Genomic DNA, 72,089 nt, shown 5'->3' on the forward strand with positions numbered 1-72,089 from the left:
ACCCCATGCCCAAGGTAAGAGAAACCCAAGTAAGAGGGTAGGTGTTGCAAGAGGGCATCAGAGGGCAGACACACTGAAACCACACTCACAGAAAACTACTTAATCTAATCACACTAGGACCACAGCCTTGTCTAACTCAATGAAACTAAGTCATGCCCGCGGGGCAACCCAAGATGGGCGAGTCATGGTGGAGAGGTCTGACAGAATGCGGTCCATTGGAGAAGGGGATGGCAAACCACTTCAATATTCTTGCCTTGAGAAGCCCATGAACAGCATTAAAAGGCAAAATGATAGGATACTGAAAGAGGAACTCCCCAGGTCAGTAGGTGCCCAATATGCTACTGGAGATCAGTGGAGAAATACCTCCAGAAAGAGTGAAGGGGTGGAGCCAAAGCAAAAACAATACCCAGCTGTGGATGTGACTGGTGATAGAAGCAAGGTCCGATGCACTAAACAGCAATATTGCATAGGAACCTGGAATGTCAGGTCCATGAATCAAGGCAAATTGGAAGTGGTCAAACGAGATGGCAAGAGTGAACATCGACATTCTAGGAATGAGTGAACTAAAAAGGACTGGAATGGGTGAATTTAACTCAGATGACCATTATATCTACTACTGTGGGCAGGAATCCCTCAGAAGAAATGGAGTAGCCATCATGGTTAACAAAAGAGTCTGAAATGCAGTACTTGGATGCAATCTCAAAAACGACAGAATGATCTCTGTTCGTTTCCAAGGCAAACCATTAAATATCACAGTAATCCAAGTCTATGCTCCAATCAGTAATGCTGAAGAAGCTGAAGTTGAATGGTTCTATGAAGACCTACAAGACCTTGTAGAACTAACACCCAAAAAAGATGTCCTTTCCATTATAGGGGACTGGAATGCAAAAGTAGGATGTCAAGAAACACCTGAAGTAACAGGCAAATTTGGCCTTGGAATATGGAATGAAGCAGGGCGAAGACTAATAAGAGTTTTGCCAAGGAAATGCACTGGTCATAGCAAACACCCTCTTCCAACAACACAAGAGAAGACTCTACATATGGATATCACCAGATGGTCAACACCGAAATCAGATTGATTATATTCTTTGCAGCCACAGATGGAGAAGCTCTATACAGTCAACAAAAACAAGACCGGGAGCTGACTGTGGCTCAGATAATGAACTCCTTAGTACCAAATTCAGACTTAAATTGAAGAAAGTAGGGAAAACTGCTAGACCATTCAGGTATGACCTAAATCAAATCCATTATGCTTATACAGTGGAAGTGAGCAATAGATTTCAGGGCCTAGATCTAATAGATAGAGTGACTGATGGACTATGGAATGAGTCCATACATTGTACAGAAGACAGGGATTAAGACCATCCCCATGGAAAAGAATTGCAAAAAAGCAAAATGGCTGTCTGGGGAGGCCTTACAAATAGCTGTGAAAAGAAGAGAAGTGAAAAGCAAAGGAGAAAAGGAAAGAAATAAGCATCTGAATGCAGAGTTCCAGAGAATAGCAAGAAGAGATAAGAAAGCCTTCTTCAGCGATCAGTGCAAAGAAATAGAGGAAAACAACAGAATGGGAAAGACTAGAGATCTCTTCAAGAAAATTAGAGATACCAAGGGAACATTTCATGCAAAGATGGGCTCGATAAAGGACAGAAATGGTATGGATCTAACAGAAGCAGCAGATATTAAGAAGAGGTGGCAAGAATACACAGAAGAACTGTACAAAAAGGATCTTCATGACCCGGATAATCACCATGGTGTGATCACTCATCTAGAGCCAGACATCCTGGAATGTTAAGTCAAGTGGGCCTTAGAAAGCATCACTACAAACAAAGCTAGCAGAGGTGATGGAATTCTAGTAGAGCTGTTTCAAATCCTGAAAGATGATGCTGTGAAAGTGCTGCACTCAATATGCCAGCAACTTTGGAAAACTCAGCAGTGGCCACAGGACTGGAAAAGATCAGTTTTCATTTGAATTCCAAAGAAAGGCAATGCCAAAGAATGCTCAAACTACCCCACAATTGCACTCATCTCACACACTAGTACAGTAATGCTCAAAATTCTCCAAGCTAGGCTTCAACAATACGTGAACCGTGAACTTCCTGATGTTCAAGCTGATTTTAGAAAAGGCAGAGGAACCAGAGATCAAATTGCCAACATCCACTGGATCACGGAAAAAGCAAGAGATATCCAGAAAAACATCTATTTCTGCTTTATTGACTATGCCAATGCCTTTGACTGTGTGGATCACAATAAACTGTGGAAAATTCTAAAAGAGATGGGAATGCCACACCACCTGACCTGTCTCTTGAGAAATCTGTATGCAGGTCAGGAAGCAACAGTTAGAACTGGACATGGAACAACAAACTGGTTCCAAATAGGAAAAGGAGTATGTCAATGCTGTATATTGTCACCCTGCTTATTTAACTTCTATGCAGAGTACATCATGAGAAATGCTGGGATGGAAGAAGCACAAGCTGGAATCAAGATTGCCGGGAGAAATATCAATAACCTCAGATATGCAGATGACACAACCCTTATGGCAGAAAGTGAAGAGGAGCTAAAAAGCCTCTTGAGGAAAGTGAAAGAGGAGAGTGAAAAAGTTGGCTTAAAGCTCAACATTCAGAAAACGAAGATCATGGCATCTGGTCCCATCACTTCATGGGAAATAGATGGGGAAACAGTGGAAACAGTGTCAGACTTTATTTTGGGGGGCTGCAAAATCACCGCAGATGGAGACTGCAGCCATGAAATTAAAAGACGCTTACTCCTTGGAAGAAAAGTTATGACCAACCTAGATGGCATATTCAAAAGCAGAGACATTACTTTGCTGACTAAGGTCTGTCTAGTCAAGGCTATGGTTTTTCCAGTGGTCGTGTATGGATGTGAGAGTTGGACTGTGAAGAAGGCTGAGCACAGAAAAATTGATGGTTTTGAACTGTGGTGTTGGAGAAGACTCTTGAGAGTCCCTTGGACTGCAAGGAGATCCAACCAGTTCATTCTAAAGGAGATCGGAAAAAAATAAATAAATAAATAAAGATTGGCCCTGGGATTTCTTTGGAAGGAATGAAGCTAAAGCTGAAATTCCAGTACTTTGGCCACTCATGCGAAGAATTGACTCATTGGAAAAGACTCTGATGCTGGGAGGGATTGAGGGCAGGAGGAGAAGGGGATGACAGAGGATGAGATGGCTGGATGGCATGACTGACTCTGTGGAGGTGAGTCTGAGTGAACTCCAGGAGTTGGTGATGGACAGGGAGGCCTGGCGTGCTGCGATTCATGGGGTCACAAAGAGCTGGACACGACTGAGCGCCTGAACTGAACTGAACTGGGGAGTAAGGATGCTGCATAGTAGTGCTGTGTATTTTCTATGGCACATCACATCTGGGTGCTATACTTTTGATGATGTTACAATGGATCAGGAGGCTCACTATACATCATAAATCCCCCTTACATTTTACTGCATAGTTTTAGCAGTAATGATGACCTTGCCTTAAATATAATATTTTAATAGGGGTTTCAAAAATATTTGGTTTTCTAGTCATGTTTCTTGATTTTATTCACCATTATTCATCTATAAAGATAAACTTTTACCCATCAACTCTTTGATTACTCTGAAATCTATTCTATCCAGTAAAGACAGGATGAATGTTTGCTTCTTTCCTTTTATTTTACCTGTTTTCAAAATAATAACTCATTCCCTTCCAAACCTAAACAAACAAAAACCCCACAACACATTTTTCTTAAGTGTCATTTTAAAAAGATTTACAGGATTTATGATATTTCAATAAATTACAATCATTATTCATTGTGATACTCCCACAGTCTCACCTTTGGCCACAGACAGCCCCTTCAAGTGTATTCTACATCTTTTCCATAGGATCTGGGATCCTAAGAGCTTCCTTGTTTCTGGCACAAGATGTCCCAGGGTTTATCATGTCCACATCCTGCCCTAGCCCTGGAGTCAGTCATTTTTCCAAGGTGCCCTGGTTCCTATTGCTGCTTAAGCGAACACAATCATTTCAAAAGCCTTTCTCCTGTGGAAGTGAAGCAGACAAGCAGTTCCCACAATCGCTGGTCAGATCTTTTCTGGTGTAGCCAGGAGAGACAGATGCTGCAAAGAAACCTCACTGCTTTCAAGATTTCGGCCTCTGGCTGGCCCTGCCGGAAAAGACCATGGAGAAAAGCCCAGAAAAACCAAGTCCAGCTGTCTTCGCATCCTTCCCGCTGAGCAACTGGCCAAGAACTGACAGGTGTGAGGCGGGGGTTTTCCTGGAGCCCTGCTTCCTCTCCACACCAAGCTGATATCTCTAACAAGGAATGCCAGGCTTCCTCATGAAGGACCCAACGGTGTTATTCCTAAGTGTGTAATTGTGTCTGTGTGGGAGAGGAGAGGTGGACATTTCTAAGTGCTTTTGCTAAGGCCTTTTCAAGCAATTTAAAATTCATATTCACCCTAGGAGCTAAGTACCATTTCTACTCCCACTGTACAGATAGGAAAATGAGGCTCAAAGAGGTTAAGTCATGTGGTTAAGGTCATCACATAATAAGTAAGTGGATGGGCTACAGTGCGACCCAGGTCTCCTAGGCTTCATAAAAATTAAGCCCCTTACTCCTGGGGAGGGAGATGCTTTTACAATATCAAAAACACTAGCAGGAGCAACTGAAATTGCTACCTACCACTCCAGTAGCCATTTTCCCTTTCTTTCTTATTATCCGAACTCTACTTTTATTCTGGAAAACAACGTACACAATTGAAAGACTACATTTCCCAGCACCCCTTGCAGTTAGAGTCAGCCAATGAGACGTAAGCAGAAGTTGTTGACTGGGACTTCTGGGTACCTGCTTGTAAGGGAACAGACAGTTGATGCCCTTCTCTTTCCTAGCTTTCTGCTTACATTGTGGTCAAGGTGACTGGAGGTCCATTGTCATTTAAAACAGTATTGAGAATGGAAGCCTGGTCCTGAGGGTAAGGGAACAAAAAGATAAAAGAAACCTGGGTCCCCGATGATGAGGAATTGCAGTACTAAGTGGGACTGCCTATAACTAAGATTCTCTGTTTGATCAAATTCTAATCTGAGTTCCCTGGACTCTCTTCTCAATTAGACCCTGACTTTTGAGCTTTTGTGTTCATCTCTGCATCGTCCAGTTTTAGCAGGAATCCTGCAAAACCACCTTAGCCAGAAACCCCCCTACCCTGAGTCAATATTCGAACACTTGATATCAGATTAGCTTCCTTATGCTCCATCATCCTCCAGGTGATGTCTGATTGTTGTGGCCTGCTGCTTCAGCAGGAATACAATTGGCCACTTTAGGCCCCTGATGTTTGCTTTTAGTAGTTTTCCATCCATTTACCCACCACCCTGCTCCTTGGCTATAAATCCTACTTGTCTTTGTTGTATTCAGACTTTAGCCTGATCTCAGCCCCTTGCTAAAACCCCCATTGTACTGAGTCCCTTCCAATAGTGTCTGCCCTTATTGTCTTGAACAATTTTCATGAATCATTTGTTCTTTGACATTTATCTTTGGACTTCATTTGTGGGAGAAAAAAAACGAACTCTGTCTTGTTTAAGCCATGTGTTGGGGTATTTTGTTCAGGGCAGATGAGCTTAATCCAAATAGATACAAGCAACAATGTCAGATGCAGAAGCACTGCAGAATTCTGGATCTTCAGTGATGTTCTGCTTCACAGGCTACCAGATTTCCTGAGAAAATTTTTCTTTTATATGACAAATATTTTGCAAAGTTCCCTTTATCATCTTGAAATAAAAATCAATCACATGTAATAAATTCAAATCAATGTAATGTCCCAATTCTAATGTTATGTTAGAAGAAAGAAAAATAATTTGTAAAAATATATATTTCAATATATAAAAGCTTGGATGCAATTACACCCACAGATACAATGAAGTAGCTAGATGCCCATTTTGTTGTTGTTTTATCTAGTTGCTCTAGACAAAAATCTCTAAAGACTCTGATGCTAGGAAAGATTGAAGGCAGGAGGAGAAGGGGACGACCGAGGACCAGATGGTTGGATGACATCACTAACTCAATGGATATGGGTTTGAGCAAGCTCCGGGAGATGGTGAAGGACAGGGAGGCCTGGTGTGCTACAGTCCATGGGGTCACAAAGAGCTGGACAAGACTGAGCAACAGTTGCTCTGTGGTGTCCGACTCTTTGTGACCCTGTTGAGTATAGCCTGCCGGGCTCCTCTGTCCATGGGATTTCCCAAGCAAGAATATTGGAATGAGTTGCTGTGGCCTTCTCCAGGGAATCTTCCTGACCCACGGATGGAACCAGAACTCCTGTGTCTCCTGCAATGCAGGCGGATTCTTTACCCGCTGAACTATTAGGGAAACCTTGGTTAGATGCCCATATCTATATATAAAAGCACTGTGCATATGGCAGGCTAACAGGGGTGTTTTCTTTCTTAATGACTCAAATACAGGGGTAGTTTCAACTTTCTAAAACGGCAAAACTCTCACTGAAGTTTCAGTCATAATGAAATAAAGCATAATCTTACCTTGATTTACACAGGTGGATGCATTTTTAGAACACACCACCACACAGAAATATTATCTGTTTATATAAAAAACAAAGTTCCAGGATGAGCTAATCAGGAACAGGCTTTTCATATACATGAGTTTCTGGTAGGACTCAGAGAATTTGTGTGGGTGCAGGACAGCTTTGTTGTTTGGGACTGCCCCCCACACTGCAGGGGAGGGTACACCCTTCCAGTGGATACGGGGGACTAGGAGCACTTCCAAAGAGACCCCTAGTGTGTGGTTCTGTCCTTGATGAGGTCTGCTAGCAGAGTACAACTGCAAACATTGCCTCTGTAGCCCCACAACAGGAGCAGATTCCCCACAATGAGATCTGTGCTTTCTGCTTTCCGCTTCTCCTGGATCCCAAGAGTGACTCTGGGGACAGGGATCATTTGCCAGGTGAAAAAGCAGCAGACACTGGGAAATTGCTGGTGCTAAAAGAGCTGAGCCTTGAGCCCTTCAGTGACTCAGAGCTAAAAAAGAATAGGGAAGTGTAACCATCAACACAACTCTGTTTTATACAAAAACACCTAGCCAAGCCAGCATTGCACATTTTTCTTGTAAGACACTTGCCAGTTAAATTGGATTGGCTAATTCATCCTTGGATGATAGGAAGTTATCATCTAACCATGCTTTGCTTGTATTGTAAGAATAGAGAGGAAATGTGTTTGTGGCAGACTTCTGCTAACTTCTTAGCCTGAAATGAGACAAGAATGAACAGGAATTCTCTTCAGAGTCACAATTCTAAGCCAGCTGTTGACTGGTAGTCACGAGAAGGAACTTATTATAGGAGTTCCTGAGGACAGTGACTCAGGAGGAATCAATATGAAATACACCACAATTCATATTTCTTCTGCCAAAATACTAACCAACTTTTTAATCTTCTAATACCAGCTTGGTTTCGCAGAACTTTGGACCCAGTAAATTTATGATTTCTCTCCTTCCCTCTGTAAGGACTGGGTAAACTCAACTTACTGACATAGTCCCTCTCACTATTTTTATTTTTTTAAATTTTGACTTATTTATTTGGCTGTACTGGGTCTTTGTCAAGGCGTGCAGGCTTCTCTTGTTGTGACTCTTGGGCTTAGTTGCCCTGAGACATGCGGTATCTTAGTTCCCTGACCAGGTATCGAGCCCTTGTGCTCTGCGTTGCAAGGTGGATTCTTAACCATAGGACCACTAGGAAAGTATGCTTTTCATTTTAAAATGGAGCAAAATGCTTTCTTTACCCAATTCTTTCCTTTGCAGTTTGCAAAAGTTCTTTCCTTTGGAGTTTCCTTTGCAAAAGTTTCTGCTTTTTTTCTTGAAACAGCAAAGATTGACGCTGGCAGAAATTTCTCGAAGCATAGATCAGGCTTTCAGTGAAGGCGCAATTGACTGATTTCCTTGGACTGGGCAAAGAGAAGGGCCCAGAAGGATACTGCATGCATTGGCTTTCTGCTAGGTAGCAGGCCTTCTCACAGGTGTATCTCATCTTTAATGCCCAGATCAGCCTTGTTGGAGCAGGTGTCACAGTTCTTATTATATAGGTGGAAGAAATAGGAGAAAATGACATGCTCAGGTTCCCAGAGCAGGTGCCAGATGCAGGATTTGAACCTGGATCTGTCTGAGCTAGGAAACCATGGTGAGTCTGTCACTCCCTTTGAGAGTTATCTGTTTGAACAGGTTTAAGTGCGTGTGTGCTAAGTCCCTTGTCGTGTCTGATTCTGTGTGACCCTATGGACTGTAGCCCACCAGACTCCTCTGTCCATGGGATTTCCCAGGCAAAAATACTGGAGTGGGTTACCATTTCCTCCTCCAGGGGATCTTCTGGACCCAGGCGGTTTCTTTCCCACTAGAGCCGTATGGGAACAGATTTGCCTGTCTCTATCTCCTCACCCAGGGCAGGGTGTTCACTGCCCATTAGGCACAATTTTGTGTGCAGCACAAGCTGGGCTTTCTGTTCTTGGACTCTGTCTCCATCTCCAAGTCGGAAACTCCAGAGGCACAATTGTAAACGCAGATTCTACCTACCAAGTCCTTCAGAAAGCAGCTCTCTTCTAGTTCTGTCTCTCCCACAAATATCACCGAGTACAATTATACTGGTCTTTCATCAGCAGTGATGAACTGTGGCAGGAAGTTCTAAATTCTAGCAAGCTCTGCCAGGATTTCTTTGTAACTCGGTAAACACTGCTGAATATGAATAAACAAATAAACAAGGAAACTGATGAGTGTGTGTTTAGACTGAGAACACGTTCTCGCTGATGGGGGCTGAGGGAGCAGCCAGGACAGGCCGACGGCAGTCATTGGCTCATCTCCTTGTCCCACCTGCTTTAAAGGGGAAACCCTTGGGGAACAAAGAGGAAATTACACCAATAAACACAATATTACTTTAAATCCTTGATTTCCTGTATGACATTGCAATGTATTTAATGCCCCCTCAAGTCAGTATGAAATCCCACGCCCCAAAAGGAGAGGGGCTAGACTGAGATAAAAAGAGGGCATTTATCAACTCTGCAATTAGAATCAGAATCAAATTGTTTTAAAGATACAATGTCAATATTTTGCAGACCATTCCCCTATGGGTAGAGATTCGAGGAGTACCCAGCTGCTGTTTTCAACTTTATAATTGCATTCTGGCTAAATTATACTGTTAAATCATAAAATTATTAATATGTAGCCCACATTTGGACATAAATAACCAGTCCCAAATTGTATTTTTCTTAGAGGACAAATACCTAATGGTGAATATATTTATTCAAACCACATTTAATTTGTTCCCTAGCATCACAGAAGACTATAAAATCATTCTTCATTTCCCTCCATGTTTAATGTTCGTAATTTACCAGGCCCTTACACATATCCCAGATTTTCCTAAAATGTTAATGTCACAAATTTTCGGGGGTGCTCCCCTGTGGGTGCATGCTGTTTCTAGGTTCTGCGGGTTCTGGGTGCCAGCCACTGGGCTAAGAGGGGAAGAGCCCTCTGCAAAACCTAGGAAACAAACCTGTGAGCCCCACAGCAGCTGCCAGGCGCCCCCTAGAGCTTCTGATGGGGCAAGACTCCTTATTTCTATGTCTTGAACTCATTCTCTTCCTGAAGACTTTTCAATTAGGAACAGGTTTGAATTGAGAGAAACAATGGGGTGGATCTTTTTCCTAAGCTGTTTTTCACATGAATTAAAAATTGGGGGAGCATTAGTAATCATTTTCTAGTGGTTTCAGAAATAGAATTATCAGCTTTTTATACACCTTTGTTGCTCAGACCCACTCTTTGCGACCCCATGGGCTGTAGCCTGCCAGACTCTTCTGTCCATGGGACTTCCCAGGCAAGAAAACTGGAGTGGGTTGCCATTTCCTCCTTCAAGGGATCTTCCCGACGCAGGGATCGAATCTGCATCTCCTGCATTTCCTGCATTGGCAGGCAGAGTCTACCACTGAGCTACCTGGGAAGCCATCCTCTTCTCTTGCCAAACATAACCATCATCCAGAATTTTTGTTTCTCATTCTCTTGCTTTAAAAAAAACACATACATATGTCTGCCTAAACACATTTTGTTGAGTTTAGCAGGTTTTTGAACTTCATCTTACATAAATCATGTTATATATACATATGCTTCTGTGATTTGCATTTCTTATTCAAAATTAATTTCCTGAGATTGAACCATGCTTGCTGATCATGTGGTTCATTCATTTTCACTGATGTGAATTTCTTCATTCTTTTATTCTTGGATACTTGGAATGTTTTCAGTGACTTTCTATTGCACACAGGCTGTTGTGAACATTCTTGGGCATGATTCCTGGAACGTACAAGCCAGAGTTTTCCTGATGAATACACCTAGGAGCGGAAGAGCCAGCTTATAGGTATAAGCATCTTCAACTTTATAATATAATGCAAAATTATTTCCAAAGTGATGATACCAGTCTACACTCCCAACTGGAGCACATAAGAATTCCTTTGTTCTGTATCATTTTTGATGCTTATTAAGTAGCCTCTCATGATTTTAATTTTCAATTTCCTAATTTCTAAGGCGGGCATTTTTTCACATGGTTATTGCATTTCATGTCTTATTCTCCTATGCAGTGTTTATTTATGACCTTTGCCCAGGTTTTTATTGAGTTGTCTTTAACCGAGAGACTCACAGTTTTTTATATACTCTGATACTCTGCCTTGTCAGTTGGGCTTCCCTGGCGGCACTGGTGTAAAGAACCTGCCTGCCAATGCAGGAGGCATAAAAGACGCGGGTTCAATGCCTGGGTCAGGAAGATTCCCTTGGAGGAGGGCATGGCAACCCACTCCAGTATTCTTGCCTGGAGAATCCCCTAGACAGAGGAGCCTGGTGGGATATAGCCCATAGGGTTACAAAGAATGGGACATGACTGAAGCGATTTAGGATGAACGCACACATTTGTCAGTTACATGTGTTAGACAAATATAATCTAGTTTGGGGATTAATTTCAATATTTTTGAAGTATTTTGAGAAAAAGTAGTTATAAAGTTTAATGTAGTCCAGCTTATCAATCATTTCCTGTGTGATGTGTTGACTGAAAAAGATGCACAGTTTGAGCATTGTGAGTTAAGTTTTATATGGGGCAAAATGAGGGCCACAGCCTGGGAGGCAGCACCTCATAGAGCTCTGAGAGACTGCTCCAAACAGGCTGTCAGGGTAGGTCAATGTATAAGATTTTGGTGAAGGGGGAATTCAGTGCAGTCAAGCACTTGCTTTACAAAGGATTTCTGCTAGTCACGAGGTGCTGATGTTACCATGAAAGGATTTAGTGCTTTTCTAGATATGAAGAGATACAAGGATTGGGGTCATGGAATCAGTTCCTGAAAACATCTAACAATCTAAAGACCCGTTTTGCCAGTTTCTCTGGAACACAGAGTCTGGTATTCCCATCTCTAAGAATTTTCCACAGTTTGTTGTGATTCACATAGTCAAAGGCTTTAGCATAGTCAATGAAGCAAAAGTATATATTTTTCTGAAATTCTTTTGCTTTTTCTATGATCCAATGGATGTTGGCAATTTGATCTCTGGTTCCTCTGCCTTTTCAAAATCCAGCTTGCACATCTGGAAATTCTCGGTTCATGTACTGTTGAAGCCTAACTTGGAGGATTTTACCTTGCTAGCATGTGAAATGAGTGCAATTTGTGTGGTAGTTTGAACATTCTTTGACATTGCCCTTCTTTGGGATTAGTATGAAAATTGACCTTTTCCAATTCAGTGGCCACTGCTGAGTTTTCCAAATTTGCTGGCATATTGAGTGCAGCACTTTAACAGCATCATCTTTTAGGATTTGAAATAGCTCAGCTGGAATTCTGTCACCTCTGCTAACTTTGATAGTAGTGATGCCTTCTTAAGGCCCACTTGACTTCGCATTCCAGGATGTCTGACTCTAGGTGAGTGATCACATCATTGCGGTTATCTGGGTCTTTAAGATCTTTTTTGTATAGTTCTTCTGTGTATTCTTGCCACCTCTTCTTAATATCTTCTGTTTCTGTTAGGTCCATACAGTTTCTGTCCTTAATTGTGCCTATCTTTCCATGAAATGTTTCTTTGGTATTTCTAATTTTCTTGAAGGGATCTCTAGTCTTTCCCATTCTATTGCTTTCCTCTATTTTTTTGTTTTGTTCACTTAGGATGGCTTTCTTATCTCTCCTTGCTATTCTTTGGAACTCAGCATTCAAATGGATTTATCTTTCCATTTCTCCTTTGCCTTTAGCTTCTCTTCTTTTCTCAGATATTTGTAAGGCCTCCTCAGACAACCATTTTGCCTTTTTGCATTTCTTTTTCTTGGGAATGGTTTTGATCACTGCCTCCTGTACAATGTTACAAACCTCCGCCTGTAGTTCTTCAGGCACTCAATCAGATCTAATCCTTTGGATCTATTTGTCACTTCCACTGTGCAATCATAAGGGGTTTGATTTAGGTCATATCTGAATGACCTTTAGTTGTTTTCCCTACTTTCTTTAATATAAGTCTGAATTTTGCAATAAGGAATTTTCGATCTGAGCCGCAGTCAACTCCTGGTCTTGTTTTTGCTGACTGTATAGAGCTTCTCCATCTTTGGCTGCAAAGAATAGAATCAATCTGATTTCTTTATTGACCATCTGGTGATGTCCATGTGTAGAGTCTTCTCTTGTGTTGTTGGAAGAGGATGTTTGCTATGATCAGTGTGTTCTCTTGGCAAAATTCTGTTAGCCTTTGCTCTACTTCATTTTGTCCTCCAAGGCCAAAGTTGCCTGCTACTCCAGGTATCTCTTGACTTCCTGCTTTTGCATTCTAGTCACCTATAATGAAAAGGACATCTTTTTTGGGTGTAGTTCTAGAAGGTCTTGTAGGTCTTCACAGAACCGTTCAGCTTCTTCAGCATTACTGGTTGGAGCATAGACTTGGATTACTGTAATATTGAATGGTTTGCCCTGGAAATGAAAAGAGATCATTCTGTTGATTATGTGATTGCATAGAAGTACTACATTTCGGACTCTTCTGTTGACTATGATGGCTACTCCATTTCTTTTAGGGGATTCTTGCCCATGGTAGTAGATATAATGTTTGTCTGAGTTAAATTCACTCATTCCAGTCCATTTTAGTTCACTGATTCCTAAAATGTCGATGTTCACTCTTGCCATCTCCTGTTTGACCACTTCCATTTGACCTTGATTCATGGACCTAACATTCCAGGTTCCTGTGCAATATTATTCTTTACAGCACTGGACTTTACTTTCACCACCAGACACATCCACAACTGGGCGTTGTTTCTTTTTTGGCTCAGCCTCTTCATTCCTTCTGGAGCTATTTCTCCACTCCTCTTCAGTAGCATATTGGGCACCTATTGACTTGGGGAGTTCATCTTTCAGTTATATCTTCTTGCCTTTTCATACTGTTCACAGGGTTCTCAAGGTAAGAATGCTGAAGTGGGAAATCTTAGCCAAAATGAAACTGTTTCCCTCAGATTAGGACTTGAATTCATGTGTTAGGACTCAAACTTGCCCCAAACCCATGGTCTTCCAACTGAGACCATATACCTGTTTCAGGATCTAATGAAGGTCAAGGTCTTGATGTCTCATTGCAGAAAGAATTCAGTGAGAGACAAAGTGATAGGCAAGAAGTGGATTTATTTAGAGAGAAACACACTCAACAGACAAGAGTGTGGACTGTCACACAGGGAAAGTGTGGCTTCAAAATGTGGTGTGGTTAGCTTTTATGGGCTATGTAATTTCATAGGATAATGAGTAGGAAAATTATTCCAAGTATTTAGGGGAAGGGGCAGAAATTTCCAGGAATTGGGCCACTGCCCAGTGTTTGATCTTTGAGGTCGGTGTTGGAACTGTCATGCTGCTCCTGGGTATGTCATTTAGCTTGCTGATGTATTACGATGAGCATATACTGAGGCTCAAGGTCTCATGGAAGTGACTTGTCTGCCATCTTGGACCTATTTAGTTCTAATCAGTTTATGTCATGTCCTTAGGCTATGTCATTCTTTCAAAGTTTATTCCCTTGCCCCCTTTCCTCCTTTTTCTTTGACAATATTTATAATACTATATTATATACCTGAAAGTTGCTAAGAGATCTGATTTTAAATGTTTTACCACACACACATATAAATGGTAATTATGTGAGGGGACAGAAGTGTTGATTAACTTTATTGTGGTTAACCTTTGGCATACAAAATTGTACTATCAAATCATCATATGTACATCTTAAAGGTATACAAGGTTATACGTCAACTATATCTCAGTAAAAAGACTAGGGGGAAGGAAAATATTCTTGTAATAGTATGGGGAAAATAAAATTTAAAATAAACTCTAAAATTCTATTCTCTGAATTATTTCCCCAAATGGTGGAATTTTGGAATTCTAAATTTGGAACTACCTATATCCTATAGTAAGATAGTTAACATTTATTTTTTATTTTAAACAACAGTGACATCAGCAGAAAAACAAAAAACCCTCTGTATGATTTGGATACATGCTGACGTATAAGACGGGCCTCCCTGATCGCTCAGTGGGTAAAGAATCTGCCTGCAGTGCAGGGGAAACAGGAGACACAGGTTTGATCCCTGGGTCGGGAAGATCCCCTGGAAATGGGAACCCACTCCAGTATTCTCGTGGAAAATTCCATGCACAGAGGAGCCTAGTGGACTATAGTGGAGGGGGTTGCAAAGAGCTGGACATGACTGAGAGCATGACACCTGAAGGATGAGAACCACGGCCCCAGTGTGACCTTAGAAGGAGAGTTTTGAGAATCGCAGAGCCTCAGTCTACTGGAGAATTGTTACAGCAAAGCCAACGTGCTCTCAGTCCAAGATACTTAAATACACAAGCAATACTTGCTTATTAGGTTGAGCCATTATGCATTCGAGTCAGCAAACTACAGTGCGCTAGCCAACCCTAACTAATAAAAAGGCTTGCCTCATTAGTCTTTAGCCTTTTTCCTTTTCTAATGTATGGACTTAAAATGAAATTTTTTCTTAGGACTGCTTAAAAATTCATCAGTTTGAACATTTAGACTCTTTATTATCATTCAGCTTAAGATATTTTGTCCATTGGATTGAGGAGAACTGTGGGTTCTCTAGAAGCATGTGTCTCAACATCGATGCTCATGAAGTTCTTCAGTCTTCTTGTTGATTTCCAGTTTAATTGTTTTGTGGTCCGAGAAACTCAAGGAACTCCTGTGTATGACTTCAATAATTTGAATTTGGATGAAATTGCTTGGGCTCATTTTTGTCAACATTCTGTGTATTCTTGAAAAATCGTGTATATTCTATAGATGTTGAATGCAGAATTCCATGCATTTCTATTGGGTCAGCATTGTTAATTATCTTGTTGAAATCTATGTGCATACTTTTTTAAAAAAAATTTTTATTTATTTTTGGCTGTACTGGCTTTTCATTGCTGTTCGTGGGTGTTCTCTTGTTGCGGCTTGCGTGGGCCACCCTCTAGTCGCAGTGCACAAGCTTCTCATTGCGGCGGCTTTTCTTGTTGTGGTGCTTGGGCTCCGTAGTTGTGGCATACAGGTTTAGTTGCCCCTTGGCATGTGGAATCTTCCTGGACCAGGGATTGAACCCGTTTCTCCTGCTTTGGCAGGTGAATTCTTAACCACTAGACCATCAGGGGAGTCCTATGGTTTCTCTTTTTACTTGCTTGTTCTACCAATTTCTGAGTGAAGTTTGTCAAATACTCTCACTGCTGCGATGGGTTTGTTTCTTCTTGTGGTTCTTTCTGTTTTGGCTCTACACAATGAAGAAATTTAATTAGATGCATGAAAAACTTAAATCATCGTGTCTTTGGTGAAACAAATCTTTTATTATCATGACATGACTAACTTTCTTGAATTCTAGCAATGTTTACTTGCCTGAAAGTGTGTTTTCTCTGGGGCTTCCCTGGTGGCTGAGCAGGCAGGAAACAAGGGTTCAGTCCCTGGGTGGGAATGATCCCCTGGAGAAGGAAATGGCAATCCACTTCAGTATTCTTGCCTGAGAAATCTCATGAATGGAGGAGCCTGGAAAACTACAGTCCATGGGGTCACAGAGAGTTGGACACAACTTAGCAACTGAAAAACGACATAGTTAGACTTGTTTTCCTTTGGGTAGCATTTTTACGTCTCATCCTTTTTTATTCTTTTACTTTCAACCTTAACATGTTCTTATGGTTTAGCTATGTCTCTCACAAGGTTGTTGTTATTTTAAAATCCAGCCTGAAAATCTTTGACCTTGAACATTTGATCCTATTCCACTTACTGTAACTACTGATATGTTTGGTCAACCTATATTATTTCATGCTTTTTGTCTCTCCTTTCTGGCTTTTGAAAAAAAACAACTGAATTTCAAGTTTTCCCCTTCTACTAGTATGGGGAAGTGGTACTATATCTGTCCCTTCAGTGATTATCCAACATTTTATAATGTATATTTAAAACTTTAAGTTAAGTCGCTCAGTCGTGTCCGACTCTTTGCGACCCCATGGACTGTAGCCCACCAGGCTTCTCCGTCCATGGGATTCTCCAGGCAAGAGTACTGGAGTGGGTTGTCATTTCCTTCTCCAGGGGATCTTCCCAACCCAGGGATCGAACCCAGGTCTCCTGTATTAGAGGCAGACGCTTTAACCTCTGAGCCACCAGGGAAGCCCAGTTTAAAACTTTAAATGAATCAAAATCTTTGTCTTTCTCTCGGATAATACAAGGTTCACAGAACATTTTAACTCCAGTTACCTCCTTCCTCACTTTCCAAATACTGCAATGCACTATATTTTTCTGTCATTTGAAGAAATGTCACAATTATCTCTTTCATGTAGTTTAAATATATTCTGCATTTGCCTGCCTAACTTACTGCTTTTTGGCTTACCATTTTTTCTTGCATCTTAGGTCTTCCTAAGATTTGATCTCACACTCTTCTGCCTAAATCTTTTAGGATTTCCTTTGGTGTGCTTCTGCTGAGAGCAAACTCCCAGTTTTAATTTTTCAGGAGTTTCATTTCACCTTCACTTTGGAGAGATTTTTACTGGGTATAAAATCCTAGTTTGGCAACACCCTGAAAGGAATTGTCCCATTGTTTCTATTATGAACATTGAGTTAGTCTGTCATTGCTTTGAGGAATCTGTCAAAGAAAAAATTCTGCTTTTATCTCAAATTTTTCTCTTGGTCTTTGGTTATCTAATTTCATGACTTTGTGTCTCGATATGGGCTCATTTTTATTTATTCTGTTTGAGATTACCTGGGATTTTGAGTACCTGGGAGCACTGTTCTTCATCAGTTGGAGAAAATTCTCAGCCTTGTAGTTTCAGATGCTATCTATGATCCATTTCCTCTCTGCTTCTCTGGAATACTAATTAAACATCTATTGGACTTGCTTTGTATCGTCCCTGTATCTTACTCTCTCTTCTGTAATTTGTTCTCCCTCTTTGCTACATTCTGCATTTTTTCTGCTCCATCTCCAGTTAAGTAATTCTCTTTCAGCTTTGTCCAACTGCACTTTATTTTTATTTTTCGTTTCTGGAAGTTATATTTGGTTTTCAAATCTGGTCTACCATTTTTAAGTGGCCCATTCTCCTCTTTTCAAGTATGCCTTGTGTTTTTAAAAATACACTATTCGCATTTTACAATCTACATTTGATAACTCCAGAATCTGTTTTCTTCTGGGGGGGGGGGTGTGGAGAATAGGCTGTTTTTGCTTCTATTTTGAGAGTTGTCCTCAGCAATGTGGTCTCCTTATATGCATATTATTCACTGTGTGCTGCTCATAGTCCTTGAAAAAACGTTTTTTCATGATGTGGTTTTACCATGACCTGGGAGGAGGGATGAGGATTGGTTTTTCCAGAAATGAATGGGATTTGCTTCTATTGTGCACTTGGGATTTGTTTCTGGAACCACTTTAATTCATGACCTGACAGTTCCTTTCCCAGCCATTCTAGTAATGCAGATTTGGGCTTTAATTCTGCTCAAGGGTCAGTACTTGATCTACAGTCTCACGAACAGGTTTTTCCTGTCTCATTTTTTCCCCCCTCATTTCTGTTCAGTACCAAGGAAACTTCATCTGTTCAGTCAGTCAGTTCAGTCGCTCAGTCGTGTCTGACTCTTTGCGACCCCATGAACCGTAGCATGCCAGGTCTCCCTGTCCATCACCAACTCCTGGAGTTTACCCAAACTCATGTCCATTGAGTCGGTGATGCCATCTAACTCTCTCATCCTCTGTTGTTCCCTTCTCCTTCTGCCTTCCATCTTTCCCACCATCAGGGTCTTTTCAAATGAGTCAGCTCTTCACATCAGGTGGCCGAAATATTGGAGTTTCAGCTTCAGCATCAGTCCTACCAATGAATATTCAGGACTGATTTCCTTTAGGATGGACAGGTTGGATCTCCTTGCAGTCCAAGGGACCCTCAAGAGTCTTCTCCAACACCACAGTTCAAAAGCATCAATTCTTCTGCACTCAGCTTTCTTTATAGTCTAACTCTCACATCCATACATGAACACTGAAAAAACCATAGCCTAACTAGACGGACCTTTGTAGACAAAGTAATGTCTCTGCTTTTTAAGATGCTGTCTAGGTTGGTCATAACTTTTTTTCCAAGGAGTAACCATCTTTTAATTTCATGGCTGCAGTCACCATCTGCAGTGATTTTGGAGCCCCCCAAAATAAAGTCAGCCACTGTTTCCACTGTTTTCCCATCTATTTCCCATGAAGTGATGGGACTGGATGCCATGATCTTCATTTTCTGAATGTTGAGCTTTAAGCCAACTTTTTCACTCTCCTCTTTTACTTTCATCAAGAGGCTCTTTAGTTTTTCACTTTCTGCCATAAGGGTGGTGTCATCTGCATATCTGAGGTTATTGATGTTTCTCCCAGCAAGCTTGATTCCAGCTTGTGCTTCATCAAGCCCAGTGTTTCTGATGATGTACTCTGCATGTAAATTAAATAAGCATGGTGACAATACACTTCGTCTGATCAGCACCAAGGAAACAAGGCAAAAGAATCTAAATTTATTTCTGGGGTCCCAACTTAATGGGAAGCCCAGTGTTTCTGATGATGTACTCTGCATGTAAATTAAATAAGCATGGTGACAATACACTTCGTCTGATCAGCACCAAGGAAACAAGGCAAAAGAATCTAAATTTATTTCTGGGGTCCCAACTTAATGGGAAGGATCTACAGGCTCCTTGACTTAGGTGAGGCCTACTTGGTCATCTGCTCTGTCCCTTGAGAAGCTATCAAAATTATAGATCAGCAAACATGTCTAAGTGGCTGTTAACTTTCTAGGTTCTTGTTGTATCTTAGATTTTGGCCTGCTCATTCCTCCTTATTATATTAACTCTTGGATGTTAAGATTTTTGAAATATTTTATCTAGTATTTTAATCGCACTCATTAGAAACATCGGCCTTAAAACCTAGCCCATCATATAAGTAGCAGAAATCACATCTTCATCTTGCTTTGATGTCCTTTAGTTTCAGTAGGTGTATAGGCATAATTTAATCCTACATAGGATGCATTGTGATTCGTGGAGCTATGGATTCATGTTTATCAGCTCTGGGAATTTTACCTTTTAAAATATTGCCTTTTCTCTATTCTCTTCATTAAATATAACCAAGTATTGCACATTCCCATTCCATCCTCCATACCTCTTAACTTCTTTCATACAGTCCTTTTCTCTCTCTTTGCTGTCTTCTAGGTTGTTTAGATATATCTTTAAGATTAAATCACTTCAGTTACGTCTAGCCCATTTTTGACTTGTTCATTGAGTTGATGTCAGTTCCTGTATTTTTCAGTTTTACTGTTAACTTTAAGTCTGTTTACTCCTTTAAATTTTTAAATATATATATTTGGCTGTGCTGGGTCTTGGCTGTGGCATGTGGGATTTTTAACTGAGGCATGCAGTCTTAGTTGTAGCACATGGGATCTAGTTCCTTGACCAAGGATCGAATCCAGGCACCCTGCATTGGTAGCTCAGAGTCTTAGCCACTGAACTACCAGGAAGTCCCTACTCTATTTATTCCTAATGTTTCTTATTGCAAGCTCATGTTAATAATTATAGCTACTCTGCCTTTTCTCTATCACTTGACAATTGGATCTGTGTTCCCATGCTTCTGTAGTGGCTGGTCTTATGTGTTTGGTGACTATTAAAAAATGCTATGAGAGCTCTGTTGGCCTGATTTGGAAGTTTCCCCTCTAGGGATCTGATTTGGCTTCTACTGGCATCTCCCACCTGGAAATAGTTCAGCCTGTTCTAACTCCCCTATTCTGTAGCAGCAGCTGCTGCTGCTAAGTCGCCTTAGTCGTGTCCGATTCTGTGGGACCCCATAGACGGCAGCCCACCAGGCTCCCGTCCGTGGCTCCAGACCTCAAATATAATTGCTCCCAGTCATCTAAGCTGCAAAACCAGTCCCTACCCTGATTAATCCAGATTTATTCTGCTTTGGGCTTGGGGTGGCAGAGGGGAGGGAGAAATATCCTTAGGGGAACCCTTCAGTTTCTTGCCAGCAACGCCTTAAAAAGCATGTTCTAAGATCAGCTATCATGGAAGAGGTGAGTTGTTCAGGGATCCGGCTTTACTCATGACACAAAAATCAGATGTTCACTTTTAAAACCTTCATCTTATTTGAGACATTAAGCATGACTGTTTATGAACTGTGGGCTTCCCAGGCACCTCAGTGGTAAAGAATCCACCTGCAATGCAGGAGACATGGGTACAATCCCCAGGTTGGGAAGATCCCCTGGGGAAGGAAATGGCAACTCACGCCAGTATTCTTGCCTGGGCAATCCCATGGACAGAGGAGCCTGGCAGGCTACCGTTCATGGAGCGGCAGTCAGACACAACTTAGTGACTAAACACAAATTTTATGAACTGTACTTTGATATTTCCAGTATCTTGTTTTCCTGGGTTTCATTCTGTAGCTTTCACTAGAAATTTACTTTTTCCTAAGTATTTTTTATTTCACATTTTTAGGTTTAGATTTATTTCTTCAAACAGTAAGCATGACTATGAACTGTGGGCTTCCCTGGTAGCTCAGCTGGTAAAGAATCCGCCTGTAATGTGGGAGACCTGGGTTCGATGCCCGGGTTGGGAAGATCCCCTGGAGAAGGCAACATCTACCCACTCCAGTGTTCTGGCCTTGAGAATTCTAGGGACTGTATAGTCCATGGAGTCACAAAAAGTGGGACACGACTGAGCAATGTCCACTTTCATTAGATTTTAAACACGTTTAAAGTGAATATTACATGTATAGCTAATGATTTTCATATTGTGTACGCATCTGTTTAACCACTACCCAGATCAGCACGCAAGAGATTTCCGTCACTTGAGAGTTCCACTAGGCCCCTTGTTAGTCCAACTCCCCCTCCACACATCCTGGTAAACATTAATTTGGCTTCTATTATGTTAACTAGGTTTGCCTGTTCTTGGCCCTCACATAAATGGAACAGAGCATATACTATTCTGTGCCAGGCTTCTTTCATCTGTTTTTGATACTCATCTGTGCTATGGCATGTATCAATAACTCCCATCTTGGTTTTTTACTATGCAGTATTCCACTATACAAATTGCCCTTCTCTTGATGATATTTAGTAATGAAGCCGCTATGAACATTTGAAGACACATTTTCATCTTTCTTGGGAATCCTTTCTTCTGCAAATGGTAGTAATTCTGGCTAATAGAATGGATAGTTTTAAAATTTCCTAGAAATAGTACTCCAAAGTAGGTGTATCATCTTACACTCTAACCAGCAATGTGAGTCCGTTATTCGTATGTCCTTGGTATGGCATCTACTTGTCATCATACTGGGTGTACTGTAGTGTTCCTTCTTGGTTCTGTGGAGTTGGCCAAAAAGGAAAAACCCCAATGAACCTTTTGGCCAACCTAGTTGTTAATCAGATTATCTTTTTTTTATTAATGTCCTACCAGATAAACTGTGACTTACTTTGTCTGCACCTGCAGTTTTAATTGTATTTTTAAAATTCTGTTTAATGGTTAGTACCATTTTTGGTTAAACTACCTTGTCTACTTCAAGGTTGCAAAGATATTTTCTCTAGGTTTACACTTTTAAAGACCAAAATCCATCTTTTGTGTAAAGTAACTGTTCATTTTTATTCATATTATTGTCTAGTTGCTCTAGCATACTTATTGGGGGTATGGAAACAAAACCACAGTATCAGTATATAGTTTAGGAAGATATAGATCAAATAATCTGGGCCACTAAAACATGTAGTTCACATAACTTTGATTAACTTTATTGGTTTAATCTTGAAAGCTATGTCAGAAGTAGCAGTTGAAAATGGGCTATTTATTCTTGATAATAAGACTTAAGGAGGGATTATAACGTGCTTTTGAGGGATAAAACAAGGGTCCACAGCACTAATTTCATTGTACTGGATGTGATGAGCCCCTTTGAATTCGACTAGGTTTAGAATCCTGGGTCTACCACTAGTTTCAAAATGCCAGGTCAGTTATAGTTACTTTTGAGTTAATTCCCAGGAAAATAATAAAAGGGGCTGTTTCTCCTAATGGGCCGTTAGAACACTTTGATCTTTTCTTCAAGTAACACCCTCCCTGTATCAGTCTGTCAAGTTTCCATCGTTGTTTCAACGTCTGGGTAAAACACTTTTTTTTCCAGGTAACATTTCCAGAGTTTTCTAAGAGAACTAACTAATCGCCACACTTCAGAGGACACAGGACACCCCTGAGGTTCACAGATAGTATAACTGAGGGCAGCCCATCTAAGATAAATTTAATCTCATGTTTATTAAGTCTTTCTGTCCTCACGTTTTGGCTAGAAAAATATTCATTGTTTCTCCAATAGCCTCAGGATGTAATCCAAGCTCTATACAGATCAGCTTCAGATAGTCCATGTTCTTCCAATTTACAAACAGCTCCGTTTCTCATTACTGCCCAGTTTCACTCTAAGCCAATCCCCATCTATCTCTACCGTTTTTAAAAACATCATTTCAGTGTTATCTGACGTGCTGATGAATAACCTAGTGTAGTGACTAAGGTTCCGAACACTGAAATCAAAAAAGCCCAGCTGTAGCTAACAAACCCTTGAATACCATGTGTCTATTCACCCGATCTATAGGCTGTTGGGAAATTACTATATAAACACAGCAATCAACAAATTTACCGAGTTGACTCCATATACAAAGGCAGTCCTCTGATCTGTGCAATGCAAAAAATCAAGAAAACAAAGGAAACCACTGAACTACACTTTGCTTGCTTGCCTGAGTTTTATCAGCTGTACAGATGTCATACCTTAAGAAATCATAAATTCAGATTCCTTCCTCTATCACAGCTCCTGATAACTGGTAGTGAACACACATCCACATTTAAACTCAAGACATTTGAGCTAAGTCATACCAACTTCAACCATTATTTTGCCAGTATCTTCACTCTACTACACTATTTCAGTTTCCAGAAAGAATACTGTAAGGAGGCCAAACAATGCCAGCTTTAGGTAACTTGAGAAAAGGAACATGGCAAATTTTTCCTGGTTTCCTTACCGAAAGAATTTGGTGAAGTTTGATGGTTGTTACAATTTGGGAATATCTAAAAAAACCAAAAGATAAAACATAAAGTGGATAGGCACTACAAACACTTACGACATGTCACATGTATTTCAATCTACCACATGTGGATTCATTCGGCTATTCTAACCAGTTTCTTTTCCATTTTAATTTTTAATATTCTTAGGTTTCTTAAAGGATGAAACTAGAAATTTCTTCCTGAACTAAGAGTGGGATCACTTGACCTTTTAATTGGTAGAGACGTCTATCACTAAGTCTAGCAGGTAGGACGCTAACACTTGAAAAAAAAAAGGCAATGCACTTTTGCCCTACACATCATCGTAAGAAAGTATTATATTCTTACCATACCAGAATATTAGGATACATTATATAAAAACTAAAAAATGAGACACTGGGTTTTCATAAGTATATTTTAATTTTTTGAATTTTAACAACTCAAATAAAATTCAGCTAGTTAACATAAATACAGAGTAAATGCACATAATTTACAGCCACATAACAGGAATGCAAGAATAGCAAACCTCACATAAATGGTCAAAGAATATCAACTCTTTGAAGCTGATTATTTAACTACAACTGACAGGTCATAATTTAAATGTTCACATATGCAGGGGTACACATTCAAAATGTTTATTAACACAAAAACTGAGTAAAAGAGGAATCTTCAGTTTCTAAAAGGGGTAGCATAAAAAGCAGAGTATAGACTGAGAAATATAAGGGCACAATGGAGAAGAGATTTGTGTAAGCTAAAGTCTGTACACTGTACTAAGTACTTTTAATTAAAATCCCCTTCCAATTTAAATCATTTAGAAATATCTGTATTCTTAGGAATGTTGAAGTCATGATCAATACTAGAGAAAAAGGTTGTATTACATCCGGCAGCCCCAAAAGGGTCCTGATAGTACTAACAGTCTAGGCAGAAGAGCATGTAAACAACAGAAGACGGCAGAGACAATGCCGGAAGATTAAAGGATAAACTGATTCCTAGCACTTAATTCTTTCAGGGTCAAATCAATATTTTTAATGATCTAAAACAAATCTAAAAAATGCTGACATATTTATACTCCAGTAAAAGAGTAAACACTCATTATTCTTAATAACCCAGACTCAGCTAGTCCTAATACAACCATGCTATTCCATAATGGGCATTTGGTTTTAGGAGACAGAGACATAGTTAAACAATGTAAATAATATTCTCTCTTGGCATCAGTTTAAAAAAATCAATTACTTGCGGGTCTCATCTAGTTAAGATTGGTTCCGCAAAGTAACACACATAAGGAAAACCAAGCTTTGGTGCCAGTTTTTTCCCTGGATTTAAAAGCACTGTGTGGTACCCCACAATCACAGGTTGGCGATTCTCAGATGTGCACTTTGAACTCTAGTAAACTGTTTCTGTGAGCCAGAAGTACCAGAGTTCTTTATCTGCTGCTCTATGAATATGCTCTTCAGTATGTACCACTTTAAACTGAAAGGAGCAATTCAATTTTCTGAGAAGATTCTCAAATAAAAGTACATACCAATTTGAAGAGTGCTGACTACCTCTATACAGTAATAAAGTTATCTGATAGATGAAAATAAAACACAGAATAAAAAAAAATTTCAATGCTTTAAGTTGTTTTTCTTTTTAAATGTTTGCACCAAAAAAAAAAAAAACCCTCCCAAGAAATGTTTCAGACAGACTTTATATACAATTTTTATATATGTATTTTGTTAAATTATCTCTGTCATAAACTGCAGCAGATTGTATTTTTTGGGGGATAAAACAATTAAACACCATCACTCCTTTCCAGCTGTCGCACAAAGAAAGCCTGAGACTCTAAGATCCTTTTCTTCCAGCACAGAAATATACTCAACTTTTAAAAGCTGAATACAATGCACTAAAAGGTCAAGGTCAATACAAATACAAACAGGAACAGAATATGAGTTCATCCTTGAAGGACACTTGTTATGAATTTGCTACAACTAAATAAGATGTTCCTTAGTTGCTGGTTTTCATATCATTCTTAACCATTTGTGGGTATTCAGATCACTAAATTAGAGTCTCTTGTACATTCGATACAACAATGTTTACAGATCTTCACAAGGCAAATGGCACTGTATTAGGCAGTATAAGCGGCACCTGAAAATCAAAACACTATAGGTTGACACTTTCTCTACAGATTTAAGTTATAAACCCTATTACTCTTTTCTTTTTTTGGCATGTTTCTCACAATAAATGTCAAAGCTGAAATTCACCATAAAAGATATGAATAATCCCAAAGGTAATGAAACTGAATTTGCCTTTGGTCTCCAAATAGACTGGAATACTAATTCCAATCAAAGCACCTCAAAAACATCCAGTTACTGTTGATTACAAGGAAGTTAAGAAGGTGGTGGAATTTAACAGGGCACTGTGTTTCACTGGTGACAGCAGAGAAAGCTTGCAATGACACTATGTTTTTTATGTTAGGGGCACTGCAGTACACATAAGAATACTTAAAACATTTATTATATTAAAGATCCCCGAAACAATATACCTAAATCCCAGAAAAAAAAATGTTATGAATACTGTTCCTGCCTAATACATTAACCAATGTTTTAAAAAAATAATCCAACATGGGAATCCTCTCCTACTCACACCCCTCTAACCTCCCAAAAGGCCACAAAGTGCATTCACAAAGAGTCATTCTTAAGATAAAGCCATTGCACACAATGTACAGTTCATGTATACCGAAATGAGTACCACACTGGAGTTTAATGGTAGAAGCTTCATACACCAGTATAGCAACAACCATAAGCAAAAGTCTTTAATATTAGAGACTTACAGCAAGTATCTTCACAAGGGCCATACATATAATAAATACACTTACAGTATTAAAAGGTACAGTTGATCTCAACAGCAAAATGTAAAAGCTATCTCTTGTTAATACACTTCATCTGAATTAACTTGCATTTTTTAAATGATTTACCATTCAAGAAATTAGGATGGAATAAATTTCTTATGCAAAGTAGTTTGTTCACTTATAAAACTATAAGTCAGTTAGGATCACTATCCACTCAATCAGATAACAGAGGCCCTTCTATAAATGTTTATGCTGCCCCGGATTCTTATAATGTTGCCTTAAAAAGAAAAATGCCTTTTAAAGGCAAAGCTGAAAATTACCATTTTCTCTACTAAATAATGCAATGTATGAAGATCTTCCAGAAATAATCCAAAGGTTCAAATTCTTAATGTGAACTAGAGAAAGATCCAGAAGTAGTACATTTTTTTTCACTTTAAGAAAATGATACTTAGGTATGATGGGTGACAATTTAAGTTCATAATTAGTTAAGTCACTGAAGAGACATTGCATTCATTATGTATCATTAGGTTAGACAAGAGAACATGCTCAAGTTGTCGAAATGGCCAACAATCAACATTTTGCTGGCTTATTTTGTCGCAAACTATTACCATTTGAGTTGATACATTGAGCAATTTTAGTGTTCACACTGGGCTAAATGTAACACACCTGTGAGCAGTAGAAATCAACACATTTTAAAACTAAAAGTAAGCACAATATTTAGATATTACTTCATCTGTCAAAAACAGTGACTACCAATACCAAACAATTACCTTTAAAATACAGTGCCAATCCTCTCAAGGAAATGTAAATACTAGTATTGTTACTTTCCAATTTCAGAACTATACAGAAGCCGGATGTTAGAAATTTATGACTGTTAAAACTTTCTTTGGATAGTTCTAGTATATATCACGGATGGCTTTGTCTAGAAGACTGGAAAAGTGCTCATGGAATAAACACTTACTCTGGTTGCCATAGATCAACAAAACGCCAACGGTATCCTGTAGACGTGACAGAGAAAATGGCAATTTTGAGGAAGGGGTGCTTCTAAAGGCTTTTTCTTGGAGGCAGCCACGGCTTTTTTTTCCACATTACTAAAAGGACTAAGTAATGTGGTTACAATTACTTTAATTCCTACAACCAAACTTCCACGTAGGCACAGTTCCATGTTCCCATACTATTTCCCTTCTGTCCGCCATGCTGGCTCTGGTGCTCCATGGTCCAATTTCTCTTTTGGTCTTCCCTCTCTACAGCATAGCAGTCTGGCGGTGCTATCCATTGAGCAGGTAGACCACCAGCTCATAGGTGGCCATCATAATGGCTGTGTTTGGAATCTGTCTCACCAGATGAGTTGTCAGACCACGGTAAAGAGAGCCATAGCCTTCTTCTTGAACAAGCAAAGATAATGTCTGAAAAAAGGATCTATATTTTGTTCCCTCTTCACGCAGTCTTGTTCTTACAACTTCTGTATAGGGAAAAAAAAAGTCATTTTATTTAAATGTTAATAATATCTTTATACCCTCCTAATATTGAGCACATTCCATTTATCAGACTATAAGCGTGAGCTCAGAATAAGTGAGGAGTGATTTTTTAAAATGCAACTTACTGACACTAGTTATTTTAACACCACCAAACTCCTAAGTTAGCTAGCTAAAATCACGCATATTAATTATAAAATTTCGTAGGTTTCTGAATGGTAGAAGACAGAATAAACAAAAGTATCTGTTGCATACTAGATATAGATAAAAGAGAGAAAAGATGTGATTAAAAGACAGGTAGAACAGGAAAGGGAATACAGGTGGTATCAAAGATGAATACAGGACTTGCCTGGTGGTACAGTGGATAGGAACCTGCCTGCCAATGCAGGGGACACGGGTTTGATCCCTGGTCAGGGAAGATTCCACATGCCAAGGAACAGCTAAGCCCACGTGCTGCAACTACTGAGCCCACGTGCACCTAGAGCCTTGCTCCACAGTAAGAGAAGACAGCACAATGAAAAGCCCCTGAGCTCACCAAAACGATGAGTAGCCTCCGCTGGCCACAGCTGGGAAAGCTCTCATGCAGCAACAAATAAAAACAAATCTTAGGGGGAAAAAAAGCCCTATGCCACTCATACATATTAAATCCCATTATGATGAACTGTGTTTTGTTATACTATAATTCAGTAAAATGATAAACTGTTCTAATAAATGGGCCACGGGCTGAAGTGGGAGAGTATTTCAGAGTTAATGGGTTACTCATACACATCCAGGGCTTCCCTGGTGGCTCAGTGTGAAGAGTCCTCCTGCCAAGGCAGGAGATGTGGGTTTGATCCCTGGGTCGGGAAGATCCCCTAGAGAAGGAAACTGCAACCCATTGCAGTATTCTTGCCTGGGAAACCCCGTGGAAAGCAGTGCCTGGCAGGCTACAGTCTACTGGGTTGCAAAGAGTTGGACGTGACTAAGCGACTGAGTAACAACATACACCGCCCCGTCCTCTCACCGTGTGGATACGCTATACTTGTGGCACACGTTTTTGAGGTGGCGGCAGCTAGCATCATTCCCACGAAATCGGACGCTTCTTTTACAGACTCTTCTTCGTTTTCCATTGTAGAAGCAATCTTATATTCTAGTAGTTTTTGCTTAATACTTTCATATATAACAAAATGGATGACAGTCTCTGATATGCCAGCATATGAAGCAGACATGCCCCTATAAAATCCTCTAAGTCCATCTGTCTGATACACTTTACGGACACACTCGAAAGCACCCATTCGCTTTTCCCCACGGTTCCTGAGAAGCAAAAAGGAAAAAAAATCTTATTAACATAAATAAAGTAGTACAGCTTTTTAAATAAAGTAAATGCAATATATAGGAAGAGGCCACTCTACTCAAGAATAACCCTCTTTAATTCATGAGGATGTACAAATGAGAATTTAAAAACATTTAGACTTCCTACTCTTTTGTCTCAAGTCTGTCATATCAGACAGATGTAGTTTATTTTACTGAATGCAAAACAAACTACATTGAACCTCCAGTTTCACTGAAGTTTGTATTGTAGGAATAAGCAACAAAATCCACCGTGACTGCAGCTCAAGAGAAAAACAAAATAAAATAAAAACCCCTCACGTTATACTAAATGCAGTTCTAAGCTGAGAAGATTTCTTTAGCATTTAATAACACATAAAAAGAATGACTGAAACACCAATGACAACAGGCTATTAAGAAGTACAATTAAGGTAATTTCAGTGCACTGGAGGGATTCTTTGAAGCCCACCCAATTTCTCCCCAAAAATGACCGGGTGAATTTAAGTCAAATTTTCTATGATCCTTTGAAGGTAATGGCTGTCTCTTTTAACTCAGTAAATAGTGAATGAGGACGTCTACAGTTATCAAGTATGTATTGAGCACTGTGCCCAAGACAACTTTCTTAGTGCTGCTTAAGCATGCAACATCTATCTTGGATATAATTCTGAGTTCATAAAAATATTTATTACCTTCACTATGATTCCCTCAATAGAACTTTATCTGTAAGAAATGGGTTTAAATTCTACCCACAGGGAAAGAAACAGAAAAGTTAACTTTATAAATTATATACAACCTGCTTATGATGTAACAAAATAAAATCACAACTAAGACATCTACCTGATAACCTACAGATTCTCCAACTTTATAAACTAGTAACTGTCTTGAATAACTATCCTCAACTAATGGTACTGAATAAATTACCTTCTTAGTTAAGTCATCCACGCAACCAACTGTAATTAGTTTCGGCTGTCAGATTCTTTCTTACAAGAAAGTTAAGAGAGCTCTAAGACCTAAAGGAAAACATACAAACATACTCGCCCTATTCTCGGTCTCAGTGTTGTAAGGTAGCGCACCTTCAAATCAACCTTTCACTACTACCCCAACCCTACTCCTAAGCCTAAAAAATTGTGCTGGCTTTACTATTACTTTTCACCTAAATCCACCCTCTAAATACTGAAGCATACATTCCCCTGGTAGTTTATAATAGTACAATACAGACTAGCATCTCACACTTTTCAACCTTTGGGTTGTCTTATCTACCACTACCTTTCAGTTCTCTGACTTCAAAATAAACTTTGAGTCTTGCCATAACACTGTACTTAGGTTTCACTAAAAATTATTCCAGATGAAATAAGGACTAGACATTTTAAGTCTCCAAGTGACATACAATTCCACATGACAAAATGCAGAAAACAGATCTTTAGGCAGGCATAATTGTTAATGATTTCTTAGGTCAGTTTTATTTATAGTCTACAAGATATAACACTAGGCTTACCAAACCCTAAAATATAAGAAATAGTGAAAATCTTTTATATATAGCCTACTCCAGACTGAAGGGTTAAATTAGTTTCAAAACAATTAATGTGATTATTATTATTACAACACACCAGACAGATCATCTCTCTACTTAAAAAAGTGTTACCCTCTCCCCATCCTTCATTCTGAAGGCCAATGGGAGCTGAGATGGCAGGACTCTAAGCTATATCACTTTTGGCCTTTCTCTCAGTTCCCAGAACTTGCCACAGGCATAAACCTAAAGATATGTGAGGTGTGCACTGACTAGTGCCTCTGCTTAAAATGGGTTCAAAAACCATTCATTGACTATTCCATTAAAATTGGTCCCCACTGTTTCTAGAGATATCTCTAGAACCTACCAGTACCTGTTCATTACAGATATATTGAATGAATGAATCTTGCTGCCATAAAGTGACTAGGGGTAACAGATGAAGTTCATGAATACATGAGAGCTAAATTCCATGCTAGAACACTTCGCTGTACAAGGTTCTTGAGTTTGAACAATGATCCTCAAAGACTCAGTCTAGACTCACTGATCATGTAGTTTATTTAGGTATTTAGAAGAGTTGATTATAATCACACATGGGGTGAATGAAATGAGGGGAAAAACATGGTTAGATACTTGGCACTAGATATAAATTTATAGAAAAAATTTTGTTGAAGCCAACTTTAATGAATTAACATACCTTGCATCGAGCTGTAATCGAGTCTTTATAAGCCAAATGGGGTTGGTTGCTGTGATCGCAGTAAAACCTAAACAAACATGTTTAAAATGAACTCTGGTAAAAATGAAGGACACACTATTAACCTCAAGGTTTTTTAAAACTTTATGTAAGTCTATATTTTAAAAAATGCATATAAATATTTACCTACAAACTGATGTATGCTTTACCCTTTTGTTTTACAAATCCATTCACAACCATGAACATTTGTACTTTATTTTAAATTTAGTCTCAAAGTCTGACTCATAACTAAAAAAATTTTTAAGAACAAAATCTGATTATATATAATTCATCTTCCAATACATTCAGAATACCCTCTGGGCACCCTCTATTCTCTAAATTTAGAAACCCATTTGTGCAGACACACAGAAATTTTGTGTATTCTAAGGCTTTTTAGCATGCAAACTCTACAACAGCTACTTGGGGTCCAACTAACATCACAAATCACTATGTTCAAAATGGAGTCTACATAAACGTCAGCATTTACTAATATTTGATCTTAAGTTGACTATATGACAGAAAGAATTATTGTTTGGCCTTATGAATACTTTATGTAACCATATACTTATTAATACTGTTAAAATAATGGTATCACAGAGATATGGTTTCTGTTAAAGAATTAAAAAGGGCAGATCTATTTTTTCATCCACTTAAAAACATACAAAAACTTAAAAGTACAAAAAGTTACAAATCAGAACTTCCCTTTCACTTTGAGACACTGAAGAGAGAAACTGAAGGTAGAAGGTAGCTTTATTAAAACTTTAAAACTAAAGTACTATGTATTAACTGTCAGTGTGGAAGGGTGGTCCCCTAAGGTGGCTGATTTCAGGTAGTAAATTAAGATCTCTTGTATGTTTCTAGGCTAGTGTGTATCATTTACTTGCTATCTTCCTAGAGCTACAGAAAAATAGCACACGAAATGCAATCTTGATGATAGAAATTTATGGAGATTGCTTCATCTATACAAAACAGGGTTTTCATAATATAATGTTTGTGAAATATTTAAGATTAGCTGCTACACAAATTTCATAGAATTACCTTTCATCAACCTACATTTATTCAATTGGCCTTTAAATTCAGTGAAAACTTACATGCAAAAATGTCTAAGGATCTTAACTGTTAATGCTTTCTATCAAATACTAGCAGGTCAAGCACATTATTTTTAGAAAGGCTTTGAAATATAATCAGCACACTGATATTAGTAAAGTACTTTCAGGAACAAAAATGCTGTGGTACTACATTGTTTACTAATCGGAATTTAGTCTCACAGGTTCTCTCCCCTTCTATAATGTCAGATCACTAGCTAACTCCAATTTTACTCCTTTAATCCACTATATTAATATTGCAGAAATAGCCAGATGTTTCACAAAGAGATGCTCAAATTGAATCTATTATCAACTAAGATAAATGAAACAAACGTTTGGTTTAATAACTCCTTTAATAATTTTTTAATGATTATATAGTCTCCATTTCTCTTAAGTGCTTTTAATGCTACATACATACATATAAAATTAGAAAGGGATCAACAATTTTGTAAGGATCAGCCAGTACCAAAACAATAAAAATTGAATGTGCTGAACAGGGTGTCAGGAAGATGTTTTAAAAGGTTCTTTTCATGCATATATTCTTGATAAAAGGAAAGAGAAGAAAACTATGAAACCAGATCAGTTTAAATATTTTATTTGGAATAGATTTGTGCATGGCCTGGCTTAATTAAGATTAAAGTCTCTTAAATCTCATTTTTCTAAGTGAAAAAGTCAAACTAAAGATATTTAAATTACATTCTAAAGCAAACGTGAACCTGACATCAGAATTCTGATCATACCCCTAATTTAATAATTCTTTATTTTAAACCTAAATATCTGTATTAGCTAAATGTCTGTACAGTAATATTAGGAGTTTATCAACAAAAGGCCTCTAAGCAGCACAAACCAACAAAATACTCTGCATTACTCAAAATAGTTTTTTATTAATTATTCTGTGGAAAGTTGAAGAAAAAAATTTTCTTTATTAAACTTTGAAAGCCTAAAACTGGGTATCAAACTTAAGCATCAAAGCTTTCTAAAAAAATAAAGTTCTATGTCTAAAAATATAAACTGAGTACCTAAATTTATGAACACTCTTCCAAGTCTCAAATTCCTCAATTAGAGGCTGGAAAAAACCCCATATATGAAAACTTAAAATATTATAATACATATTTGTAATTATTACTAGGGATAAATTTTTAATTACCCATAATTAAGTTTTAATTATGCTCTGTACATGTTAATAAACAATGACAGGAAGCAAACAACAGGTATTTCTCACTTAACTAAAATTCATTTCCAGATACAGACTGACCTATGGAACGTGACACACTAAAATTTAAGTGAAAGAATGACATCATCTTGTCCCTATAGAGTCTGAGCTTACTACAGCTGGGACTCACTCTCCCAGTAAAAAGCTAGCTCAATAAACACACTGCCTCACTATCAGCAAACCATTAAGTTCAAGAAAAGAATCGATATATAATCCACAGGTTTTTTAGCTATTGTTCCTTTACCAGCTCTGGTCCTAGTACATTCTCTTAACTGAAAACATTCTAATAAATTACGGAGACAGTATTAGGCTGATGAAATCTAGAAAACATAATCTATTAGTTAAAAAAATCAAACAAGCAGGAAGAAACAAATTTATTACTAACTTTGAATTATATATGGTAAGGTGATTTGAAGCTGGCAAATAGCTTAAGTTAAACACCTTCCTACTTCTTTTAAGATAAACATACACAGATACTGGGAATGGTTCCCCTGAAATTTAGACATTTCCTATTACTTTTATTTTGGCATTTAAATTTTGCGACATTTTGATAATATGCTATTTCATATGAATATTCTGAGTACCCTGTTAAATATTAAAACTGACTTATCTATTTGGAGGTTAAAAAGAATCAATATTGCTCCAGTCAATAAAAGCGAAATGGCAATATACTGGCCATACTATTAGTAATATGGTTGATATTTTATTGGAAAGTTTAAAAAAATCTTTTAAATGTAATTTTTAAAGCTTTGTTTCATTTAAGATTCCATTTGATAATATAAACCAATTAAAAACCATAACAACAAAAACCCATATAATAAACTTGCTGAAAATGTCTATTTCATTAAGTGAGTGATACCTGTAGTATTGCATTTTCAGTACTTTTTATTAACTTCTGTTAAGAACAAAGCCCACCTAACCTTTGAAAAGAAATATATTAAAAACAAAACAAAACAAAAAACACAAAAAAAACTAATTAAAACTAAAATAAGATCCCATATATTCTTATCCCGTGTTTGGAAAGTAATGGTAGGTATTAAGATCAATGTTTTTGCAAGAAAGTAGAAAGCCAAGTATCAACAGACAAGAATGGAAAGCACTGTATTAGACTTTTAAAACATGTTATACTAAACAAAGAGAACTACTATTTTCTAAAAGTTGTCAGATGGTATGATACCATTTACAGCTATGTCAATCTTAAATACTATTAAGGAATTCTTTGGAGGTCAAGGCTATTATGGCCAAGCTAAAGACCCCAGGCTTTTATTAACAATAACTGAAAAGTTACTCCATTCTTCCTTCTAGAAGGAGTTTATCAAAGAATCAGAATTAAAGTTTTATGAAATACTCAGATAATGCACACACAAATTCAGGAAATAAAAATTCATTTCCCGCCTTCTATTCAACAGCTATTATAAATTCCCAGGGTGTGTTTCTTATAACTAGAGGCTGCAAGAGATGCTCAGATCAGTACTCACGAGGTTTAAGTTAGTCCATATTTCTACAGGAAGTGACCTGCGGATGGGGAGCATGAGATGACACGATCTCACTCTTTTCTCGGGAGAAATGTACAGTAAATGCCTAAAATAGACACAGGCTTTTCTGTATCATAACAACAAGCAGTGACCTCATCAGAAACACGTGTACAAAATGAATCCCATTGGAAGGATTTGAGAAATATTTACTGTGAGATCTAACTTTTGAAAATTTTAAGTTAAAAAAGAAAAAGGAATATCAGAATGGGCCATATTTTTTTTTTTTAAAGTACCGAGTACTGAAAATTCTGCCATCTGTAGCAGTTTTGAGAGTCTAAATACTTACCCAAAAGAAGATCAATTTTGCCTTAATGAAAAAATGCTAACCTTGTCAAAGCAGAAATCTAAGAAAATATTCAGAGCAGACTGTCATATCCCATTTTCCTACCATTATTATTTACCATGCTCAGAGCTGAAATCACAAATATTTTCTGTTCTTTAACAATCAGTTTATTTGGTAAATCTAAAAAACAACAACAAAAAACCCAGAGGAGTTCCCTGGCAGTCCAGTGATTAGGACTTGGCACTTTTACTGCCATGGGCCCAGCTCTGATCCCTGGCCAGGGAATCAAGATTCTGTAAGCCACACAGCATGGCCAAAAAATATTTAAATTAAAAAAAAAAAAAAAAAGAAGTAAAAATTAAAAAAATAGAAAATTCAAGGAACTTCAGTTTATAACTGTAATTTTTAAAAAATGTAACATACAGGTGGCTACTATAGTAGTACCTTTCACTTTCTGTACTATGATCAGTAATACTGCACATCCATTTTTATAAAATATTTTGTATTCAGTTTCTTGTGCTCTACGAAACAAAAAACAGGAAGAATGTTTACATGAAAACACACAAAACATCTCACCATCCATCTAGCTGAATAAACTGCCAGGGATAAATCATTTTAAAAAATATTTTATAATGTAAAACAAAATTTCTATTTAATGAGTAAAAATTTAACCTTAAGCTTTAAGTCAAATAGAAAATGTACCTTGAACACTATTAACACAAACATAAAACCCACTAGTATCTAGGAAATGTTAAATGATTACATTACCGGTATTAAAAAAATTAAGCAATCACTGTGTAAATATATTATCCAATAAAAATCAGAATTCATCTCTGTTAAATCTATACTGTTATATATTAAAGTATATATAAACCAGATAAAAACTTTGGAAGATTGGGAGTTACTATAGAAGAAAAAAATTTAATACTATTCTTTCTGTATACACACCTTTGTGTAGGTGTATACAGAGGGATATGCAAACTCATTTAAACAAAAACACACAAAAACCCTCAAGAAAATAAATATACCCTCAATGATTAAGATATATTTAGTCTGCCAAAGGTCATATGTGAGGGGAGCGGGGAAGGTAGTAAAACAAAGTCACTATTACTTAACCTGATTAAGCAGCCTCACAACTAGAAAAAAGTTTTTTAATGCATGAAAATTTATAGCTCAAGTTGGGAGTTTACAAATTCTTACATTATTTCCTTGAAACACTAAAACAAATGAAAATAAGACAGCCTTTAAATAAACTGTCCTTTAAACTAAATAGTTTAGTATTTAATTTCATATGAATAGACTGCAAAAGGCAACTGAACCAAGAGGTTACTTGGAATAAAAATTATGTACATAGTTACTAAACCCTTAATGCATGTGCTATTTGATGTGGCAAAATCTTGCGGGTGTTATCAACAGTGGTACATTTTTTATACTAAAGTGACAAGGTTAGCATTTTTTTGAATAGTAAGAAAACAAATTTTCAAATGACTGCCTCTAAGCACTTTGCACCCCCAGTTCATATTTTGAAGACCTCTAAAAATGATCCTGAAGAAAAACCAGTCTACATTATTACAAGAGTGAAGGGGGCCAAAGGCAACCTTAACAAGTCTGCATGGGACCATTCAGTTTCACCAACCATGTAGCTATGTATAAAAACTGCAAAGCTAAATATTATTGCTCATGAACAGTTGCAAAGAAGCTCTGAAGATGTAATTCTCAGAAAAAATCTAACTGCAAACAAATGCAAGAAGTATTTTCAAATTACACAAGTGTATAGTACAATACTCTCTGAACAATGTAAGTCTTTCAGTTTACCAAAATTCAAGAAATTCAAGTTGGGAAACAGTATCAACGCATAGATAAAAACAGAACTACAAGTTAACATTCGTACACATTTGAGAAAAAAGTACAAAATGACAATTCCACTGAAAATCTTTGCAGTATGATACAAATATAGTAATAAATTTTGATGAGATAGTCTAATGAAAGATGTTCCAGTGGGAATTGGTTTTCTGAAACCCTAAATTTGCAATACTGAATATATTAACAACTATCCTCAACTTAAAATAATTGCTTACCTACTTTCTTGGCATCAAGTCTTTCAAAAAAGAAAGATTAACATTTCTTTACAATTTTCTGGGGTTAAAAAAATAAAAACATGAACACTGATAATCCAGAAATATATTCTTAAAGACCCTAACATAGTGGTTATATAGTTTGAAATTAGCCACTAACTTTTAGACTCTAATTTGGAGAGAAAAGTCATAGATATTCATATCCAACATTTATCAAAATATATTAAAAAACTCTAACTGTAACTAGATGATCTCTGTGGTATTAAAGAACTGATTTTCAAAATATAACCTAAGGTAATGGAGAGTCACATAAACTACCTAACTTGCCTAAGATCTCTTTTCTTTGGTAAAGAGTATTTCACCACCTTGATCTTTAAAGCTTTCCAGTTTTAAAACTCTGTGAGTCAGTCAATAATAACTAAATATAAAAAGCCATAAAAATAGTTTGTAAGGTATGTACTAGATTATATGGCTACTGACCTCTCAGAAATTAGTATTTCAAACTTACACTTAGTTCATTAATTATGTGGTTGAAATTGATCCAATTTATTTCTAAACAGAAAATAGTTAACTCATTATCAAGCATCTGACATTCAATTTCTCGATCAACAGTTGATAAAGGTAGTTACAATTTGCTTTATAAAGTCACAGCATAATTTAGAAATGCGAGGCATGATTGAATAATGCACCAAATCTCAGAACTAGAGAGAATTTTCTGATGAGAAATAAAGGTCATGGCTTTGTCTAACATGCATGGCAGCAAATGATTCCAGAACCATACTGGTCAAACCAATCTCCCAGATTATCTTTAAGGTAGTGCAGAGGTCCAAGACTAGCTGTTTTAATTCACAATCATATATTCTCATGAATGATGATTAAAGAGTTCCTGGAAACATTTCTAGAGCAAGCTTGTACAGGTATCTGGTGCACAGCTACATTTTCAGTGCTATCTTAGTGTGATTTATGTGGAATGCTAAACATAGTTTTCAATACATACATAATAATAACTGAGTTATCAGTAATACACCACTCACAAAAATCTCAGCATTTGAGCACAGGACAAAATGAATACTTTACCAAGAACTGCCGGCACATTTCAGACAGAAGCCAAAACATGCAGCAAAAAAGGAAAAGGCACTAACAGAAATTGAGGAGAAAAGAGTAAATTACAGCTCTATAATTTTAAGTGTAATTATGGTTGGATTCTTAAAACAGTTAAAAGTGATCACAAAATATTCAGCGGACTACACAAGACAATGTAAATATTATATTACCTGCATGTATCACAAACTTCTAAATACATAAATGCCAACTGACAACAGATTTTACATATACTATTTAATCAAATTTATGGCATACTAAAAAATGTAAAAATCATGCTTGCAGATGTGAATCAATGAAAAGCACATTGCCTTAACTTTACAAGGTTAAATTCATCAAAAAGCAATATTAAGTCTCTAGGTGTCAGAAAATTTTGTTTTTTAATATCACGTATTCATACCTGCCATTGCAGCTGAAATCATGTGTACCTGGGTAGAATCAGGATCAAATAAACCATTCAACTTTTCCTTGCAGTTTGAATAAGCAGCAAAGTATATGGCTCTAAAATAAAGATTTTAGTTTTGTCAATAAGCATGTTGCTTAATGAATAAGATTTACATGGCATATAAATTGATCTTTATTATTTCAGAGTCCAGAAATTTAAAAACATAAAACAAAATCTTAAGTTATTATTTACATTTTCATGTACTATCTACATATTTTTAAAGAAAACCATGAAGTATTTTTTGTATTGACTTGTTAAAGATAAACTTAAATGTAAAGCATTCTCAAACAGATGCTCATATCCCAATATTTTAACAGCAACTGACTGAAACAAAAAGTGTTTGTATAAGACTTTGACGATCAGAAAACACATGAATAAGGCTGAAAGGCCTATATAGCACTAAGGGTAAGTTAAATACATGACAGGAGATGTGATGTGGGTATTTTATGTTGTTTTTGAAGAGAGAAGGCAGAACTAACAATCAAAGTGAATGTTCAACAATTCTGATACACTGTGCTATATATCAACCTATACGACACAGAGAGTAGCTTACAGCATCCCTAAACAGACAGAACAACTGCAAAAGAAATCAGTCACACTGGGTCGTATCAGGTATTCTAACATTTGTAAACACTGCATTAAATTTGTAAATATTTTCCCTGCTAACTTATTAACTGTGACTTTATGCATTCAACTACCTCCTCACTGTTGACAGCTTTCCGGGCACTGAGTTACTTGCTGCTGTATCAAATATCTTGTTGTTTTCCAACAATCCTGATTCTCTGTCTAAGAAGGGAAAGGCAAATCTCACTGATGTGTTTTTTTTAAACGTGCTTAAGAAAATACGGAAGTCAATAAAACTGAAAATGAAATATTCTTTTTCATGAAAAAAAAAAGGATATACTGAATGATATCAAAGTAGGAAGAGGAATAAACACTGAATTACTAGATATGAATAAGAAAAAAAAGCACCCCAATGAGAAAATGGGCAAGGAATATGCATATGTAATTCACAGAAGAGAGAGACAAATGGAAAATAGTTACAAGGAAGAGGACATGAAAGCACCAATATAAAACATATTAAAACAGCAAAAATCATGGCTAATCTATTTGGCAAGTATTAAAACACATGGAGAGTTGCCAACATCTGTAATATGTGGATAAAGAGCAACTAATTCCCTACTTGAGAATAAAAGGATGGCATGCCTTTTAAGAAGGGATTTGAGCAATTATTCGCTAACTTTAAATGTTCATATGCCCTTCTGTCCAGAAATTCTACTTTTAGGTAACTATCCTAAAGAAAAATACTTGCTTAAGTACTCACAGATAAACACACAGCTATGTTTCCAAAACCATTGTTTTTAACAGCAAAAATCTGGGAATAAATCTAAAGGTTTACAAATAAGGGGGTCAATCATACTATAAAAGTTTTAAAAAACTCAGCTATTTTCATGGAAAAAGCTTCAAGACAAACTTGGTGAATAGTTCAATACGATTCAATCTGTATAAATGATAATAAACATATATATTGTGCTTTTCATGTACACAATTAGCCAGAAAAAAATAAAGGAAGACTTTAAACCAAACTTTTATCATATGGGCAGGGCAGAGAGTAACTGTGTGTAGAAAGGTACACTGGGAGAGAGGGGATGTGTTTAAGGTGATGTGTCAAGCTTTACACTACACATTTTTTTAGACCTCACAATTAGAATGAATTTTGGATCAGGTTTTAAAAAGAAAGAGCCCACAAAAAGTTGAAATCCCATAAATAATGGGATCTGGTTTTGCTACACTGTTTGGATACAGAGGCCTGGGTACACATTTTCTGAATGTGAACTCTGCTGTGTTCTATCATGAAAAAAGTCAATCTAAGATAAAAAGATATCAGAGAAAAATGACAAAATATTAAGGCCTTTTTGGTTGTTTTGAACTTGGTGCAGAGACTGCTTCATGACAATCTCATACATGACAATGACAACTGAGGCCCTTCACACCTCCACATGACACAATCTGCCCATCCTTTTGGATGGTTACTGGTATCAACCTGTCACAGTGCTTCATCTTTATCATCTTGACTTCTTGTCGGCATCTCTTCTCATTAAACTTGAAACAAGAAAGACTGCCACAACTGAATTAACTTGTATGTATTTTTTTACCTGGAAGGGGCCACCCCCACCAAATTGGGGCCTAATCCTCTAAATAGGGAACGAGGCCCTTCTTTTTCCAAGATCACCCTGAAAGAGAAAAATATTATTTAGAAAGGAAAGTCCTTCAAAGTGCGGTACTTTATTTATACAGAAAATATAAAAGTCTAAATCTCCTGTTTGTACTATGTTATAAATGCTCTTGTCAGTGTTCCTCACCTCACTTATGAAAACCTGCTTTCCTTGACAAAGCATATAATAAAGATTGACAGATTTACTAGTGAAACTCCATTTAGATTCTTTCCTGAAAGTTTCAGAGACATAATCATCAATATAGATTTCTACATTTTCATATGATCATGCTACTCTTTTCTTTAATCTCCTCCATTTTACTATCTTTACCAGCAACTTCAATTCCCAATTAAAAATGCAGTTGCGTCCTAGTATTGGAGATCCCTTCCTTGATACTGAACAATGCTATCCCACTGCAGTAGCATGTTATCCAACCACTTTAGGGAAAAGGCAAAAATCTACCTACTAATGTTAGTACTAATCTACTAGTAATTTATTAATTAATCTACTGATGTTAGTACACTTACATTCTTCAGGGTACTAAAATGGTTAGTCTGCTACTGTTTCTCCCTCTAATTAGTTAACATTTACTATACTGGATAGTTATTGTGTAAAAACTAAACATAGTAAGTAAGAAAAGATGGTAAGGACCCTGCCACTGAGAAATCTGTCCATTTGTGGAAAAAAGAATTAGGCTGAAGTAAATAATTTAACAGACCATATTAATAAGTAAATACTAAACACAGGCTCTACTTTGGCCACCTGATGCAAAGAGCTGACTCATTGGAAAAGACTCTGATGCTGGGAGGGACTGGGGGCAGAAGAAGGGGACGACAGAGGATAAGATGGCTGGATGGCATCACTGACTCGATGGACATGAGTTTGGGTGAACTCCAGGAGTTGGTGATAGACAAGGAGGCCTGGCGTGCTGCGACTCATGGGGTAGAAAGAGTCGGACACGACTGAGCTGAACTTGAACTGAAACACAGGCTCAGCAGGGAGAGGAACAGAGAGGCATGTCCAAGTCATAGAAGGCTTTCTGAAGGTGAGTTATTAAATGAGATTTGGGGGTAAGAAACATAGATTGATGAAGTGTAGGTATTTTAACTCAGAGTTAACAGACGAGGCCAATGGTTCTGAAGCATCTATATGCTTAAGAATGACTGCTTGAAAGGCAGTTGAGCATAATGCTTAATTAAGGGCCTGAATTGTGGGGCCTTAATATAAGGTCCAATTTTGGTAACTGACTAGTTGTGAAACATAAAGTACTGACCTTTCTCTTATCCTTATTTTTCATCAACAGTAAACAGGAAAATAACATTTCCAGGGGGGAGGTAGGGTGGTGGTTGCTATGAGGAATGTGTGCTATGTGCTAAGCCGTTTCCGTTGTGTCCGACCCTGCGACACTATGGACTGCAGCCTGCCAGCTCGTCTGTTCACGGGACTCTCTAAGCAAGAAGTGGAGAGTGGGTTGCCATGCCCTTCTCCAGGGGACCTTCCCTTCCCAAGGATCAAACCCAGATCTCTCATGTCTCTTGGACTGGCAGGCAGGTTCTTTACTATGAGCACCACCTGGGAAACCCAAGTTAATTTAAAAAAAAGAGCTGAAAAGAGTACCAGGCTTACAGTAAACACTTGATAAATCTTAATATTATCATTATTATTGGAGCATTTGTTCAAAATGAAAATTTCTTAGATTACACCCTCAAAGTATTCTGATTCAATAGGTACAGGACAGTGTTTAGCAACTTGCATTTTTACCATGCTGCCAGATGACAGATATAGATGATACAGAACACTTTAGATAAAACTAGGTTAGACAGAAGCAGAATTAAGAATGACAAATTGTAGAACACATTTGATAAATTTCAGTGTTTGCTACTCCCTTCTGTGATAAATTCTTTTGAGAAGTTAAGAAAGGTAACTGTCCTTTAAAATAGAAAAACACTTGCAAATACTCACAATATTGCACACAATTTCAACCTAATTTATAGATCTCTGGAAGCTCATCCATGAGACCCTAAAACCTAAGGGGGAATTCCCAAAATTCCTGGTTAAGAAGCCATGAAACACTTCATACCCACTAGGATGGTTACATAAAAACAGATGGAGTAAAACAAAGGCTGGTGAGAATTTTTATTTTATATTTTGGTGAGGAATTAGAAACCTCATTCATTGGTGGTGGGAATGTAACATGATGCATCCATTTTGGAAAATGGTTTGGCAGTTCCCCAAAGTGTTAAAATGACCAACAATTCTACTCCTAATACAATAGATATCCCCCAAGAGAGAAAACATGAACAAGAAAACAGGTTTTTGTAATGTATTCACAATACTCCAAAAGGGAAGACAATGCAAATGTTCATTAACCGATAGGTGGATAAACACATGTAGTACAAACCTACACAATGGAACATTTGGCAACAAAAAGATGCTTGCTACAGCATAGATGAACTTTGAAAACAGGCTGAGTGAAAGAAATTAGGCACAAAAGACCACATATTACATAATCTCATTCACATAAAATTCCCTGAATATGCAAGTCCTTAATGATAGAAAATAGATTAGTAGTTGTTGCCTAGGGCGGGGGGCGGTGAGAAAACAGGGGGGAAGAACAGAAAACAGGAGTGACTGCTAATAGGAAGGGGTTTTTTGTGGTGATGAGGAGTATATTCTAAATTTAGAGTGTGGTGATGTGAATATACAACTCTGAATGCAAACTCTGTGAATATACTAAGAACAACTGAACTATACACCTTAAATGGGTGAATTTTATAATATGTAAATTATCTCGGAATAGAGATGATGGGAAAAAAGGAAGAAGCCATAAAACAGACTGATGAGGGGGAAAAATGGGAATACGAAGAGAGGTTAAGGCAAGAAAATGCAGACTTGGAAGTCATCTGGGTACCGATGACACGTGAAACATTAAGCTGACTTTTCACATGGGGGAGTCCTAGGTGGCACTAATGGTGAAGAATCCGCCTGCCAATGCGGATGATGAGAGAGACTTGGCCTTGACCCCTGGGTTGGAAAGATCCTCTGGAGAAGGAAATGGCAACCCACTCTAGCATTCTTGCCTGGGAAATGCCATGGACAGAGGAGCGTGGCGGGTTACAGTCCCTGGAAAACTGAGAAATTAAAACAGAAACCAGAGGGATTCCTACCAGTGCCTCTGAGGAAAGTCAGAGAAGGCAAAACCACTGAAAAATGAAATAAAAAAAAGATAGTACTGTCAAAAAGGTCAAAGGAAGAATTTTAAGAAGAGGAAGTCAGTGGTAATGTCAACATCATGGTATTAAAAGATTATCATTTACCATATAGAAGTATTTATCTGTAACTGTGGCATGTTCCCTGGTGGTTTGGAGGTTAAAGCATCCGCCTGCAATTCGAGAGACCTGGGTTCAATCCCTGGGTTGGGAAGATCCCCTGGAGAAGGAAATGGCAACCCACTCCAGTATTCTTGCCTGGAGAATCCCATGGACAGACGAGCCTGGTGGGCTACAGTCCATGGGGTCACAAAGAGTCAGACACAACCGAGCAACTTCACTTTCACTTCAAATGGCATGTTAACCCGAAATTGTTAACAGTTTTATTCTGCCTACTCAAGTACTTAGGTAAGTTTGAAAAAAGTGATGAAACCTTTTAGCAGTGAAAGTAAATACAAAGTACGGGTTTACTTGCTACCACAAAATAAACACTATTGAACTAAGTTCAAAAAGATTATGCTCCAAGTGAGCTGATAAGAGAGACACATAGGCCTTGAGTTACGCACTCATGCTTGTGCTTGGTTGGTAAGCTGCATCCAATTCTTTGCAACCCAGAAAATGCAATTCTTTGCATTTTCTGTAGCCCACCACACTCCTCTGTCCATGGGATTTCCCAGGCAAAAATATGGGAGTGGGTTGCTATTTCCTTTTCCAGGGAATCTTCCCAACCCTGGGATCAAACCCACGTCTCCTGCATTGGCAGATGGATTCTTTGCCACTGAGCCACCTTGGAAGCCCATTCAGTTAAATACTTAAGTTAAACATGTAAAATCCAATTTCAATAGTTTTTTAAAAAAATATTTACTTATTTATCTGGCTGTACTGGGTCTTAGTTATGGCGTGTGAAGATCTGGTTCCCTGACCAGGGATCAAACCAGGGGCCTGTGCTTCGGATGCATGGAGTCTTAAGCCACTGGACCACCAGGCAAGTCCCCAGTTTTCAACAGTTTTGAAATTTCTAATCTAATTTGTAATATAATGAAGTATGACAGAATGTAAAAACACATCTTTTTCAAACCACCAAGAAATGCCAAACACTAAATTACATTTTAAAATCTGCTTTAAATCTTGGTTATATTTAGGCTGTATAAAAATCAGACTGTCATTAATTGGATGTACTTATGTGTAAGTACTTTAAAAATTAAAAACACACACACAAGAATTAGTATTTAACATTATCACATTTCAAAAACTAAATTGTTTTAGAATTCATAATCTGAAACAAAAACACAAAGTATGAGTTTATTTTGATATCTTTCTGAAATATGTCTTTAGAAAATAAATCAAATGGATAAATGTAGAAAAACATTTTAAATGCACATGATTTGGAAATAATGTTTTATATTATTCAATTTAGTTTTTCTCTCCATTAGGGATGTTCACTGTTTCTACTGAACAGGTGAGAGTAATTCTGTCATTAAGTCTGTAAAACCTTTTTTAAATACGGCAGAATATAAATAAGTCAACAAGGCTATCATTAAGGTAAATCAACAACAACAACAACAACTAATGAGTACTGTGCTCTCACTTTAGACAATGGAGAGGTCCAGGAGACACTACTCGATTAACACTGGCTCCGGCCATGGTGCTCAGCTGAACTTCAGAGATATAAAGTGTCACAGAAGACGACTGCAGCCGTGTTTTCACAACTTCCAGTGGACATGTCAGAATAGCTCCCACTGTACCACCACATCTACAAGAAAGTACAAAGAACAAAACTCTACTTAATTCATAAATTAGTACACATGCACAGAGCTGTGAAATAAAATGAGCAACTGGGGCTTTGAGAAGGTACTAAAATCTACAATTTCTGTATTTAGGAGACTAAACAATTTCTTACATGTTTCATGTATTTGACTGTACAGAAACATTTAGAAGCTAAAAGTAAGAGTTTAGTATCTACCTAGCAAGAAAAATTAGCTGAAGAATCCAAACAGTGGGTGCTATTGTTAAAATGTATTAGTGTATCATATCACAGCTTTAAATGCTGTTATAAGGGTTTATTTAGTATTTCTTGCCCAGATATTACTTGTGTTGAATCTGAGACAATTATGTGAGATATATCCTATTTCTCAAACTCCTACCTTATCTTTCAATACTCAAGAAATAGCCTTGACAACCTGAGGATATACTGGGCCGTACCGAGTGCAAGATCGTGGTTTAATTCTTCCAATTTTAATAATACTGCTAGTTATTTTACAAGATTATTGTTTCTTGCATTACCAAATGTGTGACTGAGTATCTGACAAAAACATAATTTTATGAGTTATGACCCTAACTCTAGATACAGGAAGATAAATAAGAGGACATTTCCCCCTGGATCATAACAGATTAGTAACACAGGTTGTACAGAGTCCTTTGGTTACTGCTGAAAAGACCCAGTCAACTAACAGCACACCGAGTGGCCTATGAGTGAAATCTCTGCCAGATCTAGGAATGCCTTCCTAGCACCACGGGACAACAGAGTCACAGAATGCTTCCCAAAGTGTGGGAAATTTATGACCATGAGGGGACCCTGTCTACAAATTGACCCTTACCATCTACCTCTACAAGGATTAAACCATGCAGCTGCTGATTTTCAACACCCCCTGAGAGGAGTTCAGGGTGGAGAGCGTAAATGAGGCACTCTGTGCTTGGGGAAAATCCGGCAGAACAGGTCTTCAGATAGATTATTTCCAGGAGCTGATTTTATGAACCCAATTCTTGTATGTCCTTATATCTAGAAAAGTACTAAAATCCTTCATGGTGATGACTGCTCCTCGTGATTAGCAGAAACCTTTTGCAGCATCATCTTTTAGGATCTGAAATAGCTCAACTGGAATTCCATCACCTCCACTAGCTTTGTTCGTAGTGATGCTTCCTAAAGCCCACTTGACTTCACATTCCAGGATGTCTGGCTCTAGGTGAGTGATCACACCATCGTGATTATCTGGGTCATGAAGACCTTTTTTGTATAGTTCTTCTGTGTATTCTTGCCACCTCTTCTTAATATCTTCTGCTTCTGTTAGATCCATACCATTTCTGTCCTTTATTGAGCCCATCTTTGCATGAAATGTTCCCTTGGTATCTCTAACTTTCTTGAAGAGATCTCTAGTCTTTCCCATTCTATTGATTTCCTCTGTTTCTTTGCATTGATTACTGAGGAAGGCCTTCTTATCTCTCTTTGAGATGGATGCTGAGTCGTCAAATCAAAGGAAGCAGATTTATTCTAAGAGCACCCATTCTTATTTAAGCCTTCCATGGTTAAAAAGATTTGAGATTACATAATATACTTTATGTTCATAACTGATGTGGCTGGAAAACTACTGTTGAATTTGTAGCATCAGAAGAACTGAAAACGTGATGTTATTTTATGCATGTCAACAAAGGAGTGACCTGTTCTTCTACAGAGAATGGAAATCGGAAGTCAAACAGCCTTTTGTGCTCCAAAGAAAAGTGAAGTGCTGCTGGTTGCTCAGTCACGTCCAACTCTTCCAAAATAGGGTCTCAAACATTTTGCAACCTTCATTTAAGTTGTTAGGAGGCTTGAAAATATTAGTACATTAATCTATCTTCTAATACAGTTTAATAAAGCGCTGAATAAATGATGCAATGGATCAATGGATGAGTGATCAACCAATAGTTCTGCTAGTATCTGATTTCTTCCCCAATAAAGTTACATAAATTTAAAAACAGTTGTCAGTGTCAATTACTGATAATAGCAACTAAATTTTTTTTAATGGAACTATTACTAATGGGCCAGATCACAAACTAGACATATACAGTATGATCCCTTAAAAAAAAAAAAAAACTCAATAAATAAAACACACGAGGATCTAAACTGTATAGAGCTGGGGTTAAGTGTAAGTGGGTATACACACAAACACTTATACTGTCCTGAAGGAGTACATTATAAAATGCAATAGGTATGCAGTACAAGAGTAACACTTCAGTGTTTCTCATGCTGCTATTTTAAAGTAATTATTTTGTACACTGAAATAATTGATCAATGTAGACAACAAAACTATTGCTGTTGATAAACATTTAAAATCCCTATTCTATGAAAACAGGAATAACTACATTAGATTTAGCTCCTCTCCTCTGTCTAAAGGAAAATGCCGCAAGGACAAAGACAGGAGAAAGGTTTCAAGCAATGAAGCAAATGGAAAGGATTAACTGTCTTGGCAAAGAAGAAAGGCTTGCAGAGGGAAATACCAAAGAGTTTCGGAGAAGGCAATGGCACCCCACTCCAGTGCTCTTGCCTGGAAAATCCCATGGACGGAGGAGCCTGGTGGGCTGCAGTCCATGAGGTTGCTAAGAGTCAGACATGACTGAGCGACTTCACTTTCATTTTTCACTTTCATGCATCGGAGAAGGAAATGGCAATCCACTCCAGTGTTCTTGCCTGGAGAATCCCAGGGACACAGGAGCCTGGTAGGAGGCCATCTCTGGGGTCACACAGTCGGACACAACTGAAGCGACATAGCAGCAGCAGCAGCAGTAACATTTTTGCCTTGCTGAGACCCCTTAGAGGTCTAAAGACCAAGAGCACCAAGTACTCAAGATGGAGATAAGGCAAAGAATTGAACGCTGACAGGTAATGAAGCAAAGTGGGATACCCACCCACATTGTAAAACTAAGCCTAATTCTCTGAAGAACATGAACTCAAACTCTGAGTTCAGGTTTAACAGGTACAATGGATCCAAGAAACTCATGTCAAGTTACAGTACTACAATCCCTCAAAATACTGAGTATACATTGGATGGAGTGGGGCAAAGGTAGAAGCAGAGACTTCTAGAAAGAACAAGAGATCACATACACAAAGAAGCCATAAAAGCATCAGATTTCTCAGCAACTGCAGAAGCTAAGTTATTCTAGAATTCTAAACCTAATGATTAAACAGATAAAATAAGAAGTGCCCACTGGGAGGGAGACAGCAGGGAAATGTTGGTTTTCATGATCTTTCAGCAGCTTTTTTAAAAACCTCATGTATACATCTTTATTTTCAAATAACTTTTTGATCAAAATTTTTAGCAGTGAATGTCCTTTAAAAACAGCAAGGGTTTTTAACTGGAGAATGTGGTTGACATTTCTGGGACTCAATGAACTCCATGAAAAATGGTATGTTTGTGCAAATGTCTTTGACTCACAACTCCACAATAAATTTTGAATCGTGACCTACCTCTCACCATTTCCACCCTGGTCTAAGCCACAATATTGTACTAAGGTTACTGGAGCAACCTTCTAAATAGTGTCTCTCTGCTTCTACCCTTGACCCACTCCCTCTGATGTATACTCGGAGAAGGCAATGGCACCCCACTCCAGTACTCTTTTGCCTGGAAAATCCCATGGACAGAGGAGCCTGGTAAGCTGCAGTCCATGGGGTCGCTAAGAGTCAGACATGACTGAGAGACTTCACTTTCACCTTTCACTTTCATGCATCAGAGAAGGAAATGGCAACCCACTCCAGTGTTCTTGCCTGGAGAATCCCAGGGACGGGGGAGCCTGGTGGGCTGCCGTCTATGGGGTTGCACAGTCGGACACGACTGAAGCGACTTAGCAGCAGCAGCAACTATACATTTGTCATATCCAGGTTAAAAAACTTCAATTACATTCTCTTAGTAGAACTATGAATACTTGGATCAATGCACATTTTAAAGTTTCAAAGGCAAATGTCACACCTTTAAAAGATATGAGGCCAAGGCTGCTTGGTGAGAGCTTACCATGTAACTATGAATTGATTTTAGAGAATACTTAAGAACTGTTTAATATGGTTATCAATAAACATCTTTACAAGACATTTAAAACTATTCTATTTTCATGATGTTTGAGAAATTATACAATAAGTAAATCAAGTCACCCCAGGAATTAACTGGATTGGAGACCCATTTTTAGCCTATGGTAATTTGGGAGTGTAAATGTCTCAGAACTTTCTAATGTTGCTTCTACTTGTTTATAGTATATAATGAAGACAAAATTTTGACACGTCAGACATTCTAACTACTGAAGGGCGTACAGATCCCTTGAGAGTAAAGCAGAGGCTAAAAACTGCTTAGAATGGAATTTTTCCCCCCTTGAAGCTAGGCACAATGTAACCAAGAAACTGGTTAAAAAAGAAAACACAAAAAAATCTGGGAAAACAGGTACTCTCCTACACCCAAGTTACAGCAACACAGGAATCAGAAACTTGAGAGGTTGGGGAAAGATAGGGAAAGGGAAAAAGAAATTATTCACTAACATGAGTAACAAGCGTATCAGTTGTAGCCAAGATGCCAAGAGTCATAAATCCCTAGGGTCGGTGCATATGCAGAACGCCATCATCAGGATAGCCTCAAGGGCCTGAACCACTAGATTCGGTTTCTCTGGGTTTAGAGACTTTTACTAGACATATCTGTGGAGGAATCTAATTGGTGCCCCAGGTTTCTGCTTAGGAAAGGATGAAAAGTCAAAGTGTTAGTTGCTCAATCATGTCTGACTCTTTCATGGACTGCAGCCCACCAAGCTTCTCTGTCCATGTAATTCTCCAGGCAAGATTATTACAGTGGGTTGCCATTCCCTTCTCTAGGGGATCTTTCCAACTCAGGGATCGAACCCAGGTCTCCTGTACTGCAGGCAGATTCTTTACTGTCTGAGCCACCAGGGAAGCCCCAAGGGAAGGATGGGTCATGAAAAAGCAATGGGATTTAAGACTGTGGTTGTTGCACATACATCTTTGATTTTGACCTTTTGAGCATGCATGGATCAGGACACTTGTTTTTACTAGGCAAGGTAATTCATAAATCGACAGTCTATTCTGCTTGGGTCCACAATAACGATGTGTACACACACACATATATTTATATCTATGTATATATATATATCATAGGTACTTTACAAATACATTTGTTAACATTAAGCAAACCTATTTTGTCAAACAACTGCAGAGTTTAGCTTTGCAAAGCAAAGTGAATAGGTTAAAATATTTTGTTATCTCTCTGCTGCAGGTAATACTCCCTTGTAATTTCCTAATTAGGACATTAGTCAAAGTAAGAAATACCTCAAAGAAAAAGACTCATTAAAATGTCAGAATTTTGCAATCACAAAAATGTAGCCTGTCTTTGAAATTGTAGAAAAACCATGTTTAGGAAGTCTTACTGAAAACTGTTTTCTCTGATAATATATTTGTAGAGGTACTTACTCTGAAGCTTTAATGTTTGAGCAAGATACAAATTCTTGAAGAATCAAAGACATATCCTATATACTTGACAGAATAACTTATGAAAAGTCAGACAGATGTGAGATGTGGTTGAGAATAATGGTACTTGGTAGGGGTGGGTATCTGTAGTGTTTCTCATGCAGGAAAAAAACTAACAAGCTAGGCTTTTTCAAAATGCTAAAGCAAAATCAAAGCACTAATAATATTGAAAAAAAAAGACATTAACCAACAACTTAGATAAACATGGAAAAACTGGTATCAGGATTAAAATTCACTATAGAAGCAAAATATACTGAGGGTATGAGATAGGTTTAGTAAAAATAACAACTTCCTCCCCCCATTATTGCTTTGTTTCTTTGCTCCCCCCAGCAACAAATGTCAAAATTCCATTTACTGCCTAATTTCTCTCCCACTTCCATCAGATTTCCACTCCTCAAGGCAGATTTCCACTGCCTTGAAAACTGCTAATCACAGTAACCAAAGGCCTCCACAACTGTTAAATTCAATAATGAAGAACTCTCAGATTTCATCTTAACAGACAATGACACAGGACAACTGATCAGCCACTCTTTCCTAATATTGTATATATTTGTTTCTTCATTTGACTTTCAGAGCACATTTTTGTGGTCTACTTTGCTGGTTCCTCTTGTTCTGATCTGTTTTGCTGAAATTTCCAGAGGTCCTCTTTTTTACCCTATGTTTACTCCCTTAGTGACATCAAGTAAGCTCATGTTACCATCTATATACCATTAATTACTAAATGTGTGTTTCTAGTCCAGACCTCCTTTCTGGGCTCACCTAACACATGCACCCTGTTCAAACTTACGTCTTAAATGGAACTATATACTTATCTTCCTCTACCCCAAACCTATTCCATCTGCAATCTCGCCCATTTCAATTAACAATAATTTCTTCCCCCTTCAGGCGCCCAAACTAAAAATCTTGCAGTTACTACTTTTTCTTCACGTTACATAGATTACAACCTTCTTTGAAGAACCGTTGCCTCTCATTTTGATTATTTCAACAGCCGAATCATCTCCTCACCTCTGGCCTTGCCCTATGTACAGTCTACTCTATGCATGGCAACCAGAGTTAGCCTTGAAAACTCCTGCAGTGACTATTCCCATTTCAGGAAAAAAAGCCAAATGGCCTAACACGGCTCTATTACTCTGGCTATACTTACCCAAGGGCCTTTTCACTGCCTGGTCTACCTAAATAGTTAACTCTCTCCCCTCCAGGTCTTTGTTCAAAAGTCACCTTCTCAGTTAGGACTCCACCAAGACTCCCTACTTGGAACTACAGTGTTCCCCAACCCCCATTATTCTCTTTTACCCTGCTCCAATTTTTTCCTCAACCATGGCACTGAAACCATAATTAATGATATAATTTACTGAGCATAACAATTCAATCCCCCCTTTTCAGATAATTGTGGGCATTTTTCAATATTACATTAAAACTGGACATGTGGTAGGCTCTTAAAATTAGCTGCAATGTGGAATCTGGACTACACCAATAAACTTTCACTTTGTTAAACCCAAATTTAAACCCATTGCTTTATGTTCTGATTCCTTTACCTATGTGTTATTCTATAACATCATGCACTGGTCATTTAAAAAATACTGGTTCACTAGATTATACAGGTCTTTCAAATGCCGATACATTTTATTATACAATATCTTAAAAATTACATCCCCTATCTATTCAAGATTTCAAAAGTTCCAATTAGTGTTTAAAATCTCAGATTTTATCACATGGCAACAAATGCTACCAGTGGTTTTCCTCGAAGCAACAGGCCCACTTCTTTCATTTTTTTGGAGAAAGTATTTGCCAAATATTCAAGTCTGAATAGTCACAGTTGAGTGGTTCTCATGAAAAAAGAGGCTAGTTCAGTTTGAGGCTGCAACAATTGCAGAAGTACTTTATTCGTGTTTCCCATTTTCTCACGCAGAATATAAAATGAAGTTGTATACACAAGCGTCAAGATTTAAAACTAATTTTTACTGTTTCAAAAACATTCTTAAGTGAACCTGTGTTTTCAAAGTGCAAGTGCTAGTGACTACCGGCACAGTCTGGGGATGCTGCCTTGAAGCATGCTAAGGCAGCACTGCTTTTGCACCAGCGGTCCAAACATCAACAGCGAAAAGGCAATAATGTGTTAATATTTTTATGAGAAGAGCTTTAACATCTCAGACCACCAAAAGTTCTTGGGAACTCCCAGGGGTTCCTGACCTACAATGCTATACCACAATAATCTCCTTACAGGAATGTAAGTTTAAGCAAAAATGTAGATAAAGTAAACTGTATATAAACCACATTCATTATGCTTTTAAGTATTCTACTTCTGCCCAGATCTTATAAGGAAACAGGTGAAGTCATTTAACAAATATTATCACAAAATTTCTGCAGAAACAAGATATCTGACACCCACTAGAGATTCTTACTGAATAAATGAAAAATAAATGGTTTAATAAATGACTGGGTTAATTCCAGGATATAAAAATAAACAATCTTAGATAGCCTGAGATTGCCCACTATATGTTTTAAGCTCTCACTGTCACAGGAGCTACACAGGAAAAAAATTCATCCACCTAAGTTGGAGATTTATTCCTCCTGTTTGTGGCAATCTCTCTCTCTCAAATAGAAAAAAACCCCGAACTGCCACACAAGTAAACAATGTAGATCTACCAAAAAATGTAAAAACATACTGCTTAAATCTTCATATACGAACACTGTTATTAAAAGTATAGCTAAAATAATATTGTATTTACATCTTTTGCAGGCTGTCATGAATGGCCTCCGTTAATACAATCAACCTAACCGATGACCTTACTCTGAATATTAACCCTGACAAAAACTTAATGGGACCAAAGGGTGTGTTAAAGCACGAGTTACACATGTGAGGCTGTCACTCAGACCCAAGGTCCAGTGCTGCTGCTGCTAAGTCACGTCAGTCGCGTCCGACTCTGTGCGACCCCGCAGATGGCAGCCCACCAGGCTCCCGTCCCTGGGATTCTCCAGGCAAGAATACTGGAGTGGATTGCCATTTCCTTCTCCAAGGCTAGAATGTTTCAAAATTTTCTGGTTTAATAATATCACTTCAAGGCTCCTAAAAATCTGAGATGCAAACACATATTTGAATAAATACTATTATAATTATCAAGGAAAACAATTCAAAGGCTCTATCTTAAAATGATTTTTGTCTAATGATTAGATGTGACTGTGAAAAGTTTTCGGTTCTTGCACAACAGCTAATAAAAATAATTCCTCTTCTCTATCTGGTTATTATTAAAGTAAAAAGTAAGTTTCCCTAACTCAATTTACATAATTCTATCATGATAAAAAAAATGAAATCTAGTTTTCTATAAAGAACGTCCAAGAAATGATTGCCTAAATGCACAACTTGAGATATACTGTGTGTGTGCATGCTCAGTTGTGTCCAACTCTTTGCCACCCTAGGGACTGTAGACCACTAGGCTCCTCTGTTCACGGGACTGTCCAGGTAAGAATCCTGGAGAAGGTTGCCATTTCCTTCTCCAGGGGATCATCCCCACCCAGGGATGGAACATGTTTCCTGCAATGGCAGGCAGATTATTTAACAGGTGAACCACCCAGACATCTTCAATGAAGAACAATGTTTCCCACAAGTCAATTTGCATTTCTACAATGGTTAGCATACAGATTTTCAGAACATTCCACAGCACTGATTTCATTTAAGATAGAGCTGGAAGGTTCCTTAGAGATTATTTCCCTCTCACTCAACATGTATGAAAAGTTGTTTGATGTTGGATAGCACATTTTTTACATCTTGGTATTTCCCCATATTTTGAAGGAGCTAAGTCAGATGATCTTTACCATCGTTTCTAGTTCTAATGTTTCTCTAAGAAAGATAAGCCAAATTTTACTGAAATAACTTATGCAACTACATATAATGGAGACAGGATGCAAAGAAAGAATTTATAAGGCTGAGCATCTATCTTATGTCAGGTACTATAAACAAGTACTTCATTTAAGACTCTAAATAACCTGCACACACTAAGTTCTTTTATGGGGGCTATTGAAAAGTCAAAGTTGCTTAGTCGTGTCCGACTCTGTGTGACCCCCATGGACTATAGAGACTATGGAATTCTCCAGGCCAAAATACTGGAGTATGGAGGGGTAGAGGGGCTCCCAAATTGGGAAGTTAGTGCAATCAAGCTAACATTGCAAATAAATATGCCCTATTTTTAACAAGGCTTCCCAGGTGACTCAGTGGTTAAGAATCTGCCCAACAAGGCAGGAGATGAGGGGTCAATCTCTAGGTGGGGAAAATCCCCTTGAAAAAGAAATGGCAACCCACTCCAGTATTCTTGCCTGGAAAAATCCCATGGACAGAGGAGCCTGAAGGGCTACAGTCCATAGGTTCACAAAGAGTCGGATGTGACTGAGCACATTTTAAACAAAACTTGACAGTATGTAGAGCAATAAAAATTTTAGGACCTAGAACAGGGCCTTAGAAACCGTCTCAATATTCTCATTTTAGAGATGAAGCAACTGAGATCAAAGAGTTTGTCTTTCTCACTCAGATTAAAATAGTGGCCAGAAGTAGATGTGCGTCTAACTTTCAACAATTACCTTATAATCTAATTACAGAAGGGAACCCAATTATTTGCACAACAAGACATCTTTACAAGAATACCTACATGGCTAATGGGTTTTAAAATGATTTAATTTGTCAAGATTACTGGTAAACATATAACATAGAAAGCAAACCCTGCCAAAACTGAGTCTCACAAACTAAATGAAAAGTACTTTAATGTCAGAACAGTGCCTGGTCCACATGTGGTGTGCAATGTTTGTTGAGTCAATGTGCTATGCTAAGGAAAGCATGGTCATCACTGGCAATAGAGTCCACACGTCTAACTCCAATGAAGCCACTGTGAACAGAACCGCGTATGTATTACTTTAATATTCTTAAAGTAGCTGATTCAGAAACAAACTGCATGCTTTGAGGGGATGCGACTTTATATGGTCACAAAGGCAGAAAAGAACCTCAGCATTATTCGTCGTATCCATTTCTGATAAGACTCTTTATGACCCTGCAAAAAAGAAGTCACTCCTAAGTTTAAAATTGCTATGCCTCTCCAAATTTGGAAAGAACAACCTAAAAAAGGAGACTAAGTTGGCTGAACAAAAGATCTGTAGCACTCGGGCTGGCAAACAGGGAGCTAAGACTTTTAGTCTTAACCTTGCACAAACAGTAACTATTGTCAAAGCTTCTAACCTCTCCCCTACCCCACTTTTCTTCTTTGAGCGGACGAAAAGCAGCGGACGTGTAGGAGGGTTGATTTTCAGGAAAAGAATCTGACACTGGACGCACTGTCGCTTTGAGACAGCACCTCGCAACCTGGAAAAGCTCAGGAAGGAAATTTTCTGAGCTAGAAACATACAGCTACTGCGAGCAACCGAACCCCTAAGCTTTCTCGCAGGAGCCGGAAGCCCCAGGACGATTCACCGGGACTGACTAGGGCCCGGAAATCAGCCGCGCGAGGTCCGAGGAGGGGCGTGAGCTACGTGAGGCCCCGCCGCAGCCCGCGCGCCAGGGAGGGAAGAAGAAGGAGGTGCGGCGCCCATTTTGTCCTCGGCCTCCGCACTTTCCGCCCCCGACCAGGCCGGACAACCTACGTGAGGCCTGCAGCTACTGTCCTCCCGCGGCCACGCATCCCCGAAGCCCGCTAGGCCGCGGCGCGTGGACTGGGCCTACGTGGACCCCAGCGCCGCCAGCCACTCCCCAGGCCTCGCTCCGGCTGGGGGGGCCCAAAGCCTGACGTCCAGCCAGCTTCGCCCTCCCACCCTCCCCGCCTGGGCCTCAGCCCTCTGGGCTTCTTCGGCTCCCAGCTCCAGTCCCCTCACCCCTGCGCTTCCGGGCCGCATCCCCCTCACCCTTCTAGCCCGAGTCTCAGGCCACGGCCCTCGGCCTCAGCCCGGAGCCCTCAACCACCGTCCGCAAGCCCCGGCTGCAACGTACCCTCCGGCAAACAGATGCACCAGCGTGTCCCTCTGGCTCATTCTCTCTCCCGCATGTCCTCCGGGCGCTGAGGCGGGACGCGGATCCGGCAGCCCGCGAAGGCCGCAGCTTCCGCCCCGGCCTGGAGCAGCACGGCGCCCCAGTGACGGCGAGGGGAGCTGACGGAGACCTGCAGAAGGAGCCGGCGCGGCCCTCCCCGTACCGCTGCAGCCGGGGCGCCTCCCGCTCTGGCTCGGCGCTCACCACCCGCACTAGAGGATAGCGCGGCGACGGCGAAGTGAGGATGAATATTCCGACCACCACTCCCCGCCCCCCCCGACATAAACAGAAGCTACCATTGGCCCGCGCTGCATGACGTCACGCAGCCGGCATGCCTCTTTCACGTGATCGCTAAGGCGTTTCTCAATGAAAGGGGCCGGGAGGCGGGGCCAGAGCGCGTGCACGGAGGGTAGTAGGTCACGGTGTCCTCGCACCTCGAGCGTTTGTCGGGAGGGCTGCGCTCTGCGCGGTCTCGACCCGAGCAGCCTAGAGGATTCGATCTCCTCGATCCCCCGGCTCCTGGTCTGGTATGCAAGCGGAGTGCGGTGCTAGCCGGCCTAATCTCTGATTTGATTTAAGGACTGCTGTTTTTTTTTTTTTTAGAGCTGTTTTACATTCACAACAAAATTGAAACGATGGTACAGAAAATTTCCATTTGCCTCCTGCTTGATTCGCGTTTTAAAAATTGGATGTATGACCCAGCATTTCCGCTTCCTGTTATCTGTTGATACCTTAGTCGTGGCATCTTGCTTGGAATCAGTCGTATCTGACTCTTTACAACCTCAGGGACTGTAGCCTGCTAGGCTCCTCTGTCCTTGGAATCTTTTTTCAGTTAGGAATACTGAAGACGGTTGCCTTTTCCTACTCCAACTGATACCTCAGAGTAGCACTCAAAACAATCCAAGAATGAAAGAACAAACAAAAACAAAAGGAAACAATCCAAGAAAAGGCTCGAACAAAGATACTACTACAGGATCACAAACAACAGTACTGTATTTACAAACAGTGCTTGTAATGGAAAACTGATCAGTAGGAGAATGGAGAAATGAATCACAGTATATTCCTACTGTGGAGTATTATGCAGTAAAGGGTGCGGTAGATCCATGTGAAAAAAAGTCTCCAAGGTGTAGTAACTAAAACAGGCAAATGGAATGAAAACACTAAGGTTTATTTTAGAAAGAAGAAAGAAAACCATTATTTACTAAGTTTTTTAACTAGCAGCTGTTTCTTACATGTATATGTAAGAAGGTCAAAGACTGAGGGAAAGAAAATGTTTTATCCCTTTAGAATACCATGATTAAATATTTAAAAATTTTCCTAATTAGTAGTTATTTCTGAGGTGCAGAATATAACATAACACTGAAACTGTTTGTCACTCACAGTAAATAAATGTTGATCTTTTCCACCTCTTGGCAGCTTCCATTTCACCTTCAAGGCCCTTACCACACTTTCCCACCCTTCCAAGGTCACTTACTTCATGAAGTCCTCCCTGATTACCTCAGCTCTCTATGCTCTTTACCTGCTCCTAAATTTCCACAAAATGTATGTACAGATTGCACAACACTGTCAAGTTCATGCACTTCACAGTAAATGCTCATCTGTAAAATGAGCATTAGAGTACTTATCTCACAAGGCAGTAATGAGGACTGAACACCTTAAGATTCTGTAAAATGCTGTAACAGTGCTGTGTAAGTGCTACCTGTAATAATAAGTAGTAGTATTTTACTGTGTTGTATTCGTAATGAGAAAAATGATGGCAGCTGATATTTCTTGAATACTTACTAATATGTCAGGCTCTGATCTAAATCCTTTACAGCATTCTCTTATTAAACTCACAAGTACCCTATAAGTTCAGTGATCTTACCCCCCACTTTTTCATGAGGAGACTGAGATATAGAATAATTTACTTGCCCAAGATTCTCTCTTTCACCCAGAAAGAGTTTGGATTTGAATCATCCAGCAGAGTCTCTCTGATCTTAGTGCTTCAGTTGGTGAAGTAATAGCTGCACATCAGAGAGGGAAATTTTGAAACAAAACAAAACTCCTAGAGAAGTAGAAATAAAAATTGACACCCTGGCCATACTTCCCTGAAACCCTTGTATTAACTTTTGGTGGTGGTGTTGTGGGTGGGTGGGTAGATCTTTTTTTTTTTTTTAATATACCAGTTTTATTGAGGTATCATAAACATGAGATAAAATTCACCCATTTAAAGTATGGTGAGTGGTTTTTAGTATATTCTGATGGTTGCACAACCATCAGTTCAGTTCAGTTCAGTCGCTCAGTTGTGTCCGACTCTTTGTGACCCCATGAACTGCAGCAGGCCAGGCCTCCCTGTCCATCACCAACTCCGGGAGTACACCCAAACCCATGTCCACTGAGTCATGCCATCCAACCATCTCATCCTCTGTCATCCCCTTCTTCTCCTGCCCTCAATCATTCCCAGCATCATTCCCAGCATCCATCACCACTACCTAATTCTAGAACATTTTCCTCATACTGAAAGAACATTTTCTCACTCTCATACTTGTTATCAGTTACTCCCATTCTCCTCTCTTCCTATCCTCTGCCAACCACTAATCTACTATCTATCTCTCTGGATTTGTCTAATCTGGACTTCTCATATAAATAGAATTATACAGTATGTGTCCTTTTGTATCTAGGTTCTTTCACTAAGCGTAATGTTTTCAAGGTTTATTCACATGTTAGCACTTATCAGCACTTCATTCGGAGAAGGCAATGGCAACCCACTCCAGTACTCCTGCCTGGAATATCCCATGGATGGAGGAGCCTAGTGGGCTGCAGTCCATGGGGTCGCTAAGAGTCGGACACGACTGAGCGACTTCACTTTCACTTTTCACTTTCATGCATTGGAGAAGGAAATGGCAACCCACTCCAGTGTTCTTGCCTGGAGAATCCCAGGGATGGGGTCGCACAGAGTCAGACGCAACTGAAGTGGCTTAGCAGCAGCAGCAGCAACAACACTACTTCATTCCCTTTTATGACAGGATAGCAGTCCATCGTATGACTATACTTCATTTTGTTTATCTATTCTCAATTGACGGCCATTTGGATTGTTTCCACTTTTTGGCTGTCATGGATAATCCTGCTATGAATATTTGTGTACAAGTTTTGGCATGCATGTATGTTTTCAGTTCTCTTGGGAGTATACTTGGGAGTGGCATTGCTGGGTCATATGATAGCTTGATGTTTAATGCTTTCAATAACTGCCAGACTGTTTTCCAAAGTAACTGCATCAATTTATGATGCATTTTCTTTGAGACAGTAAGTGTGGCTCCATGTTTTTGGCATAGTGAATACTGTGGTGATTACATTTAATGAAGGTTCTGAAACTGGTAAGGAAGGACCCTGAGTTCTTTGGTGCAGTAAATTATTCCCACAAGAGCAATAGCACTTTATAATGTGACTGTTTCCTTTGGATCCTCCTTCAGATGCCATCATGGAAGGAGACTCTGTGCCCTGCACATTCTGACTAGTGGCCCTGGGGGCCACCCACTGGGGTGTGGTTGCTGAGGCTGTCATTCTTGCAGGGATTCTGGGGTTGCATTGCCTGTCCTGTTTCTTGAGTTTCTACTGCCCTGTGTCATCTGCCAGCTGTTTTATAACTTTCCTTCCTCATCCCTACTTTCTAATGTCTTCAAGTGCTTCACACAGGACCAGCACAAAGAAGAGGTTACTTGAGCCCTTGCCCCTTAAACAAACAAGTTTCCAGGTACTTTTCCAGAATATTAAAGTAGGATGGGTGGGGCAGAGACCTTGCTTTGTTATCAGGTATACCTGTGCCTCTTTCAGATCCCCATTCCTACCGAGGGGTTTTCTGGGAGCTGTAGTTTTAAACTGAATGTAGAAAGAGAAGCTAATGGGGAAAGCATGGCCACATCTGGTTGCCTGGCTCAAAACAAAGAAGCTCATTGTGAAGTGGAGGAGACTGCTACTCTGTTTTCTGATTGGTACTGAGCTCAAATTTTCATTGCTAAAGGCTGAGAAGTTCTGAGTACCTGTTTGTTGGGAAGTGGAGCACAGATGGGCCAGTGATACCATTTCCCTCCCCTGCTTTGCCTCAATTGGTCTTGTAGATACAGAAAATTCATACAGGTTCCAAACCTTAGGTTGGTGACATTAGTTTTAAATATTTGAGTGGATTTTTTTTAAAAAGCTTTGCGTCTTCTTAGCTTTTAATGGGAGGTTTGGAGAGATTGTTTTATATTCTCTTAGCCAGATGCCATTAAAATAGTTTTCCTTATGTTGCTTCTAATAAAAAGTAATAAATTCAAATAATACAGAGGTGCATGAGTTAGAAATTAAAATCCTTACCTCAACAACCTCCCTTCCTAAATCCTGCTCCTCAGAGGACATCATTGGTAAGTGTTGGTTAAGCACCCTTCTGGGTACTTAATGCCATGATAGTAATCATCTCAAAGAGCTTCAAGGGTGTGCAGTGCTCACCATGTTCCAGGCACTGTTGGAAGCGCTTTTCATGTATTTAACTTCAGAACCTAATGAAGGATATACTATAGATGCTGCTGCTGCTGCTAAGTTGCTTCAGTCGTGTCCGACTCTGTGCGACCCCATAGACAGTAGCCCACCAGGCTCCCCCTCCCTGGGATTCTCCAGGCAAGAACACTGGAGTGGGTTGCCATTTCCTTCTCCAATGCATGAAAGTGAAAAGTGAAAGTGAAGTCGCTCAGTCGTGTCCGACTCTTAGCGACCTCATGGACTGCATGCAGCCTACCAGGCTCCTCCATCCATGGGATTTTCCAGGCAAGAGTACTGGAGTAGGGTGCCATTGCCTTCTCTGGTAAAGTGGTGCAGCTACTATGAAAAACCCTATGGTGATTTCTTAAAAACTTAAACAGAGTTATCCTGTGTTCCAGTAATTGCACCTTTATGTATATACCCAGAAGAATTGAAAGCAGAGACTCAGATACTAACATCAAGGTTCATAGAATCACTATTCAAAATAGCTGAAAGGTGGAAACGACCCAGGTGTCTGGCGTCAGATGAATGGATAAACCAAATATGGTATATACATGCAGTGGAATGTTTACTTAACCTTAAAAAGGAGGGAAATTCAGACACATGCTATAATGTGGATGAACCTTGAAGACACTATGCTAAAGTGAAATATGCTAATAAGCAACCAGTATTGTAGCATTTCACAAATGTGAGTTACATAGAATTGTGAAATTCATAGAGAAAAAAAGTAAACCAGTGGTTCCCAAGCATTTGAGGAAGGGAGGATTGAGGAGGCAGTGTTTCAGTTTGGGGTGATGGAAAAGTTCTGTAGATGGATCGTGTATGGTGGCACAATAATATGAATGTACGTCCGTCTAGTCAAGGCTATGGGTTTTCCAGTGGTCATGTATGGATGTGAGAGTTGGACTGTGAAGAAAGCTGAGCACCGAAGAATTGATGCTTTTGAACTGTGGTGTTGGAGAAGACTCTTGAGAGTCCCTTGGACTGCAAGGAGATCCAACCAGTCCATTCTGAAGGAGATCAGCCCTGAGATTTCTTTGGAAGGAATGATGCTGACGCTGAAACTCCAGTACTTTGGTCACCTCATGTAAAGAGTTGACTCACTGGAAAAGACTCTGATGCTGGGAGGGATTGGGGGCAGTAGGAGAAGGGGATGACAGAGGATGAGATGGCTGGATGGCATCACGGACTTAATGGACGTGAGTCTGGGTGAACTCCAGGAGTTGGTGCTGGACAGGGAGGCCTGACCCCATTCATGGGGTCGCAAAGAGTCAGACATGACTGAGTGACTGAACTGAACTGAACTGAACTAATGCCACTGAGTTGTACACTCTGACATGGTTGAAATAATTAATTTTATATTATGAAAATTTTACCAGAATGAAAGTACTAAAAGCAATGCACATAGCTGTAAAAAAGTAAATATATAGTATTAGAAAAGTTAGTAATTACTTCAGACTTCCAACCTTATTCCTCACTGTCTTCATCGTTTTTGCTCCTAGAGGTGCTGCGATTCATGGGGTCGCAAAGAGTCGGACACGACTGAGCAAATGAACTGAACTGAACCACTTTCAGCTTTTTCTTTAGTTCTAGATTTCTCAATTATAGCAATTCATGCTGTTTCTCTTGATTTATTAATTTCAAATGTTATCCATTACCCTTTGGGTAATAAGAGATGCAGATTCAGGGTTCTTATTCTACCCCTAAACTCCTCATTTTTCCTGATGCATCTTCCCAATAGTTGTATCACATTTTTTTAGTTAAATTGACAATTATTTATCTTATCATGACTATGTAGATTTTGTCCACTACAAAGCCAGTTAATGTACAAGTAGTACACCGTATATCTGTATCATATCTATCAATGGCCTAAAATATTATTTTCCAAATGTTTTAATATCCGTCTATCAATCCTACTTCTTTTCCCTCACTGTAGAGACCTTCCTCTTGGATTCTTCTATCTTGCTGCTCCAACCTGAATTAGTTATAGGTACTCTCTTGGCTACATAATTGTCATCCTGGGATTTACATCCTCTTACCTGTAATCATTAGATTTTGTATGCTTTTATTTTATCTTCATATTAGATAATTTGGCTAAGTATGGGATTCTATGAACAAAGCTAGTGGAGGTGATGGAATTCCAGCTGATCTACTTAAAATCCTAAAAGATAATGTTGTTAAAGTGTTGTACTCAATATGCCAGTAAATTTGGAAAACTCAGCAATGGCCACAGGATTGGAAATGATCAGTTTTCATTCCAATCCCGAAGAAGGGCGATGCCAAAGAAAGTTCAGACTACCATACAACTGCACTCATTTCACATGCTAGCAACGTAATGCTCAAAATCTCCAAGCTAGGTTTCAACAAGAACTTCCAGATGTATGAGCTGGATTTAAAAAAGGCAGAGGAATCAGGTCAAACTGCCAACATCCGTTAGATCACAGAAAAAGCGAGGGAATTCCAGAAAAACATCTACTTCTGCTTCATTGACTATGCTAAATCATGTGACTGTGCGGATCACAACAAACTGTGGAAAGTTCTTAAAGAGGTGGGAATATCCAAACATCTTACCCGCCTCCTGAGAAACCTGTTTGCAGGTCAAGAAGCAACAGTTAGAACTGGACATGGAACAGTGGACTGGTTCCATATTGGGAAAGGAGTATGTCAAGGCTGTATATTGTCACCCTGCTTGTTTAACTTCTATGCAGAGTACATATCAGAAATGGTGGGCTGGATGAAGCACAAGCTGGAATCAAGATTGCTGGGAGAAATATTAACAACCTTAGGTATGCAGATGATACCACCCTAATGGCAGAGTGCAAAGAGGAACTAGAGAGCCTTTTGATGAAGGTGAAAGAAGGAATTGAAAAAGCTGGCTTAAAATTCAACATTCAAAAAACTAAGATCATGGCATCTGGTCCCATCACTTCATGGCAAATAGTTGGGGAAACAATGGAAACAATGGCAGATTTTATTTCCTTGGGCTCTAAAATCACTGCGGACAGTGACTGCAGCCATGAAATTAAAAGACTCTTGATCCTTGAAACGAAAGCTATGACAAACCTAGATAGCATATTAAAAAGCAGAGACATCACTTTGCTGACAAAAATGACTATAGTCAAAGCTACAGTTCTTCCAGTAGTCATGTATGAATGTGAGAGTTGGACCATAAGGAAAGTTGAGCGCCAAAGAATTGATGCTTTCAAACTGATGAAGACTCTTGAGAGTTCCTTGGACTGCAAGGAGATCAAACCAGTCCATCCTAAAGGAAACCAACCCTAAATATTCATTGGAAGGGCTGATATTGAAGCTGAAGCTCCAATACTTTGGTCACCTGATGGGAAAAGTGGGATTCTGGATTGAAAATAATTTTCCTTTTTTTTTGTTGGCTGCATCAGGTTTTATTTGTGGCACAAGGGCTCTCTAGTTGTAGTGCACAAGCTTATTTGCTCTGTGGTATGTGGGCTCTTAGTTCCCTGATCAGGGACCAAACTCTCATCGCCTGCATTGCAAGGCATATTCTTATTCTTTTTTAATATATATATAATTTTATTTACTTTTGGCTGTGCTGGGTCTTCACTGCTGCTCAAGCTTCTCTCTAGTTTCAGTGAGCAGGGGGTTGGGAGGCTTCTCTTCATTGCGGTTCTGAGGCTTCTCATTGCAGTGGTTTCTCTTGCTGCAGTGCTGTAGGGAAAGCGCGCTTCAGTAGTGGTGGCATGTGGGTTCAATAGTTTGTGTTTCCAGGCTCTAGAGCACAGACTAATGGTTTTGTTGCTTGGGGTTATTTGCTGTTTGGCATGTGGGATCTTACCAAGTCAGGGGTTGAAGCAGTGTCCCCTGCATTGGCAGATGGATTCCTAACCACTGGACCACCACTGGGCCTCTGACTTTTGAAGTCACTGACCCATTGATTTCTAGCACTCAGGCCCAATATGGAGAAGCTTGACTCTATTTGTAGCTCTGGTCTTTCTATAGAACGTGTGTTTTCTTTTCTTGTTTTTTCTCTTTTAACCTTTTAGGGTCTTTCTTCCATGGTTTTGGGAAATTTCACAGAGTACCTTGTTGATGGTGGAGTCTCTTCATTCATTGTGCTGAGTACCCTATGGGCCTCTTATGCTTGGAAATGAACAACTAGAATTCACTCTTGGAGTGTTGTTTAATGGTTTCACAAGTGCTCATTTGGGTCTTTCAGCTCTGAAACCAAAAAGTATAGCTGATCCTTTTTTTTTCTGGTATCTGGCAATAAATTCGCACTGCATCAGTACTCAGGGTCAAGGGCCAAATGTTAAAAGGATAGACTTCTGGTTTGGCAGCAATGCTGTGGGAAAGCAGAATTTTGCAAATATTTGGTGGGGAAGAGAGTGATAACAGTTTTATTTCGTAAGTGGCTGATTCCCTTGAATCTGGATGCCCTCTCAACCCTCTCCCCGCACCCAGAACCGATTTAGCAGCTTTCCACCTTCTCCCCTGCCTTGACCTCAGGCCATGCTTTCTTATCCTGCTGAGAAGTTGGATGAACAGAAGAGAAACAGAACAGGACTGGGGAGTCTCACTAACCTTTGGGTTAGGGTCAAAGATCAGTGCTGGAAGGGAAAGCTCCACACTCCATAGTCAGAATTGCCTTGGGAAAAACCTTTCAATCTCCCAGAAGTATGAGATACTAAGAACTTTTTGTACTTAATGTTTCAGTCTGCTCCTCAGTTAATCCCTTAGTGTCTTCTTTCAAGATGTCGATGAAACCGTCACCAGCCAATTTTTTGGCCACAGCTGAATACTTTGTTTTCCCTCTTTTTATTGATTGGGAAATACTTAAAGTTGTTTTCCCAACTTTTCCATAATTTTGGCTATGTAAGTTTTTCACTTTCAAACAATGTGGAATAATGAGGGATCAGAAATATAATGAAAATCCAGGCCAAATATATAGAACTGTAAACAAAAAGAATAAAGAGCATAGCTCAATATCTACTTACACAAAGAATTGAGTGCCACATTTGGCACATTCTGTATGCAGGTCAGGAAGCAACAGTTAGAACTGGACATGGAACAACAAACTGGTTCCAAATAGGAAAAGGAGTCCATCAAGGCTGTATATTGTCACCCTGCTTATTTAACTTATATGCAGAGTACATCATGAGAAACGCTGGACTGGAAGAAGCACAGGCTGGAATCAAGATTGCTGGGAGAAATATCAATAACCTCAGATATGCAGATGACACCACCCTTATGGCAGAAAATGAAGAGGATCTAAAAAGCCTCTTGATGAAAGTGAAAGAGGAGAGCGAAAAAGTTGGCTTAAAGCTCAACATTCAGAAAACGAAGATCATGGCATCCGGTCCCATCACTTCATGGGAAATAGGTGGGGAAACAGTGGAAACAGTGCCAGACTTTATTTTTTGGGCTCCAAAATCACTGCAGATGGTGATTGCAGCCATGAAATTAAAAGACGCTTACTCCTTGGAAGAAAAGTTATGACCAACCTAGATGGCATATTCAAAAGCAGAGACATTACTTTGCCGACTAAGGTCTGTCTAGCCAAGGCTATGGTTTTTCCAGTAGTCACGTATGGATGTGAGAGTTGGACTGTGAAGAAGGCTGAGCGCTGAAGAATTGATGCTTTTGAACTGTGGTGTTGGAGAAGACTCTGGAGAGTCCCTTGGACTGCAAGGAGATCCAACCAGTCCATTCTGAAGGAGATCAACATTGGTATTTCTTTGGAAGGAATGATGCTGAAGCTGAAACTCCAGTACTTTGGCCACCTCATGCGAAGAGTTGACCCACTGGAAAAGACTCTGATGCTGGGAGGGATTGGAGGCAGGAGGAGAAGGGGACAACAGAGGATGAGAATGCTGGATGGCATCACTGACTTGATGGACATGAATGTGAGTGAACTCCAGGAGTTGGTGATGGAGAGAGAGGCCTGGCGTGCTGCGATTCATGGGGTCGCAAAGAGTCGGACACGACTGAGTGACTGAACTGAACTGAACTGAACTGACAGTGCCAGGGTACCCTGCGGGGAATTCAAGATGAAAGAAGCTGGAAGCGTTGTATGCTTTTGAGTATCCAGTCTCCTAGACAGTTTTTAGGGCTTCCCTTGTGGTAAAGAATCTGCCTGCAATGTGGGAGAGACCTGGGTTCGATCCCTTGGTTGGGAAGATCCCCTGGAGAAGGGAAAGGCTACCCATTCCAGTATTCTGGCCTGGAAAATTCCATGGACTGTATAGTCCATGGGTTTGCAAAGAGTTGGATACGACTGAGCAACTTTCACTTCACTTCAGAACTTCAGACAGTTTTTAGAGCTTCCTAAGCGGTGCAGTGGTAAAGAATCCACCTGTCAATGCAGGAGATACAGTTTCGATCTCTAGGCTCTCTAGGTTAGGAGGATCCCCTGGAGCAGGAAATGGCAACCAGTTCCAGTATTCTTGTCTGGAAAATCCAATGGACAGAGAAACCAGGCAGGCTACAGTCAGTCCACGGGGTTGCAAAGAGTCAGACACGGCTAAGCACACACACACGTGCACCGTTATTACAGTTTCTGCAGTTGTTAGAGTTATGCAACTAACTTTTATTCAACACATTTTTATCAGTTAGGAATCTGACATTTAGTGGGTGCTTCTGCAGGTATTATATAATTCTGTTCTTATAACGCGCCTGTGAAGCTGGATTTCTTTGTTTGTTTGTTTTTTTTTCTGCTTGTAAGAAAAGGAGGGAGTTCCCTTGTGGTCCAGTGGTTAAGACTCCACACTCCCAAAGCTGGGGAACCAGTTTTGATCCCTAGTCAGGGAACTAGATCCTGCATGCTGTAACTAAAGACTCTGCATGTTGTAACTAAAGACTGCATGCTTCAACTAAGACCCAGTGCAACTAAATTTAAACAAAGGGGGTGGGAAGGCAGGGAGGAAGTGGTGGGGCGAGAGAAGAGATGATGATAAAGGGGAGGCAGAAAAATGAGAGGGAGAGACAGAGAGAGAAGGAGAAAGAGAGACAGTTGAAAGGAGAGACAGAAGAAGAAAGTTCAACTCCCCCAGATTGGCACTTCATGGTGAAATATCTGTCTACCCCTCCCTGCAACTCTCTCAGCCCTTCCTATAAGCACAGGTCCCTCTAGGCCATCTGAATTCCTGGCGTTGCGCACATTCCCACAGTTGCTTCACTCCTCTGGGCTTTCAGAAATGTCCAGGTCTGTGCTGGCCTCTCTAGACCATGCCCTGTCCACTCTAAAGGCCCGTGTACTCCCTGGGAGCCAGGATTCCTGGCCAACGATGGGCACCACTCTTCCTCACTCTGGGAACCGTTTCATAGTTGTCTCTGAGGCCTCTTGGGCACTTGGCACTGTGGACATTAACTAAATATTTTCCATGTGCCTACCCTGTGCCAGGTACTACCCTAGCAGGGCAGAGAGACACTCAAGGGGCAAGCTCTCACAGAGTTTATATTCTACTTTACAATAGACAATGTGCTGATCAACAAATGAAATAACTATATTTTGTGAAAGTATTTTAATGTGGAGAAAAACAGGTGATGGGAAGCTGTGGTTTAGACTGAGTAGTTACAGACATTCTCTCTGAGGACATGGCATTTATGTTGAGTGCTGAGAAGGCTGAAAAAGAACCAGCCGTGTAAAGATGGGGCTTATATTAGTTTCCTAGGGCTACCATAAGGAAATACCACAGACTGCATGGCTTAAACAACAGAAATTTATTTTCTCACAGTTCTGGAGGCTCGAAGTTCAAGATCAAGGTGTTAGCAGGTTTGATTCTTCTCCTTGGCTTGCAAATGGTCGCCTTCTCACCACGTCCTCATATGACTGTCTTGCAGTCTGTGTCCCTGCTCGAATCTCCTCTTATAAGGACTCCAGTCCTGTTGGATTAGGGCCCACCCATACGACCTCATTTTACCTTAATTTCCTCCTCAAAGGCCCTGTCTCCAAATCTAGTCATATTCCGAGGTACTGGAGGGTAGAACTTCAACATATACATTTTGTGAGGGCACAATGCAGTCTGCAACAAGAGTCAAGTGCATTTCTAGGTATGGCAAGTGAAAAGGCTTTGAGTGAGTTTAAGGAAACGTGAAGACAGAGGGGTAAGGGTAGAGTGAGCAGGAAAAGGCAGGTTGGAGATGGAGTTGGCTAGGTGGACAGGGCCCAGCTTATGTAGGCACCTGTAGACCATGGCAAGGATTTTACCTGTCGACTGAAAACAAACAACCTAAAACTAGAGAATTATGTTTTATTCGGCAGTCTGACTGAGGACTTAAGCCTGGGACACAGCCTCTCAGATAGCTCTGAAGGACTGCTCCAAAGAGGTAAGGGAGGAGCCAGGATGTACAGGAGTTCAAACAAACAAAAAAAACCAGGTAGTTGAACCTCAAAAGATTACTGCTAATTAAAGAAAACCAGACATTGCAAGTTAATGAATTGAATGCTTTTCTCTGTATGGGAAGTTGCACGAGTCTGGGCTCATTGAAATCATTCCTCAAAGGTTAAAACTGTCTTTTTTTCTCCATCCTAAATCCACTTGGGGTTCACAGATGGGGACTGCAGTGGCTGATGGCTTGATGGCTGCAGCATTCTCTGTTTACTGATATGGCAGATAACATTTTTAGTCTGCATATTCTACGTGAGATGAAAACCCACTGGAGGGTTTTAAGCACAATGATGTGAGGACCTAGTTTTCTTTAAGTTTCTTTCTTTTTATTTTTTTGGCTCAGAATAAAATACTGCATTTTATTTGAGTAGTCAGTTTCCTATCTTTTATTTAACTTTCCCCTGTCCCATTGCCCGACTCTTGCAAACATACAAAGAGAGCACTCAGAGAAATAATAAAGACCTAGACTTTGGAATTGGAAAGATCTGGGTTTGAATTATCCTTCTTTGTGATATTAAGCAAGTTAATCAACAGTCTTTTTCATTCAACTAGAATTTAAATAGCAATGTTCACCTTGCATCGTAATGATAATTTAAATTATGCCTCCTAAAGTAATGGTTGTATATACAACTGGTAGGGACGGAGTGAAGGGACAGAGTAGGTGACTAAATAGTTAATACCATGAGGGGACTGTAAATAGAAAAAATATGGGAGACCCCTATAAGTTAATGATTACTCAAGAAAGGAGGTTTACTTAACCACCAAACCAAGCAGTCTTGCTTAGCAAGAAAACCAAGCAACAAAAGCGTGAGACATGCCCCCAAACAATAAAACAATGGTGGAATGAGACCCACATCCTGCCCAGTGAGCTCAGTAAGTTAATGATCCCTAGGCTATGCTTTCTCCACTCATAAAAAACCAGTAATTTGTGGACCTAGCTTGACCATATAGGGACAGGAAAACTCCCCTCCCTTATCTGGAGGAGCTGATGATGGAAGCATGATGTCTTCTTGAGAAGACAAAGAAATTTTCCTCAACCTACCCACTTTTCCTTTTATTATGAAACTGTAGCCCAGTAAGTTTTCTGGGTGTGAAATTTCCTGCTCACCCACTTGTAAACCTCACAAGTGTCCTTTACTAATAAATAACTTCTTAGCTGTCACTTTGTCTCTCGCTGAATTCTTTTCTGCACTGAGACATAAAGGGCTGTGGTACCAGAGGTCTTTGTAGCCCCCCAAACGACACCAGTGGGTTTCATAATCAATATATATTAAATAATTTTGAAAACTATAGATTTTTTAAAACATCAATTGTATTTTATTTCTTTTTTCTCTTAACCGTTTTTTAATCGAAGTATAGCTAATTTATGATGTTGTGTTAGTTTCAGGTATACAACAAAGTGATTCAGATACCACACACACACAGACAC

General features: G+C 39.2%; 1 protein-coding gene and 1 long non-coding RNA gene across 2 annotated transcripts; one reads left to right on the forward strand and one right to left on the reverse strand.

Annotated features, from left to right (window-relative positions):
- Positions 1-23,918: 23,918 nt before the first annotated feature.
- On the reverse strand, positions 23,919-58,090 carry SLC25A36 (solute carrier family 25 member 36). The gene is made up of 7 exons (XM_069580948.1): positions 57,765-58,090; positions 46,115-46,279; positions 41,258-41,335; positions 39,057-39,157; positions 31,329-31,395; positions 28,823-29,112; positions 23,919-27,806 (listed from the first exon to the last, which is right to left on the reverse strand). Exons 1-7 carry the CDS (start codon positions 57,803-57,805, stop codon positions 27,613-27,615), a joined length of 936 nt encoding a protein of 311 aa, XP_069437049.1. The 5' UTR covers positions 57,806-58,090; the 3' UTR covers positions 23,919-27,612.
- Positions 42,074-46,380, forward strand: LOC138435833 (uncharacterized). Its single transcript, XR_011255269.1, has 2 exons — positions 42,074-42,362; positions 45,420-46,380. It is a non-coding gene; the product is annotated as an uncharacterized lncRNA (long non-coding RNA).
- Positions 58,091-72,089: the final 13,999 nt, after the last annotated feature.

This window comes from Ovis canadensis, chromosome 1 (assembly GCF_042477335.2).
Source record: "Ovis canadensis isolate MfBH-ARS-UI-01 breed Bighorn chromosome 1, ARS-UI_OviCan_v2, whole genome shotgun sequence".
Lineage (NCBI taxonomy): Eukaryota > Metazoa > Chordata > Mammalia > Artiodactyla > Bovidae > Ovis > Ovis canadensis.

Coding starts and splice junctions, on each gene's coding strand:
- SLC25A36 (XM_069580948.1), bottom strand. CDS start 57,805: ATGAGCCAGAGGGACACGCTGGTGCATCTGTTTGCCGGAGG. Junction 46,280..57,764: donor GTGCATCTGTTTGCCGGAGG/GTACGTTGCAGC, acceptor ACTTTCTTGTAG/ATGTGGTGGTACAGTGGGAG. Junction 31,396..39,056: donor GATTTCAGCTGCAATGGCAG/GTATGAATACGT, acceptor ATGTTTGTTTAG/GTTTTACTGCGATCACAGCA.